This window comes from Salvelinus namaycush, chromosome 19, assembly GCF_016432855.1.
Source record: "Salvelinus namaycush isolate Seneca chromosome 19, SaNama_1.0, whole genome shotgun sequence".
In the NCBI taxonomy this organism is placed as follows: Eukaryota; Metazoa; Chordata; class Actinopteri; order Salmoniformes; family Salmonidae; genus Salvelinus; species Salvelinus namaycush.
The window spans coordinates 38,715,312-38,776,259 of NC_052325.1; the positions used below are offsets into that span (position 1 = coordinate 38,715,312).

Genomic DNA, 60,948 nt, shown 5'->3' on the forward strand with positions numbered 1-60,948 from the left:
AGCGGTCACGTGGATTTTTACTGCGGTCTTGACTCATGACTGCCCGTGTGACTGTAACACGGCCACTGCAACAGCCCTTGTCAGGAACCTTAGCCGAGTAGTTCGCTCAGGAATCCCTCTGTCTCCTACGGAAAGCAACCGGCATGCATATCAGGGGTATCTCTCCTCTCCCAGTAGCACAAGTTTGAGGGCATTGTTGTTGGGTTTACATTAACCTTTGCTAGAAGCGGTCTGTTTGGTGGCTTGTATGGGTTCTTCAGTCTGAAATGCACTAAATGTTCCATCCCTTTAATCTTGCAAGCTATATCAAATTATATTGTTTTATGGACACTTACATTTTGAAAGTTATTTTATACTCAGCGATGAAGAATTGACAATGGAACATAATGTCGTCATAACAAGAACTAACATTGCTTTGTCCTCTCTTTCATGTTATGCTACCTGCATGCTGAGCATGGGCGGCACCTGGCTAACCCTTGTTCAACACCGATGCTGGCAACCAATGACAAGATCCTGGAACTCCTCACTGCTCTGGTTCCTTTGTCAGCGCTATGCGTCAGCTCTGAGCTATGGGCTGCACACTCCTGCATCGGCGCTGCTTCTCATTGGTCACGGCTTGACCCTCAAGATTATGGGCCATAATCTTCTACTGCCTACGATGTTTCACTCTGAGAGCGTGGAGCCTACATGAGTTCCGGCACTAATTACTAATATGATCATGATTGCGTCATCCATATGGTCCAGTAACTAGGTTGCTTTTGTTCTGCATCGCATCTGATACAATATATAACACTGTTAGCTCAGGTGGGTGGCTGGCACCCAGCAGTGCATCTATTTTGCAGGTGGTTGCTTGGGCTCATACGTAGAAAATTCTCATGCACAAATGACAGCTCATATTGCTCAGCAAGACCACCTGGCGGTGGATCTATATTGCAGGTGGTTGGCTGTGTTCATATGTAGAATATCCTCATGATCCAAGATGACAGCTCATCTTGCCTCATCGAGGGTACCCGGTGGTGCGTCATATGTGAAATAGTCATACGGCTGCATTAGCTCATGCTACACATAGTTAGTACGTACACATAGGCCTAGTAGTCAGTCATGTATGGTAGAATGACCTTCGCTGGTCTATTGAGCGCTCTTAAACGGTGCATTCTGTCATACACATAGTTAATCAGCTGGCTGTAGTTATAATATCATCTTCATATGACGCTTCGCTTGGGCTGTGAACTATCCTGAAGGAGCAGAGCCCTAACGCCAAACCATGCATCTTTTCTGATAAATGGTTAAACTTACACGTGATGTTTTCTTTCTGAAATAATATACACTGAGTGTACAAAACATTAGGAACAACTTGGCTGGATGTCCTTTGGGTGGTGGACCATTCTTGATACACACAGGAAACCGTTGAGTGTCAAAAACCCAGCAGTGTTTCAGTTCTTGACACACTCAAACCGGTGCACCTGGCACCTACTACCATACCTTGTTCAAAGGCAGTTCAATCTTTTGTCTTGCCCATTCAGCCTCTGAATTGTGCACATACATAACCCATGTCTCAATTGTCTGAAGGCTTTAAACCTGTCTTCTCCCCTTCATCTACAATGATTTGAAGTGGATTTAACAAGTAACATCATTAAGGGATAATAGCTTTCACCTGGATTCACCTCGTCAGTCTATGTCATGGAAAGAGCAGGTGTTCATAATGTTTTGTACACTCAGTTTCTGTTCGAATTTCATATTTAAATGGCAGAGAAGAATATGGAGTGATTTAAGTGTCGACAGAAATTGTATTTGAATTCATTGTTTTTGAAATTGTAATGCACAAATTGAATAGTTAAATTCATAAATTGAACTTCTATTTAATGATTTGAAACTGAATTGAATGAATATTGCATTCCGTTTTAAAATTCAATTTAAATTCAATATACAGTACCAGTCAAAAGTTTGTACACACCTAATCATTCCAGGGTCTTTCTTTATTTGTAATATTTTCTACATTGTAGAATAATAGTGAAGACATCAAAATGATGAAATAACACATATGGAATCATGTAGTAACCAACATTTTTTTAAACAAATCAAAATATATTTTATATTTGAGATTCTTCCAAGTAGCCACCCTTTGACCTTGATGACAGCTTTGCACACTCTTGACATTCTCTCAACCAGCTCATGAGGTAGTCACCTGGAATGCATTTCAATTAACAGGTCTGCCTTGTTAAAAGTTAATTTGTGGAATTTCTTTCCTTAATGCATTTAAGCCAGTCAGTTGTGTTGTGACAAGGTAGGGGTGGTATACAGAAGATTTCCATATTTGGTAAAAGACCAAGTCCATATTATGGCAAGAACAACTCAAATAAGCAAAGAGAAACGACAGTCTATCATTACTTTAAGACATGAAGGTCAGTCAATCCGGAACATTTCAAGAACTTTGAAAGTTTCTTCAAGTGCATTCAAAAGAAAACATCAAACGGTATGATGAAACTGGCTGTCATGAGGACTGCCACAGGAAAGGAAGACCTAAAGTTACTTCTGCTGATAAGTTCATTAGAGATACCAGCCTAAGAAATTCCACCCCAAATAAATGCTTCACAGAGTTCAAGTAACAGACACATCTCAACATCAACTGTTCAGAGGAGACTGCGTGAATCAGGCCATCATGGTCGAATTGTTGGAAAGAAACCACTACGAAAGGACGCCAATAATAATAAGAGACTTGCTTGGGCCAAGAAATACGAGCAATGGACATTAGACCGGTGGAAATCTGTCCTTTGGTGTGATGAGTCCAAATGTGGCAATTTTTGGTTCCAACCGCCGTGTCTTTGTGAGACACAGAGTAGGTGAACAGATGATCTCCTCACGTGTAGTTCCTACCATGAACCATGGAGGAGGAGGTGTAAGGGTGCTTTGTTGGTGACACTGTCTGTGATTTATTTAGAGTTCAGGCACACTTAACCAGCATGCATACCACAGCATTCTGCAGCGATATGCCATCCCATCTGGTTTGCAATTAGTGGGACTGTCAATTGTTTTTCAACAGGACAATGACCCAACACACCTCCAGGCTGTGTAAGGGCTATTTGACCAAGAAGGAGAGTGATGGAGTGCTGCATCAGATGACCTGGCCTCCACAATCACCCTAGGATTAGTTGGACCACAGAGTGAAGGAAAAGCAGCCAACAAGTGCTCAGAATATGTGGGAACTCCTTCAAGACTGTTGGAAAAGCATTCCAGGTGAAGCTGGTTGAGAGAATCCCAAGAGTGTGCAAAGCTGTCATCAGGGCAAAGGGTGGCTACTTTGAAGAATCTCAAATATAACATAGATTTTGATTTGTTGAACATTTTTTTGGTTGCTACATGATTCCATATGTGTTATTTCATAGTTTTGTTATCTTCACTATTCTTTTACAATGTAGAACATAGTTAAAATGAAGAAAAAACCCTTGCATAAGTAGGTGTGTCCAAACCTTAGACTGGTACTGTATATTCAATTTCAATATTGTAGATATTGCAATCCTTGTCTGTGTATCAAGTTTACAAACCATAATTTCAAGTGCACCAAAGTTTAAAATATTATTCTCAGTTGCATTCAGATTCTGTTTTCAAATTCAGTTCTCAAAATTGATATTTGTGCATCTAACTTTCTCACTCATCTTTATTCATGATTTATTCAGGACCTTCCGTAATCATGTTAGCATGTGTGTTTAGTGTTAAGTAACATATTTTATTCTTAATTACAATAAAAGTGACTCCAAAATGACACAATACATTATTTTCCGTAAATGTATATTTGGCACAAAATTATCTGAGACAACTTAACAAACAGTAAATACATCCAACATGTTTGTAGATTAACAAGCTTGATGTAATCATTGTGTGCTATGAATATGGGACCAAATACTAAACTTTGGAAGACTTTAAGTGAATTTGTCCAAATTATTTTTGTCCCCTATGTACAAAAAGTGCTGTAGTTTCGAAACGGTTCAAAATTAATGGATGAAAATAACCTCAAATTAAACCTGACAGTCTGCACGATAGTCATTAGTCATAGTCATAGTCATTGTCATTGTATAATTTCAAATCCAAAGTGCTGGAGTACAGAGCTTAAACAATACTTTTGGAGCTCACTGTAGTTGAATATCCCTGTGTAGCAGAGCCTGGGGAGAGGCCACTGCCATGGAGGGATTTCAGGGTACAAAGGCTCAGTGAGGCAGAGTAAACAGTTCAAACATAGATTTGTATTACATAACTTAAAAACAGAAATGCTCAAGAAGAAGGAACTTAGACTCTAACCTCAGTAACAAAAAACGTTGTCCCTAATTGAAACAATAACAAAGCAACACCCCACCTCTGATTTGGTAAAAAACTGAGGGATGGGACTGGCGCGGTTGTATAAGTTGGTTAACCCACTTATACAACCCCACGCATGTGTCAACTGCACCGTGATCTTTAAGGCTGTAACATCTGTAATACATTATCATATACAATCTCAAAGTGCAGCAAACTTTGGCCCTGTTTTACGCTTTTAGGGTTATGAAGGCTGTAACATCTGTAACTAATAAACGTATACAATGTCCAGGGTTCAGCAAACTTACTCAGCCTAGTTATTACAAATTAGTACAAATAATAAAAACCTACGTTTGAACTCTGCCTCACTGAGGCTATGTACCCTGAAACCCCTCCTAGCTCTGGTCTGTGGTAGTGGCCTCTCCCCAGGCTCTGCTACACAGGGATATTCAACAATATTCTTATGGGGGCCAAATTGTGTTTGTTTGTCACACTCCCTTGTAATGTGTCCTGTGCGGCTTGTGAATATCGTAAAGGGAAACAGAAGGCATGTAAATGCTCCATAGTCTCAGCTTTCAGGCATGGGGTCATAATAGCTGGCAAAGTACCAGGATGTTGGTTTGAATCAGAAAACCGAACCTGAACGCATTAGAGAAGTTGAATATATAAAACTTTGCTCAACTTGAAATGATGATTAAACTTCATACACAGACCAAGAATGCAATATCTACCATATTGAAACTTAATACAGAAATATTTCATTTGAATATTTAATTAAATAGAAATTGTCACGTTCCTGACCTTATTTCCTTTATTTTGTCTTTGTTTAGTATGGTCAGGACGTGAGCTGGGTGGGCATTCTATGTTATGTGTTTCTATGTTTAGGTTCATTGGTAATTAGCCTTATATGGTTCTCAATCAGGGACAGGTGTTTGACGTTTCCTCTGATTGAGAACCATATAAAGGTAGGCTGTTCACACCGTTTGTTTGTGGGTGATTGTCTTCCGTGTCTGTGTATGTACCACACGGGACTGTTTCGTTTGTTTAGTCTGTTCCTGTTCGTGCGTGCGTTCTTCGTGTTATGTAAGTTCTCATGTCCAGGTCGGTCTACGTCGTTTTTGTTATTTTGTAATTTATCAAGTGTATTTCGTGTTCGTCTTGTTTAAATAAATTCTTCATGTATTCCACACAAGCTGCGTTTTGGTCCGATCCATGCTCCTCCTCAGACGAGGAGGAGAACAATCGCTACAGAAATGACATTTTACAACTGAATTCAATATTCATTTAATTATTTAAACAGAAATTCAATTTCTGAATTCAGTTATTCAATTTGTGCAATACCAATGCAACATCTTAATAACATTTGTTTTATGGAAATAAACATACAATTTATGTTGCCACTAAAATCACTCCATAGAAGTAGAACAAGATGTCATACCCTCCAAGTTTTTGTTTAAGTTGTTGGGAAAGTGGTCAAAGTGGCTGATTTGTGTCAAAAGTTAGAATGTTTACAGTGAGTAGAATGTTGGTAGTCATGGGAGTTTTCAACAATGGAAGCTTTAGAATGTGAAAGAAACCCGATTTCCTTCAGTCGATTGCCCGAAGCATCCTCTAGTGGCCTCCTCTAGTGGCCTCCTCTAGTGGCCTCATGGGTGGAATGTTATTAATATTTTTCATAATTTCATAATTAATAAACATACTTTTTTTCAAACGCAGAAAATCCAGTGTTTTTATGTCAAACTTTTTTGTTATATTTCAGTCTTCTGTGATGTTTATAAAATGTAAATATTTGAATGCAATCTCAAAATTGAATACATTTCAACTCTATATTTAACATGGTACAGATGTCTTATTTTTTAAACTCATAACCATGTGTGAGGTGTATACTTTTGTTTCAAATTTGTTTAAGACTACCAAGAAACACACTGTGTGACCCTGATTTAGCCAACTGCAGTGAAAGGTTAAACGGTTCAAGACTTACTTTTGGTGTGAGGTTTTATGCTAATTTATGCACATGTTTATAGTTGATAAAAAGTTTTAAAGAATTTGAAGTTGGAAAAGTGGTCAAAGTAACTGATTTGTGTAATAAGTTACATTGTTTACAGTGAATAGAATAGAATGTTGGGTGTGATGAATGCTGAAGAAATCCCTTTTTAATCTTGACATTTTTATTTTATTCACCTTCATTTAACCAGGTAGGCCAGTTGAGAACTTGTTCTCATTTACAATTGCGACCTGGCCAAGATAAAGCAAAGCAGTGCGACAAAAACAACAACACAGAATTACACAAAAACAAACGTACTGTCAATGGTGTGCGTACTGGTAGCGGAATCAGGTGCAGGAGAGCAGAGAGTTGTGAACAGGCGCATACTTTATTTAGGCAGGAGAAACCAACAGACGAACGCCACTGCGTCAAAACCTCCAGCCAATTTGCAAAAGTGCAAAACGCGCAAACAGTCACAATAATTATGTTCAAACAAATAAACATACCTCGTGACAAAACACGGAAATATACAAACACCAGTCTGGCGCTCAAAATTGATACATAACACAAACCAATTTCACACAAAGACATGAGGGGGAACAGAGGAATAAATACATGTAGTGTGATTGGGGAATGAAAACCAGGTGTGCAGGGAACAAGACAAAACAAATGGATACATGAAAAATGGAGCGGCGATGGCTAGAAAGCCGGTGACGTCGACCGCCGAACGCCGCCCGAACAAGGAGAGGAGCCGACTTCGGCGGAAGTCGTGACACGTACAGTCAATAACACAAAAGAAAAGAAAAATAGAAAAATCTAGTACAGTGTGTGCAAATGTAGAAGACTAGGGAGGTAGGCAATAAATAGAGCCTAGAGGCGAAAATAATTACAATTTAGCATTAATACTGGAGTGATAGATGTGCAGATGATGATGTTTCAAGTAGAGATACTGGGGTGAAAAAGAGCAAGAGGGTAAGTAATAATATGTGGATGAGGTAGTCGGGTGTGCTATTTACAGATTGGCTGTGTACAGGTACAGTGATCGGTAAGCTGCTAAGACAGCTGATGCTTAAAGTTAGAGAGGGAGATATAAGACTCCAGCTTCAGAGATTTTTGCAATTCGTTCCAGTCATTGGCAGGAAAGGTGGCCAAAGGAAGTGTTGGCTTTGGGGATGACCAGCGCAATATACCTGGAGTCCGTGCTACAGGTGGGTGTTGCTATGGTGACCAGTGAACTGAGATAAGGCGGTGCTTTACCTAGCAAAGACTTATAGATGACCTGGAGCCAGTGGGTTTGGCGACGGATATGTAGTGAGGGCCAGCCAACGAGAGCATACAGGTTGCAGTGGTGGGTAGTATATAGGGCTTTGGTGATAAAATGGATGGCACTGTGATAGACTACATCCAGTTTGCTGAGTAGAGTGTTAGGGGCTATTTTGTAAATGACATCGCCGAAGTCAAGGAACGGTAGAATAGTCAGTTTTACAAGGGTACGTTTGGCGGCATGAGTGAAGGAGACTTTGTTGCGAAATTGGAAGCCGATTCTAGATTTAATTTTGGATTGGAGATGCTTAATGTGAGTCTGGAAGGATAGTTTACAGTCTAGCCAGACACCTAGGTATTTGTAGTTGTCCACATATTCTAGGTCAGAACCGTCCAGAGTAGTGATGCTAGTTGAGCGGGAGGGTGCGGGCAGCAGGCGGTTGAAGAGCATGCACTTAGTTTTACTAGCATTTAAAAGCAGTTGGAGGCCACGGAGGAGTGTTGTATGGCGTTGAAGCTCATTTGGAGGTTTGTTAGCACAGTGTCCAAGAAGGGCCAGTTGTATACAGAATGGTGTCGTCTGCGTAGAGGGGGATCAGAGAATCACCAGCAGCAAGTGCGACATCATTGATATATACCGAGAAAAGAGTCGACCCGAGAATTGAACCCTGTGGCACCCCCATAGAGACCTGACCAGAGGGCCGGACAACAGGCCCTCCAATTTGACACACTGAACTCTATCTGAGAAGTAGTTGGTGACCCAGGCGAGGCAGTCATTTGAGAAGCCAAGGCTATTGAGTCTGCCGATAAGAATGCGGTGATTGACAGTCGAAAGCCTTGGCCAGGTCAATGAAGACAGCTGCACAGTACTGTCTTTTATCGATGGCCGTTTAGGACCTTGAGCGTGGCTGAGGTGCACCCATGACCAGCTCGGAAACCCGATTGCATAGTGGAGAAGGTACGGTGGGATTCGAAATGATCAGAGATCTGATTGTTAACTTGGCTTTCGAAGATTTTAGAAAGGCAGGGCAGGATGGATATAGGTCTGTAACAGTTTGGTCTAGAGTGTCTCCCCCTTTGAAGAGGGGGATGACCGTGGCAGCTTTCCAATCTTTGGGGATCTCAGACGATACGAAAGAGAGGTTGAATAGGCTAGTAATAGGGGTTGCAACAATTTCGGCAGATAATTTTAGAAAGAGAGGGTCCAGATTGTCTAGCCCAGCTGATTTGTAGGGATCCAGATTTTGAAGTTCTTTCAGAACATCAGCTGTCTGGATTTGGGTGAAGGAGAAGCAGGTGGGGGCTTGGGCAAGTTTCTGCAGGGGGTGCTGAGATGTTGGCCAGGGTAGGGGTAGCCAGGTGGAAAGCATGGCCAGCCGTGGAAAAATGCTTATTGAAATGATCGATTATCGTAGATTTATCAGTGGTGACAGTGTTTCCTATCCCCAGTGCAGTGGGCAGCTGGGAGGAGGTGTTCTTATTCTCCATGGACTTTACAGTGTCCCAAAACTTTTTGGAATTAGTGCTACAGGAAGCAAATTTCTGTTTTGAAAAGCTAGTCTTAGCTTTCCTAACTGACTGAGTATATTAGTTCCTGACTTCCCTGAAAAGTTGCATATCGCTGGGGCTATTCGATGCTAATGCAGAACGCCACAGGAAGTTTTTGTGCTGGTCAAGGGCAGTCAAGTCTGGGGTGAACCAAGGGCTATATCTGTTCTTAGTTCAATTTTTTTTTAATTGGGCATACTTATTTAATATGGAGAGGAAAGCACTTTTGAAGAGCAACCAGGCATCCTCTAGGGAAGGGATGAGGTCAATATCCTTCCAGGATACCCGGGCCAGGTCGATTAGAAAGGCCTGCTCGCAGAAGTGTTTTAGGGAGCGTTTGACAGTGATGAGGGGTGATCGTTTGACCGCGGACCCATTACGCACGCAGACAATGAGGCAGTGATCGCTGAGATCCTGCTTGAAGACAGCAGAGGTGTATTTAGAGGGCAGGTTGGTTAGGATGATATCAAAGAGGGTGTCCATGGTTACAGATTTAGGGTTGTACCTGGTAGGTTCCTTGATGATTTGTGTGAGATTGAGGGCATCTAGCTTAGATTGTAGGATGGCCGGGGTGTTAAACATGTCCCAGTTTAGGTCACCTAACAGTACGAACTCTGAAGATAGATGGGGGAAATCAATTCACATATGGTGTCCAGGGCACAGCTGGGGGCCGAGGGGGTCTATAACAAGCGGCAACGGTGAGAGACTTGTTTCTGAAAAGGTGGATTTTTAAAAGTAGAAGCTCAAATTGTTTGGGCACAGACCTGGATAGTATGACAGATCTCTGCAGGCTATCTCTGCAGTAGATTGCAACTCCGCCCCCTTTAGCAGTTCTATCTTGTCGGAAAATGTTATAGTTAGGGATGGAAATTTCAGGATTTTTGGTGGCCTTCCTAAGCCAGGATTCAGACACGGCTAGGACATCCGGGTTGGTGGAGTGTGCTAAAGAAGTGAATAAAACAAACTTAGGGAGGATGCTTCTAATGTTAACATGCATGAAACCAATGCTTTTACGGTTACAGAAGTCAACAAATAAGAGCGCCTGGGGAATGGAAGTGATGCTGGGGGCTGCAGGGCCTGGGTTAACCTCTACATCACCAGACAGAGGAACAGAGGAGTAGGATAAGAGTACGGCTAAAGGCTATAAGAACTGGTCGTCTAGTGCGTTTGGAACAGAGAGTAAAACGAGCAGGGTTCTGGTCGCGGAAGAATAGATTCAAGACATAATGTACAGACAAGGGTATGGTAGGATGTGAGTACAGTGGAGGTAAGCCTAGACATTGAGTGACGATGAGAGGTTTTGTCTCTAGATGCACCATTTAAGCCAGGTGCGGTTACCGCTTGTGTGGGGAGTGGAACATAAGGGCTAGCTAAGGCATATTGAGCAGGGCTGGAGGCTCTACTGTGAAATAAGGCAAAAATTACTAACCAAAGCAGCAATAGACAAGGCATATTGACATTAGGGAGAGGCATGTGTAGCTGAGTGATCATAGGGTCCAGTGAGTAGCTAGACGAGCTGGAGGCACGGCGATTCAGACAGCTAGCAGGCCAGGCCATGAAAGTGGATGGAGGACAAAAAAAAGGACAAAAAGTTAAATAGTTTAAAAAGTATACAAGCACACTCTTCCAGACCAGTCTACACTTTAAAAGTTTGAACGGCATCTCTATCTTAAATGTTGTAAGAGGAGTAGCGTTGTAAAGAATAATAATAACTAGATGGTAATTGTACATGATGTACAATTGGTGGGACTTGCTTTAACTCTTTAAAAGTATTTTTGTGGTAGTGGTAAAAATGTAAATGTTGTAAAATTGGTCCGATTACTTTGATAGACTACTATATCAACCATATTACTTTGGATTGTGAGTCAGTTAGATCACAAAAATGTCTAAACTACAGTTGTTGCGTGTGAAAACGAAAACAAGAAAGACATAAGACAAAGTGATCTTCTGTCATAAAATGGGAATAAAGGCGAGGATCATGTGGACAACACTCTTAGGAAAGCTGGTTTGAACGATTCAGCTTGAACGATTCAAGGGTTACTTTTGGTGAGTTTTATATTATGCAAATGTCTATCGTTTTAGTCTGAAAAAAACATACAAATTTGAAGTTAGGATAGCCTGAACATGTGAATGTTGGTTTGGTGTCTTTAACTTCAATGCTTCAATAATTATTGTTGGTGAGTTATTTTGTGCACATTTACAGTGCCTTCAGAAAGTACCCATACCCCTTGACTTAATCTACATTTTGTTGTGTTACAGCCTGAATTCAACATTACTTTTATTTGAATTCTCACCCATCTACACACAATACCCCGTAATGACATAGTGAAAACATATTGAAAATGAATTACAGAAACATCTAATTTCCATAAGTATTCACACCCCTAAATCAATATTTTGCAGGAGCTCGTTTGACAGAGATTACAGCTGTGAGTCTTTCAGGGTAAGTCTCTAAGAGCTTTTCTCACCTGGATTGTGCAACAGTTGCCCATTATTCTTGTAAAAAATTCTTCAAGCTCTGTCAAATTGGTTGTTGATTATTGCTAGACAACCATTTCCAGGTCTTGCCATATATTTTCAAGTAGATTTAAGTCAAAACTGTAACTCGGCCACTCAGGAACATTCACTATCTTCTTGGTAAGCAACTCCAGTGTAGATTTGGCCTTGTGTTTTAGGTTATTGTCCTGCTGAAAGATGATTTCATCTCCCAGTGTCTGGTGAAAAGCAGACTGATCCAAGTTTTCCTCTAGGATTCTGCCTGTGCTTAGCTCCATTCCGCTTCCTTTTTATCCTGAAAAACTCCCCAGTTGTTTACGATTACAACCATACCCATAACATGATGCAGCCACCACAATGCTAGAAAATATGGAGATTGGTACTCAGTAATATGTTGTATTGGATAACCCCAAACATAACACCTTGTATTCAGGAAAAAAAAGTGAATTGCTTTGCCCCATCTTTTGCAGTAATTTAGTGCCTTGTTGAAAACAGGGTGCATGTTTTGGAAGATTTTTATTCTGTAACATTGTAACGGTCATCGTTGCATGAAGAAGTGGACCAAAGCGCAGTGTGGTAAGTGTTCATGATTTATTAATAAAACTGACCACTAAGTAACAAAAACAACAAAGAGAATGAACGAAACTGAAACAGTTCTGTCTGGTGCAGACACAGAAACAGAAAACAACTACCCACAAACACAGGTGGGAAAAGGCTACCTAAGTATGGTTCTCAATCAGAGACAACGATAGAGAGCTGCCTCTGATTGAGAACCACACCCGGCCAAACACACAGAAATAGAAAACATAGAACACAAAACATAGAATGCCCACCCCAACTCACGCCCTGACCAAACCAAAATAGAGACATAAAAAGGATCCCTAAGGTCAGGGCGTGACAATCATCTTCCTTCTTTTCACTCTGTCAGTTAGGTTAGTATTGTGGAATAACTACAAAGTTGTTGATCCGTCATCAGTTTTCTCCTATCACAGTCATTCAACTCTGTAACTGTTTTACAGTCACCATAGGCCTCATGGTGAAATCCCTGAGCGGTTTCCTTCCTCTCCGGCAACTGAGTTAGGAAGGACACCTGTATCTTTGTAGTGACTGGGTGTATTGATCCACCATCCAAAGTGTAATTAATAACTTCCCCATGCTCAAATGGATATTCAATGTCTGCTTTTTATATCTACCAATAGGTGCCCTTTTTTGAGAGTCTTTAGAATACCTACCTGTTCTTTGTGGTTGAATCCCTATTTGAAAGTCACTGCTCGACTGAGGGACCTTACAGATGATTTGTATGTGTGGGGTACAGAGATGAGGTAGTCATTCAAAAATCATGTTAAAGACTATTATTGCACACAGATTGAGTCCATGCAACTTATTATGTGACTTGTTAAGTACATTTTTACTCCTGAACTTATTTAGGCTTGCCATAACAAAGGGGTTAAATATATGTATTGATTTTTTGACTCAAGTTGACATTTCAGCTTTTCAATTGTTATTAATTTACACAAAAAAACCTGGGGAAAAAAGTCAAGGGGGGTTTGTCAGACCTCTTCACTTTTCCCATATTTTGTTGCGTTACAGCCTTATTCTAAAATTGGGGATTTACATTATGCGCTGTGTATTAGGCCCTCGCACAAAGTGTTACATGTCTTCATCTTGGAATACACATTTTGTGGGCAGAGGAGTAAATATAATATATTTGTGTGTGTATTGAAGTACATTTATTGACATTTGGTGTAACTCTGTCTCTGTATGTTTGCCTTTTGTCTGTAATCAGCCATAGTGCTTGTAGCTCCTAACAGCACTGCTCCAGTGTTGATTTTATTTCCTGTCTGACTATAAAGCAGTAGATTAAGCCAAAGCTGTAGGAGGAAGTGCAGTGCTTCTAATGTTGAATCATTCTCCGATTGCGTGTAAGAATGGTATCATCCCTCTGACTCCACAAGCCACAGCCACACTAAACAGGACTTCCTTGGATAGGAAGTGCTTCTGCTTTAATCACTTCACTGGGGACAACTATTACAAAGGTAGATGGGTTCCTCTCTGGGGGTGATATACTGTAGTATTCACTGTGATGTGAGATCCTTATATTATTACTGTGATGGTTTGGATATTTAGTTGGTTTTGGGGCCAGTAAACTTTTGGCATAATTAGCTTGTATGGGGTAGGCTAATTCCCATTTGTCTGAGGTATACATACAATTTTCAATGATTCGAAGACCTTTAGAATAAGCACAAATAATGCTCTTTTGCTGGATTTGTCACTTTCTGGAGATTTTACTTCCAATCTCAACGTTGTGAGCCATGCAATGGTTCCTCCTGTGGTTTTAAGCATTGTGCCCATTCATCTTACTGGGTTATTGAGCCTGGAATCAACTGTTTTTCTTCCGCTCCCTGCCCCTCTCTCGCTCTACCTCTCTTCCCCTCCCCTTCACCATACCCTCCCCCTCTGCATCCCTCTTACCCCCCCTCCTCTCCCTCTGTCTTTCCCTCCCTCCCAGGCTCATGCTGATTAAAAAAATATATCTGCAGACAGCAGGAGCACAGGCACGCCTGACTCTCTCTCAGACATCCCTCCCATGTGATCTCACAGGCTTCCTCCCTCCACTCCAGTCAGGATCCAGCCTTTCAGCCGGCAGCAGCTAATGAGTCTTTGTGTGGCTAGGGTGAGTAAGACAGAGAGGAGGAGTTAGAGAGGAAGGGATAGGGATAGTTAAAGAGAGAGTGCCTATCTTCATTTAACAATAAACATATGGTACCGGCAGTGGCAGTCAGGGCTGGGAAATGTACAAGTCTCTCTGTGTCTCTCCCTATCTCTCCCTCTCAGCCGGCACTCGTGCCCTCAGAGTAGCAGGGTCGCAGTAAGTCAGTGGACTAAAGCAAAATGGGAGCCCTTCATTTATCATGTTTCACCTCTTTTTGAGTGCTTCATTTAGATTTTGCTCCCAAGTCTCACTGTGAGAAGGGGGTCAAAGGAGTCGGAAAACACGCCAGTGGACACAGGTCAGTCGTTTCTACCAGGGTTGGCACAAAGTGCACCCTTATGTATTCCTTTGCAGGACCTGATGTGTCATGACTTGCTACAGATGCTGTGGGCTTGTTAGTATTACTTGGGACGAGAGCTTTCACGGTGTCTCTCTCCATATAGCAGATCTGCAGTGTGAGTCTTGTGTGTCACCTCTGTGTATGGTGATTTGTCAACCTTATGAATGGGGAAAACGTTGTCCGTTTAATTCAGAATATGAGTGTGCCACTGCGGGCTGTGGATACAGTTCCTAAAGGAATACAGTTGGTTTGTACATGTGTGTGCGCTCAGTGAAGCCAGCACAGGGAGGGGCTTTGCAAGCAGGCTTTTGCTGCATTATTTCTCCCAGCATTTTCTCATGCACCGTGGTGTATTCCCAGCCTTGATTAGTTAGAACACAACATTGGAGGAGACAAAGAAAGAACTGCATGATGTAGAGGAGGAACGAGCGCTGTTCTCTGGCTTGTGCTGTTAGAAGTGGAGTCTGCTTACATTAACCACTGTGTTACAATACAGATGATGTTACCCTGTCTGGATGGATCTATTTTGGGATAGCTACAGTGTGAAATAAGACATCATGATCCTTGTTCATACAGAAAATTCTATTAGTGTGCCTTTGGATTCTGTGTGAAGTTGGTAATAGGATATTTATCTTGTTATATTCTTAATTTGTGTGATTTCCTCAATAATTATTATCCTCAATCTATATTGTATTCATGTGTTTTCAGATGTAGTGCTGCGGTGACATTTATGCTTCACAGACATAGGGCTGGAGGAGTATCACTGTGAAATCACTATTTGTGCTAGTATATTAGCATTTCCATGGAAACCACTTTGTCTATCAAAGAATAGTGCAGCATCCGCTGAGGGCTAAGAATACGAATGGTTTTCAACAATGTGGAACTACTTAAAATAATGACAAAATAGACTTACATTGTATGGGCCATCCCATTTGTAAAATGGAACTCAAATGTCCGTACTATTTTGTATTTTTCCTGAATTACATGGAGCATTGTCCAACTTCTCAGTTGGACACCTGTAGAAAAAGAGGCATTAACCCTCTTATGCCTTTTTACATTTCCTCCATTGGTTATAGTCTACATCAAAAGGCTCAGTAGGTTACAGGAAACTGCTCAATGTCCTTGACATTTACGGTGTTTCATTTTCACACCGAATGACCCAAAAGGTGGATGAAAGTCTTTCAAGTTTTTCAATTATCTTAGCATTCAGGCAGTCTTTGATAGTTGCGTCATCTGTGCACCCTTTGATGCTAAATGATAAGGTCCAGTGACCATTCTAGACTGATTCAATATTTCATGAATGGAAATGCTGATAGGTTTTGGATCAAGGTATGTAGAGTTTGTTGTGATCCATTAAAGTGACAATGGAAAAGAATGATTGGCGTCAACAGCATGAGTTGCCTACTGTACATGCAGCGGGTGCCTCACATTGATGCCTCACATTGGACATTCCACAGTGCAAATTACTGTAGTCGACGTTGAATCTCCTCCAGGGGCAAGCAGACCTATGTCATAGCAACTACCACACATGGTCAAAATAAAATGTCAAAGTTGATTTAACGTACAATTTTAAGGCAGCCATCTGCAATGGGATTGTGAGTTGGCTTAACATTTTGGCATATAGATGAACAAACATACATTCTTAAGTTAAATTGCATGTTCACTCAACTTTGAATTATAGGTTGAGTGAACAATGAACAGACAATTTAACTTGAGAATTTATTCTACCTTTAATTATTACATATATCATAAGGCCTTTCTTTGAGGGCCTAGTTGAAACTCCTGGTTAACAGGCTATATCAAGACTGCAAGTGCCATTATGCTGCCTTGCAAAGTGATGCGTAATTCCTATTGGAATCCAGCCAGAGTGAGGATATCTAACAATTTGAACTTTTAATCACCTGCATTGAGTATGACTGCCAGGGTAGGGAAGATTGATTATTGAGACAACCTAAGTCATATAAACTGGTACAGCCATCTCAGTAACAGGTGCAAAAAGTCCAACTACTAACAGATTGGATTAGTTTAGAAAAATGTATTTCATTTATGTTAGTGTAGCATAAGATATTAATCAACCAAACACAGATATTGAAACAAACAATTCTGAAAATCAACCTGCAATAGAGCATGCTGGGAAATATGATAATGATGGGTATGGCTTTTAGTGGTTTTGAGCAAACATACATTTGTAATTTGACTTGTCAAGCTTGTTCAAATTCAGCTCACTTCGAGCTGAGTTTGTTGATTCAATGTGCAATTGTAAGGCAACCAGCTGCAATATGATTGCGAATTTTGTCAAAATTTGAGCATAAAGCTGAACCAACAGCAGTGTTGCCTTCCAAAGGCAAACATGAATCTGTAATTCGACAACACGTTTTTATACATTCAGCTCAAATTGAGCAAAGTTTTTTGAGGGAACAAACGTTCACACATTACCTCAATGTCTTGTCCTTCTGAAGTCTTGTTTCTTTATTTCCGTGTCGAAAACAAAGAGGAGTCGGAGAGAGGACCTGCCAGTCATGCTTCTCTAGCTCTGCTGTCTATCTGTATGATAATGGTCTTGGATGCGTTTTAGAAGATGACTTCCTAAGTCATGTAGTAAGAGAAACAAAAGCCAGACTCTTGTTGTCACATATAACGTTACGTTGTCAACATGTTGAGGGACATACATTTATTAGACAAAATGCAATTACTATTGTTTGTGTAATAACGCATAGATTTATTGATGTCTAAAATGACATTATTCATATCAAAATAATTGCTACAAATTACTGATGCAGACAATGACTGGCTGAAGACCAAGTGATGTAACATGATTTGTGGAGGGAAGGTATAGCAAGTTCCAGAAAAACAATGTTTGACAGTTACAAATTAAGACTTCTTAAAGTCAGTAGCCTAATTTGGCACTTAGTATCTGTGTAGTTGACTGATGAGCCTGCTCTTGTTTTGATTGGTTTAATTGCACCATCTGTCAGAGTTTAATGGCTGTCATTGGTGGCTGCTCTCCACTGGCCTCTCATGTAGTGGTCTGCTGTGTAGTGGCATTGGGGAGGATGAGGGACTCAGAAAGGGGCTGTATCCCGAATGGCGCCCTATTCCTAATGGCACCATATTCCCTCTCTAGTGCACTACTTTTAACAAGATCCCTACTATATAGGGAATATGGTGCCATTTCGGAAGCATACCAGGGTCTTTCCTCAGTCTCTGTGACACTGACAGCTAGCTAAACACTCAGGTTCCTTTATTCAGCCAATAGCACTTTACAGCCCTCTGGGTGCTCATCCCGGTCCACAGGAAAATGTTCACTTTCTTTTATAGAAGGTATAACCATGTCACTCATAATTTCCCCCTAAATACTACAAGTCATGCCTCAGATTGGAACCCCTCTAAGGAGGAGCACTGAATGTGCAACGTTAACCATTTCACAAATCACTATTTGATTTTACATGCATGCATCTTATGCGCACACACCCACACACATTCACGTGCGCACGCCCACGCACACGCACACACCCACACACATTCAGACAGTTTTTACAGGCATATTTAAATTCACTGCATAACCCAAAATAAGTAAAGCTGTAGTCAGGCTTTTTTAATTTCCCCTAAAATGTAATTAATACATTTTGAAGCCAGTGGATAATTTCAATCAGTAGCCGGCTGGATGCATTCATTGTGTTTCTGAGGTGCAACAACAATTAAGTACAGTCACATAATGTTTTGAATTTGTCATATGGTGTTGTGGCCGGATACTAAAAGCCTGCTTTGGGCATTAACGTCTCATTTCATTTTCACCCCATGTTGTTCTTTTGTGATAACATTTTTATTGAGTTGAACAACAGTCAGGCAGTGTTTTTATGAATACCATCACGAGGACAGGGCAGAAGAAACAGTCTCAGTCCAGTGTCCTTTTTCTGTGGTCACTCAATCAAAGACAGCAGAATGAACTTCCTGAGAGGTAGACGTAGCATGCAATTCACAGCCTTTGCCACGCATCCAAGCTCCTTTGTGGCAAGGTGATCAATTGCCTGGGGACCATCAGGGAGGTGGGGGGGGGGGGGGGGGGGGCAGGGGAAGCTGGGCAACAGCTGGGGGTGTTGTGTTCTGTGACTCACTGCTAATTGACTGTGTTGAGGAGTACTGCCCAGACCGGCGGGGCCTAAGCTGGGCATTAAATCATGTGTTACCTTCCTTACCTGTTGATTGTTGCAGGTGCAGTGGCGGAGACGGAGAGGAGGGCCATGAGCGGAATACTTAAGAGGAGGTTTGAGGAGGTGTCCTCCTCGCCATGCTCCTCGTTGCGAGAGTCTGATTACGAGGTCTCCTGCAGCGAGAGCGGGGACAGCAGCGACAGTGTCAACCCCTCGGCCTCGGGCACGTTCACCCGTGAGTCACCTGGCTCCCACACACACAAGCACACACGCACACATGCACACACACACACACTGCTCTCTCCCCCTACAGTCAACGAAACCCTCAAAACACTACAAAACACTCATTGATATGCTCAACACTGACACAGTGTCGAAAGAACGAACAAATAGCTACATTCATTGTTCATATTGTACATTAGTGAAAGAGACATTTGCTTTTTAATGAAGCATGTGTCATTCTGATGTTACTAATCCATCATAATGTTGCTTTTGTAATGGATGTTGAGTGTGTTAGGAAACATATTGTCAATAATAACTTGTGATGACTGATATTCTGAGTTCTGAAGCCAAAAACAACCCATAGCCAGTAGGAATATAATTACGATAACACAGTTGAAGAGGAAAGAGAAAAAGCTTGATCAATCTGTGTGCTTTAACCCTGAAAGCGGCAACATATTTTTATCGCAAAGGGGGGGTCCATTTTGACCCCAAACTGGTAATGATTGCAAAGAGACACTCTCTGTCAAGCAGTAACACTTTAGATTTTATTAGGTTTTTGTAATACAAGTAAATGGTTTAATTTCTCAAAAATAAGCGTTTATGTAAAAACAATCTCACATGTATAGTCAAATTTGATGTTTGAAAACATACGTTTTTGTATGTTTACCATGCGATTAACAGATTTTGATCCATTTCTTTCATAGCCACTTTTTATGAACATGTGTCATTTATTAATTCAAAGTGTGTGCTTCTGTGATACTCAGAGGCTGAGAAATTGGTGACTGAGCTAATCTGACATAACGGTAGGACCTAAGATGACAATATATGGGCCTATTGATTTTTTTTATAGTGGCTGCCACGCCCCCCAGGGGCCAAATCTGGGGTGTCTCCATATCTATATATTTTCATACTGTACACTATATATACAAAAGTATGTGGACACCCCTTAAAATTTGTGGATTTGGCTATTTCAGCCACACCCGTTGCTGACATGTGTATAAAATCGAGCACATATCCATGCAATCTCCATAGACATAAATTGGCAGTAGAATGGCCTTACTAAAGAGCTCAGTGACTTTCAATGTGGGACCATCATAGGATGCCACCTGACCTCAACTCCATCGAACAGCATTGGGTTGTATTGGAACGCCGACTGCGAGCCAGGCCTAATCGCCCAACATCAGTGCCCAACCTCACTAATGCTCTTATGGCTGAATGGAAGCAAATCCCTGCAGCAATGTTCCAACATCTAGTGGAAAGCCTTCCCAGAAGAGTGGAGGATGTTATAGCATCAAAGTGGGACCAACTCCATATTAATGCCCATGGTTTTGGAATGAGATGTTTGACTAGCATGTGTGCACATACTTTTGGTCATGTAGTGTATATCTACCTCTGTGCCAAATTTGGTGCTTTTATCACAAAGTGTTTTACTGAGTCCACATTTTCAGCTTAGCCTCGCACCACTAGTATAGAAATACAATTATTTTTCATTCCTCCATATTAACACAGAAATCCTGGTAAATTATTTATTTTTTGTCTGAACTAGTGTCTGTGTTCTCAGCTGAGCAGCCATAGAGAGGACTGTCTAGTCTCTAGCCATGTCTGAGCTGAACTAGTGTCTGTGTTCTCAGCTGAGCAGCCATAGGGAGGGCTGTCTAGTCTCTAGCCATGTCTGAGCTGAACTAGTGTCTGTGTTCTCAGCTGAGCAGCCATAGGGAGGGCTGTCTAGTCTCTAGCCATGTCTGAGCTGAACTAGTGTCTGTGTTCTCAGCTGAGCAGCCATAGGGAGGACTGTCTAGTCTCTAGCCATGTCTGAGCTGAACTAGTGTCTGTGTTCTCAGCTCAGCAGCCATAGAGAGGACTGTCTAGTCTCTAGCCATGTCTGAGCTGAACTAGTGTCTGTGTTCTCAGCTGAGCAGCCATAGGGAGGGCTGTCTAGTCTCTAGCCATGTCTGAGCTGAACTAGTGTAGTGTCTGTGTTCTCAGCTGAGTAGCCATAGGGAGGACTGTCTCTAGCCATGTCTGAGCTGAACTAGTGTCTGTGTTCTCAGCTGAGCAGCCATAGAGAGGACTGTCTAGTCTCTAGCCATGTCTGAGCTGAACTAGTGTCTGTGTTCTCAGCTGAGCAGCCATAGGGAGGGCTGTCTAGTCTCTAGCCATGTCTGAGCTGAACTAGTGTCTGTGTTCTCAGCTGAGCAGCCATAGGGAGGGCTGTCTAGTCTCTAGCCATGTCTGAGCTGAACTAGTGTCTGTGTTCTCAGCTGAGCAGCCATAGGGAGGACTGTCTAGTCTCTAGCCATGTCTGAGCTGAACTAGTGTCTGTGTTCTCAGCTCAGCAGCCATAGAGAGGACTGTCTAGTCTCTAGCCATGTCTGAGTTGAACTAGTGTCTGTGTTCTCAGCTGAGCAGCCATAGGGAGGACTGTCTAGTCTCTAGCAATGTCTGAGCTGAACTAGTGTCTGTGTTCTCAGCTCAGCAGCCATAGAGAGGACTGTCTAGTCTCTAGCCATGTCTGAGTTGAACTAGTGTAGTGTCTGTGTTCTCAGCTAAGTAGCCATAGTGCGGGCTGTCTCGTCTCTAGCCACGTGCAAAGCCATTGGTGTGTCTGTCAGGCTCTCTAAGAAGCTCTCAGTGGAGTGAACCTGTTCTCTGCTCCACAGCTACTTATTGGAAAGGCTACAGCCAGTTTGGCAGGCACCACTGATGGCGCCACTGATAAAAAATAACTGTGTATTAGATTACCTGTATCTTTCTATGGCAGATATGATGCTATTCGTAGGCAACCTACGGAAAATTTGGTGGATGGTTCCTCAGGTGACAGATCTATGTTGTGTTTGGTGACAGATGCATACAGTAACCCTGCCCTGGTTTATTATGGGTGTGAGTGACAGGGCTTCTCCCAGGGGTGTGTGTGGACCAGTGACCAGGGTACTGTTTCCCCAGGCTCCTGAGCCTTCTGTGTCAGCTGCTGCAGATAAAGGCAACCAGGCAGATGCTACTCGAAGCTTTAGTCTGCACTATGCAGCACAATACATGGCTCCCCCAGCTTCTCCCCACTAAAGAGGTGCCACAATGTATCAGGCTTGCTCCTGAGATGTACAGTAGCATTGTTTCCTGGTGAATACAGAACAAACCTGTCTCGGGTCACGTTAGTGTTGAAGAAATAATCCAGCTCCTCTCCTGGTGTGATTGCTTTTAGTGAAGAAGCCTTGGAATTGTGAGGTCTTTGAAAAGGGCTACTATGTATTCTCAAAGATACATTTTTAGACATGGTTGTAGCAACCCTAATCGAAAATGGACAAGAAATAGTAAGAAATACAGAGAAAAATCCAACTATGTTAGGTATCGCAAGAACAGAAGAAAAGGCACTCAATGAATGAATGAATGAAACCTGCAGACAAGGGGGGTGCTGTGGTTGTTTTAGACTATGAAAAATATAAAGAAGAAATTCAGAGACAACTCAGCAATGAACGTTTCTATAGAAAACTGAGTGTTGATCCCACACAGGTGTTCCAAAGGGATATATGCTCTAATCTGGAGCAAGCCCTATTAAACAACCTTATCTCAAAACCTGAATATGAATATCTTTGCTGCAAATGTGCCATACGTCCATGCTTGTCACAATGTGTGGATGAAGTTCATAATTTGGCATTGGGAAAAACACGAGATGAACTGCTACAAAAAAGACCCGCTAAAGCTACAGAACACTCCGTAATGTTCACAACCACATATACTTTGAACTCGCGAAAAGTGGGAGGTGTGGTCAAGAAACACTGGCATATTTTTATCATCGGACCCAGTTTTGCCGCCTGAATTTAAAAATCCACCACTTATTGTGTATAGGAGAGGTCGCAATTTACGCGATAAATTGGTTCATGCCAACTGCCAGCCAATAAAGAAAATCAGCCAGGCTCTTTTACGCCCTCTACCAAATGGTAGCTATAAATGCAGAGGATGTGCACAGTGCAACAATATGATGAAGTGTGAATATTTCTGTCACCCTCACACAGGAAAACGGTTCCAAAATAAATGACATTATTACATGTTCCACCACCCATGTTATTTACATTATTAAATGTCCATGTGGGCTCTGCTATGTCGGTAAAACGTCCTACTCTCTCAAACAGAGAATTAGTGAACATATAGGTTCAATCAGGAGAAACGACAGGGATTATCCAGTCGCTGTACATTTCAATGACCTGAAGCATGACATTTCTACCTTTAGATTTTGTGGCATAGAGAAAGTTAAGATATCAGACAGGAGAGGAGATATTAATAATACTCTGAGTAAAAGAGAATGTTTTGGGGTTTTCACCCTCTAGACATTATTTCCTAAAGGACTTAATGATGAAATGACTATGTATGTTATGTTGTGAATTTGAACATGAATTATGTGCCTATTGTAGATTACTCTGACGTTTTTCGTACGATGTACCCAAGGATTAATGAAAACTTGCTATGTCTTCATTGTGGTTTTACAGACGTGTTCAATACGTCTTGTTTATACACTTTTGTAATGTTTATGAAATGCATATTGTTATATTTGGTAGCACTTATTTGTTTTTCCTTTGCCTCCAACCCCCTTCGATGTGTGGAACGGATGTGGGTGGGGCCAGGTCTACATAAGGGTGCACATTTTTTTAAATCACAAAAGCTCTGACGAAGGCCGTGAGGCCGATACGTAAGCTTATTAAATATCAGTGATACTATCAAGAGCAGTGTGCGGTTTCCTTTTTCCTTCATCTTGTTCAATTGTTGCCATGCACCTGCAAATAAGATTGCTCAGATGTGCGAGTGCCTTTTGAATTTAGGTATTGCAAGCTTTAAAAACAAAGAGAGCCACATGTATAACCTCCCAGTAATTTATTGGGTAAGAAAAACACCAACGTTTCTGCATCACTGTGCCTTCTTCAGGGGGCAAGCTTGAAAACCACGTGGATACCCAAAACAACATTTTATAAACCTTTTTTCAAGACAATAAAGAATAATTCCAATCATGAAGCCCAGACTGGCACTCCCATGTTGTTGATGAAGACATTGTCCTTATGGCACAGGGTGGAGAGCTGCACCAACCAGATGGTCCCCATTTGTCCTGTTTGTCTGACCTCAAGTGACCGCTGGGAAAGCGACTCTACATCCAGGCCAGGAAGGGGGATTATTTATGCTCTCAGTCTTTGCTTTCCTTTTTCCCCTCCCTCCCTCTCATAGAACTGCCCTTAAAAAGCCACAAGTAGGATCGACATGCCAAATGGCAGCGTTGGGATGATGAAACACTACTTTACTGAACTGGGTTGAGTTACAGCATGTCCTTGTTGTCTGAGAGCTAGCAAAACGGCTCCTGAGGTTCTAGGGTCATGAAAAGTCAAATAAAAATAGGTATTCAAATCCTGCAAATAGTAAGTAAGCACAGAATATAACGTTTTTTTTTATCTTGTCGTAGTATGGCTACTCATCTACACCATTGAGAGCGCATCACAGACAGCAAAAACATACAACACTTTCCCATGTACATGATGCAGTTTTAAATAGGTGCATTTCCTTGAAACAGTGTTCTTGTTCTTGTGTGCTGTAATGATGGTTAAATCTAGCTTTTTGTCATACTGGCGGTTCCACCACATGGAACTGTTTAATCTTTCATTCATGTATGAACAAATAACCCTGCTTCCCCCTGTTATTCATGTATGAGTAGGCCAGCTATCACTGCTTTTTAATGCTCCTTTTACCGTCCACTTCTTCTTCATTTGGTCCTCTAGCTGATTCCATAATGAAGCGAGAGAAGCGTGTGAGGACGAGGAGGGTGCACTTTGAGAACGTGACGGTGTACTACTTCAGCCGGCGCCAGGGTTTCACCAGTGTGCCCAGTCAGGGAGGCAGTACGCTGGGCATGTCCAACAGACACAGCTGTGTCAGGCAGTTCTCCCTGGGAGAGTTTGCCCTGGAGCAGGAGAGGATCCACAGAGACATGCTCCGAGATCATCTGAAGGAGGAGAAAATCAACTCCATTAAACTCAAGGTATTAAAAGAAACGGAAGCTACTGAGCTAATGAAAAGTACTGTACACAGGGAGATGATATAGTGCATCATGATATACAGACGGTACTAGATGCACAGTTGTGACATAGCATATCCTCGTAGAAATCCCGAACGTGTTTTCAACGGCTAACTCTGTATCCTCTTTTGAGATGCAGTATGTCATTTGTTTCGGCTGGTTGCTTACTCTTCAAACCAGACTGAATTTGATCCCCTCTCGTTCGTTTTCAGCTGACTAAGAACGGTACAGTGGAGTCGGAGGAGGCCAACACGCTCACGGCTGAGGACATCTCTGACGATGACATTGATCTGGAAAACACGGAGGTGGATGAGTACTTCTTCCTCCAGCCCCTCACCACGAAGAAGCGCCGGGCTCTGCTGCGGACCTCGGGGGTGAAGAAAATTGACGTGGAGGAGAAGCACGAGCTGCGGGCCATCCGGTTGTCCAGGGAGGACTGTGGCTGCGACTGCAGAGTGTTCTGTGACCCAGAGACATGTGCGTGCAGCGTAGCAGGAATCAAATGCCAGGTAAATCTCTGGGTAGTCTGACCCAGACATACTGACGCTGATGTATCGTTAAGTGATCAAATATTTTAGACGCTGTAGATGAAAGCACTGCATTATTGAAAAAGCATTATATAATTACAGTTGCTTATCTGATATTGCCAAAAGGATTACACTAATTAATCTATTACATGCAAACTGCAGAATATATGGTCATATAACCCAATGTGGTCCAATCTACAGGTGGACCGCATGTCTTTTCCCTGTGGCTGTACCAAGGAGGGCTGTAGCAACGCGGCCGGCCGGGTGGAATTTAACCCCATCCGTGTACGGACCCACTTCCTGCACACCATCATGAAGCTAGAGCTGGAGAAGAGCCGCGAGCAGCAGCAGGCCTCCCCTGCCAATGGTTACCATGGCGAAAGCAACGGCCACAGCCACGGCAACCCGCTGGTCCAGACCCAACATAGTCTGGAGTACTCTCTGACAGACCCAACACTCCAACAGTCTGCCATCATGCACCTCCAGACAGCTGACAACATGGAAGAGCCTCTAGATGATGAGGATGAGGACGATGAGGAGAATGAGGAGGATGAGGAGGACGAAGAGGACAACAGCAGTTTATGCAGCGGACTGTCTGACTCCAGCACTCGGAGCTTGGCTAACAGTGACTCTGAGGAAGAGGAGGATGAGGAGGAGGAGAAGTCGGAGGACTTTGAGGATGGTGTGAGCACGCCGCCTGTGTCCCACACAGAGGTTGTCCCCCTGTCCTCTGTGTTGTGTTACTCTGATGGCACCGTGCCACAGGACAACCACATTGAAAAGCACATGAATGGAAACTCTTATTTACTCAGCTCCCAAGCCGAGTATTATCAGCAGGAGAACCCCAGTGCTGTTGCCTCTGCCAACGGGACGGCCAGCCAACCCAGTGAAACTTACGGAGAGGCCTTATCATTCCCACACCCAGTTAGCACTAGCAGCGGGGCCATGCCACAAGGACCATTCAACATGGCCGCCGACAAGGCAGAGCAGTACACAGACTACCCCCACCAGGCTGAGGAACAGTACACCAATCAACACTTTACCCTGACCAACGGCAGAGCAGCAACCACTGCCATGGGCTGCTGCACACCTGACCTGGAAAACAACATGGTCCAATCTAAAGGAACATTCCCTGAGCAGCCTGGGGGCATTAGCCAGATGGAGTTCCACAACAACTACCTGAACAATAAGAGCTCCCAGAAAGGCTACGGTAGTAATGGGAAGTGTTTTGTAACAGAGCAGCCAAAGGAAGTGTCTAGTGCTAATGATTTGTCTGAAGGGCCTTCTCTAGCAGACAGTACAAAGACCTCTGCATTAGCAGAAAATCTCCCCCAGGTCGCACCAGTTTAGTGGGCCTAGCTCACCTGTCTGTGGACTTCATGTTGTCTTTTCTTAATGAACGACCCACTGGGCACAGTTCAATGTCAACTAACGTGAATTCAATGTGAAATCAACAACAAATGTTACCATGTCATTGGATTTAGGTTAAAAGCTGGGTGAAAGAAAAGACTAAATGCCCTTACATTGATTCTTTTTTGCAAATCCAATCAGTTTTCGACATTGATTCAATGTCATCGCATAGATTTTGGGGTTGAAATGACGTGGAAACAACGTTGATTCAACCAGTGTTTGGCCCGTGGGAAGGCTGACCAAGTGTTGAAGATCTTTATGGCCTTTAATGGGAACTAAACTTTCCAAGTAATTCGCAAGACCATACATTACATTGACATTATTTAGCTAAAGGTTCCATGATGAGAAACATTTCTAATGAACCCCCTGATTTCTAATATTCTAAAGTGCTAGATGGAATCAGTCAACAAAAACTGAAAGCTATAAGCCTGTGCAATGTATCTCGTAATTTTAAAGGTAAAGATTTAAGCATATATTGTGAGTGGGACTTTTCTATGTTTGTGTCAAATGTGTAAAAAAAATATTGTCCCAGTTTATTTATTGGTTCTGAAGTATGTGTATACTTCTGTTTTGATAACTATAAATGCATGTTCTTTTGGGTCTTTCAATGGCATTTATGAGAATTTGACCATGGTCAATTTGGGTTGATAAAATCTGTATAAATGTACTGTACAAACCTTATTATTGTGTTGTCACATCCATGCTTTTATATGGTCTGGAAAAGCTTGAAACAGACTACCACTTGTATTTATTTATTTTGAATTATAATGCCAAGAGCATCATTTCATTGGAAACATTCAAGTTAAAATGATTCACACAGTAGATGTTTAGACTACTAATGTAGTACTTTGACAGCTCTCAAAGACCATATACAACTATCAAATATATGGGAACAGGACAATAATATGATCAGTAAATCATATTTCATGGGGCTTAATTTCCAATAAATATGTCATAATAAACAATACGTAACTCTTCGAAACTGGGGACAACATTTGTATTGCTGAGTTGGACAGGGAAATTATTTCAAGTACATATTTGCACAGACATTCCATTCTCTTATGACAACGGACAGTAAATACCTGAAGAGATTGTTTGTACAGATAAGAACGTTATTGTGTGACACAGAAGTGTGAAGCGCAATAATAACAGGAAATGCAAAACAACCCTTCGAAGGTCTTAATGAAAGCCATGTCATACTCTCGAGAGCCACATCAGGCATTTAAGGTCGGACAATCAAGCAAGGCTATGAGTCATATCAGCGCCAAGTTAGAGAATGACTGATCAGCCTGAGACATTGGGAGAAAAGTAGGATTTGCAGAAAATCTGTAAATAACATTGAACCCCTCATATGAAATAACTTACAAGGCCATTGAACAGAATGCTCCAGATTTGTATTGCTACAACTGTATTAAAACATTAGGGACAGCCTTTACAATGAAATACCAACATTCCCTCCCCATTAAAGGAGTGGGCAGCCCTGCATGTATCCCTGTCCTCTAAGTCTGCACCGTGTCTCTATTCAACCAACACTACTTGATTTGTGATTCTGCACCTGACTGAAACATAAAGTAATAATGTTACCTCACCTCATTGGCAAACAAAGTGCATCCAGCTGTCAGCCAATCAGTGCTACTGTATGGACTATACAGTAGCACTGCCAAAGTATTTAAGGGAAGGCAAGATACAGTAACATTGCATCCAATTGCGTAATTCTGCTGTGTTTATGATTTTCAGTATTTATTATGAATGATATATTGAAATGTGTATTTATTGTGCTTTACTGAACAGTCTGTATTGGATTAAAACATGTTTCTGTCTAAAATGTTGCTTGTTTCATGATGGTTGTGAGTTGTACAGCTCCATGTGCCTGATTTCATTATATCGCTTACTATAATGTGAAACAGATTACTTTTTGTACGGAATGGTATAAATGCTTCAATGTGTTTTGGTTTCTTAACGTTAGATAAAGCCAAAATGTTATGCCATTTTTTGTTGCGTTTTTGCTTTAACAATACATGACCTTTAAATAAAATGAAACCGTGTGTTGTTTTTCTTTATCCGTTTAGCTTGAACAACTTTTATTTAGAAAAAGGGTACACTAACAGCCCAGTAAGGATGGGTCAAGGATGAATTCCTTTGTGCACAGCGCCCTCTCCCGTTGAACATAAGAAATGGTGAAGAATGGTACTCATGCCATACAGCATAGGTGTGAAACTCATTCCACGGAGGGCCTGGTGTCTACGGGTTTCACGCCCTTGTGCTTGATTGATGAAGGTCACTAATTACTAATGATCTCACCTCACCTGGTTATCTAGGGCTTAATTGAAGAGAAAAAAAGACACTAGGCTCTCCATGGAACAAGTTCAACACCCCTGACATATTCAGTCATTGTACTCATTACACAGAGTTCCTTTTACTAAAATAGAAAACCTCAAGGATCCAAACATAAAAGGCACACGGTTCTAATTTGTTAAACAGATGGGTCTACGGCAGTCTGTTAAGTCCCAGACATATTCAATATTCAACAAAATTCTAACATTCCATTGTCAGTCAGCATTCTCCCATAGATTCGTATAAACTAGCCCACACCCTTGCATCGAAACACTGGCGTTTGTGTGATACTGGGAGCTCTGAGACTTGAATTAAAAAAATAATAATAATACAATCATGTTGTAAACCAAGTTAACATTTTCCCCCTTTCTACAGATCCCATTTAAGCCCACATATACATTTTCCAATCCCCATGAACATGATAGAAAAACATGTACATTCATTTAAGAGAGATTTCAAAGAAAAAAAGACAATATTTCATTGCAATCAAACTTGAAATCAACCAGAGTGTACACAACAGGTAATTTCAAATACCACAGCAGTGACTGGAATTGTGTTTAAAAATGCTATGTTGATAAAGTCTCAGAAAAAGGTCAACTGTATACATGATTAAAACACCTTTGAACGCCCCAGCCAAGCAATATGGAAAAGCAAAAGAAAATGATTTATCTTGCAAATACCGGATGATTATGAATTAGAGGTGCCCAATTAAACAGTACCACACGACTCAAGCCCTTGGTTAAAATACCACTTTGGAGACTTCATATTTTATCCTCCTGCTTGTGAGGAAAACCAGCTGGATGAGAGGGGAAATCAGACCCTCTAGCAGTGGTAATGGAGGATGCATGTCTAGTGCTTTCCTGTCACATCTGACAGACTAGTTCACATAATAAAAATAAGCAGTAGTGGTAGATATTGAATAACCTATAATAAACATTTTAAAATAGATTTTCCCGTATACTTCTTAGCCAGTAGTTCTGAAAGTAGAGCTTACGAGCCAAAAATGATCCCCGAAAATTGCATACATCACATATGTGCACCACATAATTTCTCTCTCCGAGGGGCTGAACCTCATTGGCTGGAACTCGAATTGTAAGGAAAATGACACTGCACCGCTTCCAGTAAATGGATTTTCGTGTCTAATTGAGGTAAGACAGTAATTCTCCTCATAGTATTTTTTTAACCTTCCGCTATGGGCTGGATGCATAATCTAACTAGTTGCCAATGTTCTGGAGCATGTCTTTAATAGAAAAATAACAAAACTTGATTAGTCTTTGGTGTATAACATCGAAGTTATTCAGTTTGTGCAAGAGGCAAGTGCACTATTGCATTATTTGACAGTCCATTTTGTTGTTGGTTTTCACATTTATATTAATAAATTATTCAGTGTGGGCAATAAAGAACAAACCTTGGTAATTAAATAAAATGTCATGTTGATTTGCCTTCGAAGTACACACTATAAGAAAAAAAGACAAGTTGTATTCTTCAAAGAAATCTCTCTTCATTCAGTATCCATCCAAAGTCTTTCCACAGTCCCAGCTACCTCCGTCAATCTACAGAGAGCGGTTGGCGTGAATGACAAGAAAAACAATTCCTTTACCCAAATCATGATTTTTAAAAAAGGAAGGAGTAAAATAAAACAGTCTTCAGTATCAGTTTTAACGCTTCCTTCCCGAGGTCACGTTCTCAAAAATCGCAAACTTTCCAGCAGCAGTTCTTCTACATATAAAAATAAATTAAAATTCAACTTCGATAATAAAACGTAAAAAAATGTACGCCAATTGCTACTTGTTCTAATGGTTCTAGGATACCAAGGCACACATCGTCCACTAGTGCCGAGGACCATGTGTGTCCTGCAGTCAGACGTAGAGCCACAGCTGGTATCTGTCTGAGGGATTACAGGCCACCAAGGAGGGGTGCTCATGACGAGCACTCAGACACAGGTTCCATCCTGGGATGTAGAATAGCTGGTTCTACAGAGAGGAGACACAGATTAGTCACCAACAACCACTTCTATGGTGAAGATGATGCAAGAGAACAAGGCAAACGTCACAATTTGCTCATAATTGACAGTGAAAAAATAAATAAAAACAGGCTTTCAGGTAGAAATGTTGACTGAGCCCATTAGGATAGAAATGTGGGTATTTGGTCTCACCTCCCTTAACTCCCACTTCTGTTCTGCTCCTACAAACGTGTTGCGGCCTTTATACTGGCAGTCTTCCAGCTTCACGGCTCCATCCGTCCCATGCAAACACAGCTCCTTCTGAATATTGTGCCGGATCTCATGATGGGTCGAGTACTCAAAATACTGAGGGATCACAAAGAACACCAGAAGTAATCCTTTTGATTTTGAAAGTGACCGAGAAAGTACTTTAGCATTTCCTTCATGACTGAACCCAGTCCCTTCATTCCCTTCCCTCTGACCTGGTTTCCTCCGAGGCCGTGGCATGGATACAAGATCAGCGGTTTCCCTCCCTCGTTGTTCTCCCCTGCATCCAGACACGAGTCTTTACCTACATTTTTCACCTGGAGGCACAAGGAAAGGGATTTCAGTCAGACACACAAGCTGTTCAAACAAGCCCAGCCACCTCCCAACCTTAGGTAGTGTGGAGCTGCTCTCTCCCCTGGCCTACCCTGAAGCTCTCCTCAGAGCCCTCTGGAGATGCTAAGTGGAAACCCACTATTGCCAGAAAGCTCTCTGTGGTCTGGAAAGAGTCTTGGAGAGGGGGGACTTACCGAGCCAAAGTGGAGCGGGTTGAGATCGGGCATGAAGACCTCTGGATACACATTTTTCAAATACCAGGAGAAGCTCTTGCACTGCAGCCGCTCCCGGAGGTCCACGCGACGCCCGACATCTCCGAAGGCCCTCTGTGGAAACAATTCCAGGCAGCAGCCATTAAAGGGGGGGGGGGGGGGGGGGGGGCTTTCCTCATTACTCACACTGCCCAGGCTTTGGACTGGGAGGAAAAACTCCATTACCACTTCCCCACAGTCGGTCTAGTGCTGGAGCTCCGTGGTTGATGGGTGACTGCTTGAAGACAGCACCATGTATGGCAGCGTTTCACTCTGCCCGATCTTGTTTCAAGTAATTGGCACGTGCAAAAATTATCCGGTACACATACAGAAGACAACAGAGCTGAAATACCATAGCAAATGATGAACCCTCTAGTCCAGAAATGACTGAATTTTTCCTCTCTTTGCTTCATTTAAATTCATTCATGCCATCAACGTTTCAAAAGAATGCATGCAGACATTGCTCAGTCATTGATTCACCTATTGCCAGTATAAACACAGAGTATTTCAAGGAACAGAGAGCTTCTCCAGGCAGGTCTTCAGTAACGAGAGCATTCGAGAGAGATAATGACGCGGATGCTGTAAACAGCCGTGTGTGATGATAACTACTGTAGCTGTGCTCCTTGAAGCGGTTAGAGACACAGGGGGTGTTTGAAGGCAGCAGGAGAGGCCTCTTGGTCTGCTTCACTCTGAGGTACGTAACTACACATGGCCTGAGGGGGGACTGTTTATGGCGTGGAGATGAGAAAACCTGTTACGTGTTGAGATGCAGCAGCACTACAAATCCCCGTCATTTAACAGACTCTGCTGCCTCCAAAGGGCTCCCCTTCCTGCCTGTTAACAACTCTAAACACCTAATAGCCTGGATTTTTAGAGGGATACTATTCATTTCACGTCACATAGTTCTACAGTACATACTAGGGACCTCAAAATGTATGTTCCCCTCAGGGGAATGGGTTTGTACATTCAACTGTGTTCAGACGATACCTAACCAAAAGATGATCTTTGTTTAGGGGTCAGTGCTCTAAAATGAGTCTCTCTGGGGAGAGAGAGGGGGGGGTCCTGCCTCTAAAATGAGTCTCTGGGGAACATGACACCAAAGGTACAAGGTGAGATTAACATTTTCTTTAAGAATTTATGAAGACTTTATTTCCAAAACGATATATCACATAAAAAATTATTTTTTAAAAATCGCATCAGCCTGTGGCTGCACAAACTTGTCCTACAAGGGGGATAACAAGTGGTCTGCAGTCAGAATGAGAACATTCATATGTCCATGTGGGATATAGTGGAGGGCAAACATTCCAGAGCAAACTGCTAAAACATTACTTTAGGGAATAGATGAACTGTTTTAGAATTCCTGTCCCATTTCTTGGGATATCAACCTGCCTCGCTGGTTTTAAAACGTACAACAATATGACAATGTCACTCAGAAATACCACATACGTCTTTGGCCAGCTGGGCGGCTTGCTGGTTGCGTCGGTAGAAGATTTCCTTGTAGTCGTCCATCCAGACCTCGGCCAGCCGCACCTGGTTGCGTGCGATCACCTGGGTGCCCTTGGGGAAGGTGTGGGGGCTCTTGGTGCGGAACACGTGACCCACAATGGAGCAAGGGATGATTTCTAGCTGACCCCCACACTGCCACACCTACAGACAGACAGAGGCAACACACCCAACACTGTTAGTCATACTTGGTAACCGGTTGGTTGGGTTCTACTGCACAATACAAAGATACAGAGAATGAATCACAAAAAAAAATAGCAGTGATGACACTAACACAAGGTGTTTTCTAACTAGAAAGCCAAGTGAATCAGCTCATACTCTGAAAGACATTTCAATATTCTCTCCGCCCCAGATTTCCATTTGTTCATCATAGCTTCCGATGAGATAGAAGTAGTCCTTGGAGATAGAGAAGAGTCCCCCAGCAAAAGTTGGTGTCCTGTGAGGTAAAATATATCCACTGAATAGAGGGTGCAGATAAGTATGTTTACACACAGTTGAAAAATAGACAATTCACAACCACATATCAAGGTATATAGACAAAGGTGTTCGTCATGTCAGTATTTCCTCCTGAAAATAGGCATTCAATCATTCACATAGTTCTTCTCACTTGATAGGATAGGTCTCATCCTTCCTCCGTTGTTTCTCGTGGTCCGGTAGACTCTCCCAGCCGAAGGACAGGCCCCAGTCGAAGTTACCACGGTTGTGATTCTGCCCGTACGGCGAGGGCTTCATAAACTCAAAAGTGTTGAGGTCAATGGTAGTGATGTCAGGACTCACTACTGCAGTGTAGTTCTCTGCTATCCTGGCCAGCAGAGGCTCCAGCCAGCCACTGAAGCATTCACCTGTTGGATACGCATTCACCACCAGCCTTAAAATAGCACCACTAAATAACATAGCATTTAAAATGTGAAACACTACATCGGCACGGAACATAGAAGGCTGTTGTATAAACAACTCAATTTAACACTGATTTGATCTTTTCCCTGGCCAACCCAAAGCAGGCTACCCGAAAATGTTACATTCGAATACTCATAATGTTTTGTGGTTTTCCTGCCACGCCCGAAACAGCATCTGCATAGTGCTAGTATTCTGGGGTGTAGGTGGATAAATAAACAGGTGTGTCTAAAAAGGCAGAGCTGTTCTGGTTGTTCCAGCCTGATGACTCAGTTGTTTGATGTCTGTGCTGGGGTGTGGGTGTGTGGGTGTGCATGTACTAACAGTGAGCGTCGAGGAAGGTGAGGATGTCTCCGGTGGCCACCGAGGCTCCCAGTAGCCGAGCGGTGATCAGGCCCTTCCTCTCCCGCTGCCGCACCACATGCACAATGTGCAGCCGCTTCAAATATTCATCCAACTCCTCTTTCAAGGCGTCTGTGAAAGGAAATGAGCCCACAGCATTGGACCATGCACATCTAGAACAGACAGTCAAGATACAGTAATAGACCTTGTAACACTTTCTGGGAGAGTTGGCCTCTACCTCAACTTGCCCCCCCCCCAGTATGGAAGCTTGCACTTCTACATAGAGACACACCATGGCTAGCTGCCAAGTATGCCTGATCAGTTCCTAGCCTTATCCTATTGGGCCAGGGAAATAGCTTTAGTACAGATGTCTAATAGTAGGCTATTCCCAACAAACGACAGAGGGCTTTGAGCGTCACTCAGTTGGGCTGCATTCCCTGCTCCCTCGTCTTTTTACCCACAGCCTCGTTTCCCCCTCAGCCTAAGGCCTGTTTACAAGAGAAAACAGACATATTTCTCTACACCGCCACGGACTAGCTAGCCCCTCTTAAGGACAGTATTCACTAGCAGTGCTGCTTCCTGCTATAACCCCCTTCACAAGAAGCCGGGGCTCCAGCCTGCACATTTCATGGCACACCAGCGGGCCGCCCAGCAGGCCGACTGAAATCAATTCCAAGTGAAAACAAGGTGGTCCTGCCGTCTGCCTGTCTGGCCAGTTAGTTCCTTACCGTCCACACTGGCATCGTCCACCAGGATGATCTCCTTGAGGAAGATGGCAGGGGAGGTGTGGAGGACGCTGTACACCGTCCTCAGCAGAGTAGTCCAGCCTTCATTGTGAAACACAATGATCACGCTGGTGGTCAGCAAAGGGGGACAGCGCTTGAACGTTTGCTCGATACATCTGCAAAAGAGCATTTTTTTTTTTTTAAAGGTGTATTTTTGGGTCCCTGAGAGGCCTTTCAGTGTAGGACTGTGGTTGAAACATCTGAAGTCTTCCCATAAAGGGGTGTCTGTTTCAGTTGTTTCACTGGGATGTGAGACTCCCTTTGAAATGCCAACCGCATCAGACAGTCTGAATCTGTGTAAATTACCCCATTAAAAATAATAGGAACATGGACAGACTTGTTTAATTAGCCAAACAAAACTAAGCTTTTTCTTGACCCAGACACATTTACTGGGCACACATGCTGAAACAATGTTTCAGACAGAGAAACTCAGCCTGTGGTTGGAGTGAAATTTTCCTCAATAACTCAAAGAAAATATCAAAGACTTGGAGTTAAAACTGTCATTTCTGTTGGAGACACATTATGGTTATCTCCTTCTGTGGTCATTCAGTATGTGACTTTGGTTTCATATTGAGCCACTGAGACAAGACATAAAAGTATATGCAAACTGAATTCCTCTACAGAGAAACTGTTCTATTGAACACCACTAGATGGTGCTGCTACGTGATGAGGAGAAACCTCACTTTAGATGTTTGCTTCATATTAGGATGTTTTACAAGATATACCCTACAATGATAGAATTATCATAATAAACAGGGCCACCAACCCCAAGATTGACTCGACATTTTTACATGGCTACGTAGCCGAAGCATATGGCACTGAGACAATACGTTTTAGACAGTGGTGTAAAGTACTTAAGTAAAAATACTTTGAAGTACTACGGAAGTCGTTTTTTGGGGTATCTGTACTTCACCATTTATAATTATTTATATTTTTGACAGCATTCCTGACAAAACTATGTACTTTTTTACTCCCATACGTTTTTCCCTGACACCAAAAAGTACTTGTTACATTTCTAATGCTCAGGCAGGACAGAATTATGGTCCAATTCACCCACCTATAAATATAACGCTTTGTCCGCCCTACTGCCTCTGATGGACTCACTAAGCATAAATGCTGTGTTCGTAAATTGCCAGTGTGCACATCTGTCCATAATTATTATTATTATAAAAATAAAAAAATGTGTGTTGTCTGGTTTGCTTAATATAAGGAATTTGATGGATTCTCTCACATACATACAGTTGAGGTCGGAAGTTTACATACACTTAGGTTGGAGTCATTAAAACTTGTTTTTCAACCACTCCACAAATTTCTTGTTAAAAACTATAGTTTTGCCAAGTCGGTTAGGACATCTACTTTGTGCATGACACAAGTAATTTTTCCAATAATTGTAATATTTATAATTTATATACAACTTATAATTCACTGTATCACAATTCCAGTGGGTCAGAAGTTCACATACACTAAGTTGACTGTGCCTTTAAACAGCTTGGAAAATTCCAGAAAATGATGTCATGGCTTTAGAAGCTTCGGATAGGCTAATTGACATCATTTGAGTCAATTGGAGGTGTACCTGTGGATGTATTAAGGCCGACCTTCAAACTCAGTGCTTCTTTGCTTGACATCATGGGAAAATCAAAAGAAATCAGCCAAGACCTCAGAAAAAAAATTGTAGACCTCCACAAGTCTGGTTCAAACGCCTGAAGGTACCACGTTCACCTGTACAAACAATAATACCCCAGTATAAGCACCATGGGACCACGCAGCCGTCATACCGCTCAGGAAGGAGACGCGTTCTGTCTCCTAGAGATGAACGTACTTTGGTGCAAAAAGTGCAAATCAATCCCAGAACAGCAGCAAAGGACCTTGTGAAGATGCTGGAGGAAACAAGTACAAAAGTATCTATATCCACAGTAAAAATGAGTCCTATATCGACATAACCTGAAAGGCCGCTCAGCAAGGAATAAGCCACTGCTCCAAAAAAGCCAGACTATGGTTTGCAACTGCACATGGGGACAAAGATCACACTTTTTGGAGAAATGTACTCTGGTCTGATGAAACAGAAATAGAACTGTTTGGCCATAATGACCATCGTTATGTTTGGAGGAAAAAGGGGGAGGCTTGCAAGCCGAAGAACACCATTCCAACCGTGAAGCACGGGGGAGGCAGCATCATGTTTTGGAGTGACTGTCCCTGCTGCAGGAGGGACTGGTGCGCTTCACAAAATAGATGGCATCATGAGGAAGGAAAATTATGTGGATATATTGAAGCAACATCTCAAGACATCAGTCAGGAAGTTAAAGCTTGGTGGCAAATGGGTCTTCCAAATGGACAATGACCCCAAGCATACTTCCAAAGTTGTGGCAAAATGGCTTAAGGACAACAAAGTCAAGGTATTGGAGTGGCCATCACAAAGCCCTGACCTCAATCCTATAGAACATTTGTGGGCACTACTGAAAAAGCATGTACGAGCAAGGAGGCCTACAAACCTGACTCAGTTACACCAGCTCTGCCAGGAGGAATGTGCCAAAATTCACCCAACTTATTGTGGTAAGCTTGTGGAAGGCTATCCGAAACAGTTGACCCAAGTTAAACAATTTCAAGGCAATGCTACCAAATACTAATTGAGTGCATGTAAACTTCTGACCGACTGGGAATGTGATGAAAGAAATAAGTCATTCTCTACCATTATTCTGACATTTCACATTCTTAAAATAAAGTGGTGATCCTAACTGACCTAAGACAGGGAATTTTTACTCAAATTAAAATGTCAGGAATTGTGAAAAACTGAGTTTAAATGTATTTGGCTAAGGTGTATGTAAACTTCCGACTTCAACTGTACATGCATACATACATATATCCAGATACTTTTAGTCAAGTAGTATTTTACTTGGTGACTTGAGTTATTTTCTATTAAGATATCTTTAATTTAACTCAAGTATGACAATTGGGTACTTTTTCCACCACAGAATTTAAAGCATGGATATGGAAACTGTGATGGCTACCATAAGAGCACAAAAATGGCCAGTCAATTATGGAGAGATAACATACTCCGGTGGTCTGGTGTCAGGACCCAGGTCACGGCTGAGAGAAATGCGGTCGCTGGCGTAGAGGTTAAAGCAGTGTTTCTCCTCTCCCCGGTCCTTCTCCTTCTGTTCAGCAGGGCTCAGTTTATCTGTGTGAAAGGGCTTCCCAGAGGCCCCGGGGCTGTTGGGGTCCTGAGGTGGACGCTCCAGGGCTGGCCTCAGCTCAGCAGCCGTGTAGGTCCCTGGCAAACAGGAGAAGTCCCCTGCATTGTCCTGCTGACGCACTGGGGCTTTGATCTGCATCTTTGGCATAGCATCCCTAAAGTTATTGACGGCCCCCATCACCATGCCCAGCACGGCATCCCGCTTGACAGCTATCTCCTTCAGCCAGGGCTCTTCTAGGGAGGGACTTTGGCTTACTACCTCACGTTGTATTAGAAAGAGAAATGTGACAAAGATAAGGGCCACTATCACCAGTTTTAAGGGGTGTAATCGCCTTCTGAGAACTCTGCGGAGACCACTCATTCTTCTGGAGATGTGTGGGGTAGATAGCTTTGAGACAGTACTTCACCTACCAGTCAGTTGCACCACCAGAGGAGGTAACCTTAAAAAGAAAGAAAGGTGACAAATATGTCAAATTAACAGAGGTAAAAAGCAGGATCACAAAACTCAGTCTCACATGAATGGAAGACAAGTATGTCTTGTGTTACATGCTATGCCACTTTGAATTATGACCATACACAAGCAGGAATGTACAAGCAGGATTGTTTTTCTCCACAACCTACTGTCCAACAAAGTTGGAAAACGTTCTACTGTACAGCAGTCTACTAAATGACAGGATAGACCAGGCTACTATAAAAAGTATCTTGTCATAGTCCCGCATGTTCACATTCTTTTCGGGAAAATGATATGACTTACCGGGACGTTACATAAAAAGGATGGGAAATGGACTCCAAATTATTGATTTAAAAGTCCATCAAGTTATGTCGAGCATATCGCTAAATGAAAATCATCTTCGAAATAACGTGAAATTCCAGAGTAATTGTTGCCCAAAAAGAATACAGTTGTGCAGCGTTTCTCAATCTTTGCAAACTACTTCCGTCTCGTTGGATCCAGGTGCGCTCCTTTCAGGTAGAGGGTGGGACCCTTATATTTGGCACGCGTGCGTAGAGCGGATCTCCCTTTGTCAAAGCCCTAAAGTCATGCCATTTGTTACATTAGTGAAACATTGCAAAACAGTGGCTTAAAAATTAAGAATTTGTCATTTGGCGCATGAAGTATGAGTCTATTTGTGTCAGTTGCAAAAGTCACTTTGATTTACTTCAGCTACAAAGCTATAACTCGCTGTGCCCAGTTTGGTTAAATAAATGTAAAAAGTGTCATCTTGCAGAGTAATTTTGTCTCATGCAATTTTGGAAATAGTCTACACCGCGGGACATGTCTGATCTAATAATGGTATCAATTCTTACAATCATGGATTTGTTCAGCAAGTCATTCATTGAGACTGTTGCTGGGTTACAAATATCGGAGGAGCGTATCTTATACCTCCCTGCATCCAATCAGGCTAGAAGAATAATGGGTCACTTACAGAATACGGGTTAGCCTATAGCCTACACTGCAAAAATAAGTTAGGACAATTTTTTGGTTTGTTTAACAGATCAACATCGGGCATGAGCTATGTTAGATTATGTACAAGTGTTTAATTATAGTAGGCATAATACAATTAGAACTCAAACTGTTTATCAGAATTGCCAAATATTCAAGCAAAGGCGCTCAAGCGCATCTGTTACAAAGTATCATACAGTAGGATAGCGTAAGAAAGCTATAGAACTCCTCAGATGGTAAAGAGCATTACACGACAGGCAAATACGTCTAATGTTACGGTTTACACTAGAATCAAAGTCCAACCTTGCATTTTTTATCTCAAGGCTTAAGAAAAGGAATGACTAAACATCTGCCACTCACCAAACATGTTGGACCCTCTGAGACATATTCCAACATATTCCTGTTTGCCAAGTCACCCCTGGCAGATGGTATTCGTAAAGTGTTCGATGCTTGAGGTGGTAAAGATAAGACGTGGACACGGTAGACATTCGGAGGAGGAATACTCCGGTGCGCAGTAGGAGTCTTGTCAAGTAGGTTCAACGAGGGACACAATTTACCGTGACCGTTCTCCTGTCCTTCTTGGTACTTAGCCTACAGGTCACAATCTCACCGAGTTGTGGAAGTGACTTTTTCATATGCAGGAGTAGTCCGTCTCTATTATATATTATGTTTGAAATAGGCGAATAGCTTATGCGAATAATAGGCGAGTCTCAGTGCATTCGTTAAGTATTCAGACCCTTTGACTTTTTCCACATTTTGTTACGTTACAGCCATATTCTAAAATTGATAAAATATGTTTCCCCCCTCATCAATCTACACACAGTACCCGATGTCAAAGCAAAAACAGGTTTAGAATTTTTTGCAAATGTATTAAAAATAAAAAACGGAAATATCAAATTTCAATATGTATTCAGACCCTTTACTCAGTACTTTGTTGGAAGCACCTTTGGCAGCGATTACAGTCTCGAGTCGTCTTGGCTATGACACTTCTCCCATTCTTCTCTACAAATCCTCTCAAACTCTGTCAGGTTGGATGGGGAGCGTTGCTGCACAGCTATTTTCAGGTCTCTCCAGAGATATTCAATCCAGTTCAAGTCCGGGCTCTGGCTGGGCCACTCAAGGACATTCAGAGACTTGTCCCGAAGCCACTCCTGCATTGTCTTGGCTGTGTGCTTAGGGTCGTTGTCCTGTTGGAAGGTGAACCGTTGTCCCAGTCTGAGATCCTGAGCAGGTTTTCATCAAGGATCTTTCTGTACTTTGCTCCGTTCATCTTTCCCTTGATCCTGACTAGTCTCCCAGTCCCTGCTGCTGAAATACATCCACACAGCATGATACTGCCACCACCATGCTTCACCGTAGGGATTGTGCCAGGTTTCCTCCAGATGGGACACATGGCATTCAGGCCAAAGAGTTCAATCTTGGTTTCATCAGACCAGAGAATCTTGTTTCTCATGGTCTGAGAGTGCTTTAGGTGCCTTTTGGCAAACTCCAAGCGGGCTGTCATGTGCCTTTTACTGAGGAGTGGCTTCCGTCTGGCCACTCTACCATAAAGGCCTGATTGTTGGAGTGCTGCAGAGATGGTTGTCCTTCTGGAAGGTTCTCCCATCTCCACAGAGGAACTCTGGAGCTCTGTCAGAGTGACCATCAGGTTCTTGGTCAATTCCCGACGAAGGTCCTTCTCCCCCGATTGCTCAGTTTGGCCAGCTCTAGGAAGAGTCTTGGTGGTTCCAAACTTCTTCCATTTAAAAATGAGAGGCCACTGTGTCCTTGGGGACCTTCAATGCTGCAGAAATGTTTTTGTACCCTTCCCCAGATCAGTGCCTCGACACAATCCTGTCTCTGATCTCTATAGACAATTCCTTTGACCTCATGGCTTGGTTTTTGCTCTGACATGCACTGTCAACTGTGGGACCTTATATAGAAAGGTGTGACTTTCCAAATCATGTCCCATCAATTGCATTTACCACAGGTGGACTCCAATCAAGTTGTAGAAACATCTCAAGGATGATCAATGGAAACAGGATGCACCCAAGCTCAATTTCAAGTCTCATAGCAAAGGGGCTGAATATATATATGTAAATAAGATATTTGTTTTTATTTTCAATACATTTTCAAATATTTCTAAAAACCTGTTTTTGCTTTTTCATTATGGGATGTGTAGATTGATGAGGGATTTAAAAAATATATATTCATTCTAGATTCTTAATATCAATGCTTTACTAAACATAGTCAATGCATACAATTTCAATTAGTGTGTGAACGTTTCAATATTATGTCCATACACTGGTAATTGGCATAATGTAGGCTACTTGCTGTTTTTATAACCTAAACTAAATAGATAACAGTGCAAATACTTTTGGAAAGAAATACATTTGAATGTCAAATTATGGACTGCTACAAGACAATCGGGTGTGTGACTTGATGTCAACATTTAATAGTAGCCACAACCTCCTTATGGGAGGGTGCTGTCAAGTTGGCAACTCCCAGAGTGGCATTTCCCTTCATTAAAAAGTAACAACCATGTATGTATATTTATAAATAAAAACGGTGTGGAGGATACCATATCTAGATCGAGTCTATGTGGCACTGAGTTGGATGTTCATATTCATTCTTAACCTGGAAATCAGTGTCCCAAATGGCACCTATTCCCTATGTAGTGAACTACTTTAGACCAGGAACATTTGGGACATCACCATGTCTGCTCTCGTATATAATGACATGTTAATAAGGTGTACAATTAAGATTTATTTAAGATTAAGATTGAACTCTGTGACATTTATTGCAAAGCAATACGTCTTTCTTTAGAGTGTTGAAACAGAGTCACTGTTTTCATTGCATTGTAAGAAAAACACAATAACTCTACAACAATGTGTTTTGTATTGTAATCACGTTTATAAAAAGCACTGTCTCTCATCCCTCCAAAATTCCATTTATAATTACATCCAAATACTTACCTAAGTAATAATGCTTGATAACAAAACACATCAAAAAAGATTTATCAATAATACACCCACACACTGCACTCTCTCTCGCTAAAACATTTATGTTAAGACCGCAAAGCTGCCCGAGCTTTGTCCAAGATGTCCTTCCTCATCTTTGGATAATTGGGGTGAGCATCCAAAACCTAAACAAAACATGAATATTTAGTTTATGCATATGATATTATTCAATGACAACACGTAAACAAAAATCACAATTCAACAAAAATAACATGTGAAGCTACGATTTCAACTTACCTTATGACAGACATCTATGGCATCAACATGCCTCTTTGCTTTCAGGTAGTTGAATGCAAGCTTGTATCCTGGGACAAACACATACTACTATTCATGGACTGTTGTATATTTACATAATTTTTTAAAAATCTAATGGCAGCATGTACAAGATGTCCTTAAACATACCTATCGTGGGGTTCGTTTGGTTTCCATATTTCCAAGCCATTTCATAGTTCAGCGCTGCATCCCGGAATGCCTGCTCCTTCTCCATAATGTAGCCCATGTATTCATAAGCTTTACAGCAGGACTGTGAAAATTAACAATGACTGTTACCGTGAGTGACTCAAACTCATTCGGATACATTTTTGATCAAGGGTATGCATTGACCTTATTATGGCGAAGGCATCTCTTCAAGAGTTCCCCGGCCATGTCATATTTCCCTGACTGGATGTAGATGTCGGCCAGAAGCAGCCAGCTCTTCTCAAACTCGTCAGCGTCAACAATGCTCCAGTTCATCTTAGCTACGCGTTTGAGCTGGTTCCTGGCTCGAGGGGTTTGTTTGAGAATCATGTAGGCTGTCGCCATGGCTAGCAGTGCAGGCACATGGTCCTTCTAAGTTAAAACAGAGAGCTCTGGTTAGTTCGGTGTCATTTTACAGCGAATCAGGTCTAACATTTCCCTCTATTTCTATGAAGTAGACAAGAGTATCCAAAAATGCAAACAAAGGCTTCCTTGTCAGCAAGGAGGATTCAATTTGCGCAACAGGATATTATCTTACACAAGTTATCTTACTATGTTAAAGACATAGTAAGTTACTCAAATAAGCTGTTAAGGAAACCTCAAGTCAGCATCAAGAAAGTGTAAAGCAAAGAGAAAGCCTAAGAAAATTCACCCGCGTAGTGATGTTAGATTTGCTAAGGGTGTGTGTGTGAACACTTATGTACACCATCTGGAGTTGACTTACCTCATTGTTTGCAATCTCTGTGAAAACATTCAGGGCTTTCTCGACGTTGGCTTTCTGCTTGGTGGCCAGAAAGCAGTAGTTCTCTAGGATCCGTAGTTGGACGTGTCCACCGGCTGTCTGGGGCTTTAACTCATTCAGGAGCTTCTCTGCTGTCCTCACGGCGAGCTGCTCTGACTCCTGCTTCTCAGTAGAGTTCCTGAGCATAGATGAAAATGGAAAAGGAAGTGCATTTACATCAATGACAGCCAGATAAATGAGCAAGTATAACATGGACATAAGGATTTGTGTTTTAGCTAAAATATACACTGAGTGTACAACACATTAAGAACACCTTCCTAATATTGAGTTGCACCCTTCCCCCCCTCTTTGCCCTCAGAACAGCCTCAATTCGTCGGGGCATGGACTCTACAAGGTGTCGAAACCGTTCCACAGGGATGCTGGCCCATATTGACTCCAATGCTTCCCACAGTTGGCTGGATGTCCTTTGGGTGGTGGACCATTCTTGATACATGCAGGAAACTGTTCATCTACACTGATTGAAGTGGATTTAACAAGAGACATCAATAAGGGATCACAGCATTCACCTGGTCAGTCTATGTCATGGAAATAGCAGGTGTTCCTAATGTTTTGTACACTCAGTGTATAGTCACTGTAAGCATTAAAAAACATGTCCACAGCTAATATTCAGCTGTTCATTGAAATACATAGCTGAATGGAACTCCATGTTCCTCACGCAAAAAGTAAATCCACCTCCAAGAAAGGTGAAATGCGATAGACCATGACTGGACAGGAAATAGAAAGCATCAACTGAATGTTAAATGTGTTTCCTGTCAGATATTTTGTCTGTATTGTCTACTTGTTTAATGTTGTGAAGTCTTGATTTGTGGTTATTTGTAATGTCTTGTTAATTGGTGTTGGAGCCCAGTAAGATTAGCTAGCGTTACGGCGTTAGCTAATGGGGATCCTAATAAAAATGACAAAAATAACAAATTACTGCACATGTAACACACCCCATGTCACCATCTAGGTTCTCAAAGACTTCTCCTCCCATGGTGTCATTGTCTGGGTTAAGACAGATCTCAATCATGTTGTACACAGCATTCTGACCCCAGTCGTTGTCTTTCCGTGCCTTGTTGAAGTGTCGCAACCCATCATTGGGTTCACCTGTGTACCTGGGCAACAAATACAACTTAATTATTTAAAAAAGACACCATAATCAATCTAGCTAAAGATACTTTTGACTAATGCACTTACCACAGATAAAGTCCTTTGCAGTAGTTAAACCCAGGGTCAAACTTTGCCCTGGAGGAATGTTTTTCAGCCATCTCCAGAAACCTGGGAACTTCCTCTAACTTCCCAGCTCTCCTCAGCAGGTCGATTAGACGTGATAGTGTTGGGTAGTTGTCTGGCAGGAACATATGGGAAAGACATTACTTCCCTTCCAGGGGAGGTCAAATCAGCAGTGCATATTTACATTGAGGTTCTTACGCTTCCTTTTCAAGCTTTACAAATCTCAATTTAAATTCTATTTTAGGGGGGAAGTTGTGTATTCAGACCTAAGAGAAACAGAGACCTGTCACACCTGGTTTGCGCTCCAGTAGCTGCTGAAAGTGGAAAACGGCTTGCTCATAGTCCTGCTTCCTGAACATCAGGTCAGCCATCATCTACGAGGAAACAGAGAAGTTCGGAAAACAATCAAGTTTTACAATAGGATTTTCCTTTGGGACTTGACAGAAATGGCATATAAATAGAACTAACCAGTGTTGCATCTTCATTGACCTGGTCACTCTTCAGAAGGACACTGCATTGCTGTTGGCAGCCATCCACATCATCTAGAGTGAGGTACAACCGCGCCAGCTCCATAATCACCTGGTAACAATGAAAGCATTCAATTGAATTCAACTTTGTTAACCAATTACCTTCTAGCATCATAACTATAATACCATTTCCTATGAGCAAATGTTGCAGTATGCCCTGCTGGCATTAAACATACATTTACACATTCATAATAATTTATTTGAATGTAATTATAAACATTTATTGATTATTAACATGATAAACTACTGTAATATGCAAATTAGCAAATACAAAAACTGCATAGAAAGAAAGGGATGCTGGGGATTCACAAATACAGCTGCAGGGAGCACACACTGAAGGCTTGATTCAGCTGCACCGACCTTGCCATCACTCTCACAATAGACAAGAGCTTCTTTGTAGAATTTCACTGCTCTCTCATAGCCTCTAAGACTCGTGTAGTGTTTAGCGATCTCGCCACAGATCTCTGCAGCGAGCTGCTTCTGCATGGAGACAGCGTCTGGCTGCTCCAACTGCACCCGCTTCAACACCTTGGCCTGCACATCCCGGGCCTAAAAGAAAACACAAGTCTGGGTTCAGAGCATAGCTAAGAAATAGCAATGTTGTGAATTATGCATGTATTTTAGAGGAGACAGATTTTCAATCTTAGAAATGATCATAATAATATATTTCAGTTTCTCTCATTGCTTAGCATAATGGCTTTTACAATATCAGAATACTTACTCGTTGCAAGGAAAGTAAAGCATCCTCGTTTTTGTCAACCTTGCCTTGGATCTTGGCCAACAGGACCAGATAGCGACAATCATCGGTTAGCAACGGCAGCTCATTTACTAGACAAAACAGCACAAGGTGACGAGTGAGAAGTCGGAAAAGCGCTATATAAGTAACTATGTATTATCATTGTAATTTATGAACAGCAACAAAACATAGAATTTAACATACAAAATGTTCAAAACTGTAGCAATGATGTCCAGCTTACCTGGTTCATGGGCGAGAGCCTCTTGCAAAACTTTCTCACACCTCTCGTACTGTCTCATCTTCATAAGCAGTTCAGCCAGGTCATATCGCAGGAAGTTCTGCTGCTCAGTCTTCAGAGCAGCTTCATAGTAATTGATTGCCTGTGAATAACAGCGGTGAATCATACAGCTATTGACTACTATAGATTGATCTTTGAATGTTTTTTTTTTCTTACAGGCCTGCTACACTGGATACGTAACTTTTGCAGTGCGTGCGCCATCGCGCTCATGTAGATTTTTTTCCACCCACACTAGACGTTATCAGGACACGTAGGTTGAAATATCAAAACGAACTCGGAACCAAGTATATTAATTTGGGGACAGGTCGAAAAGCATTAAACATTTATGGAAATGTAGCTAGCTAGCTTGCTGTTGCTAGCTAATTTGTCCTGGGATATAAACATTGCGTTGTTATTTTACCTGAAATGCACAAGGTCCTCTACTCTGACAATTAATCCACTGAAGAAATGGTAAACTGAGTTTGTTTCTAGTAATCTCTCCTCCTTCAGGCTTCTTCTTCTTCTTTGGACTTTATATGGCGGTTGGCAACCAACTTTAAGATGCATTACCACCACCAACTGGACTGGAGTGTGGATCTCAGTTCATCTTTCAATCACCAACGTGGGTATATGGTCCTAAGAACAAATGAGGAGATGGGAGAGGCGGGACTTGCAGCGCATCAAGCATCACAAATAGAACCAAGTTCTATTTTAGCACCTAGCTACGCAGACGCGTGCGAGCAGTGTGGGTCCAATGATTGAAGTGTGGGTCCAATGATTGCTATAGCAAATAAACTTGATTTGATTGAAGAACATGTATGTGTACATTTATTTTGCAACGCACGCGATGTGGGCGGTGTGGTCAGCATGTAAGACACTCCAATTTATTTAAAAGAAACCTGGGCATAAGTAGCACAGCTGTGAGAGGATTGCATTACTTAGCGTAAAATTACGCTCTGGTTTTATTTGTAATAATTTGACGTGCTTGCGCGGCAAAAATGTACACATCCAGTGTAGCAGCTACTGTTTTCCCGATGCCTCAGTGTAGCTCCCCAGTTAGTATACAGACCTTGACGTAATTGTGAGTCTTGACGAGAGCTTTCCCAATCTTGCTGGCCAGAGCTCCATCTTTGGGGTTTTTCTTCAGAGCCTGTTCGTAGATCTCAATGGCCTTCTCTGGCTGCGGATAAACGGACTTGACTTAGTGACATTTAGCTGTACCGAACATTAACTGTGATGATTCAACATTCCACAGTGAGGGAGTCATGAAGGAAGATAAGCACAATGCACAGATGTTGACTCTTTATAAATATATGCATGAATTAATAAAACACTGCATAATACTACTTCCTATGAACACACTACTGTAAAATACCCCAAAACCCTGCAAGCCTTGCATTGCCTCGTTTTGGGCAACAACGAGATTAATCGATATTCAATTTCATACCTACCTCTTGGATATTCACATAAGCATCCCCAAGTAAAAGATATGTATGAGGACTGGGCAGCTTCTCTACTAATTCTCTGAGGAAAGACAGGAAAAATATCACATAGAATATCTAGAATGTCTAGAATAAGATTCAATCACATTATACAGACATGGGTCTGCTCTGCTCTGAGGTTCACTCATCCTTAATGGCTTCCCAGCGGTGTCTCTGTGTGGAAAATTCTGTCAACACAAGTATAGTATCAGAGATGAGGTGATGGGCCTTCGGCTCACTTTTAAACACTGCAGGCAGCTTTGCACATTACAGCCTTGCTGCATGAGTGGATAAAGTTGAACATTTACACTTGATTTGCTGTGAACTTGTGGCCTGCATACTGTTATGGACTGACTGCTGCTATGGCATGGGTGGGTGGGCTGACACAGCAATGGGGGATGTGGTTAGTACACTGAATAAGAGACGTGGTTTCAAGAAATAATAAACTATTTGTTACCCTAAGCTACATGTCAAACACCATTAGTGAACAGTTTGTGTGCCTAACGGTCAGACTATAGCCTTTTTTATAATGCCGTGTTGTTCCTCACCTGTAACAACTGGCATAAAGGCGCTTCTCTTTCCTGTGATTCAGATATATGTTGGCCATCTTCTCCTTGGCCTGTATATAGTAGGGCTGCTCAGGGGTGATGTTTCTGAGCATGCTCAGCGCAAGCTCGGTGTCGCCACGCAGCAGAGCCAGGTCAGCATTGGCGATGGTGACACGCAGCTCCTCAGGAGTGCCCGAGAACTCGTTGATGGCGTCTTGCATCACTTTGGCGGCTTCGTGCTGAAACGTCAAACCCACATTCATGAATCAGACTTCACTGTTCAACACTGGGCAACGACATGACTGAGACAGAAGAGAATGGACAAACACTACCGGGAATGTAAGTACAATAAAATATGGAGGATCTGCATTTCATGAGTTCCTGGAAAGTACACGGTTCCTAGAAAGATGGGCATAACTCAAGATATATTGAATAATACTCTCTGTTGCTGAGCTTGTTCTCTCCATGTTCCCTTACCTGTTCTCCGTTGAGCCAGAGGGCCTCGGCGAGTTCCAGGAACACGGACACACAGTCAGCAGAGCTCAGCTCCACCTTCTTGTTCTTGGATTTGGCTGAGGCACCGGCCCTGCGGACCCCCGGCAGGATCATGGCCATCTGCAGAGTCTGGATGGCCTCTTGGAGCTCTCCCATCTTCTTCTGGGCCTGGGCCTTTATAAGGTGATACACAGGGTGCTCTCGGACCTGGCAGGGAGCAGCACAGTTATTAGAGGATGGATGCTCCCATAACAGTTCTGTTTGATCTAATATCACGTTCATCTGGAATGCTGTTCTTACCGCAAAGTTGTGACTGAGGCAAAGCTCCAGAGACTGGGAGGAGAGCTTGTAGTTGCCTTGTAAGAGGTGGATCTGTGCCATGAGCAGGTGGGCCTCAGCATGGGAGGGACACTGGTCCAGGCAGTGTTGGAGGCTGCTCTGAGCAGAGTCAATGTCACCTAAAGGACATCAGCATTGCCATCAAACCCATTAATTGTTATCAGCCATGTTGAGAACAACTTGGCATGAAAACAGAGCAGAATTGTGTCACATGCAATTCAGTTGAAACTCACCAGACTGAAACCTAACTTTGGCCAATAGGAAGACACCTTGTAGGAGTCCAGGTACTATCTTGACCACAGTGTCCAACACAGAGGCACAGTGTTGGAGCTGAGGGGCAGGAGGCTGGCCCTGGGCTGGAGGCTAACACACACATCTCTACAATCAAGACCACAATGAATGACACGACGGGGGCTAAAAATCTATTTACGACCTGTGACAACATCTTTGTATTGTTTGTTAATCCCAGTAAATGTGGTGTCAGAAATGACTGACAGTAATCTCTATAAATGCATCTGTAGATATGCAAAGCCCCCCCCCCCCCCCCACCTGGAGACAGGGGTTCAATCCCCAAGTCGATCTTTCCACCTTTCTCTCCTCTCCTTATCTATAGTCCCCTATAATAAAACCTTAAAATATGTATATATCTCTCCAGACTGACCTTAGCAGGACAGAGTGCTATGTACTCCTTGACGATCTCCAGCAGGAAGTCAGGGTTGAGCTTCTCAAAGTAGTCCACCCCCAGTGGCAGGCCCTGCAGTGTGGAGAAGTGGGTGTCCACGGCATCATTCAGCAGGTTGGTGACCTCATCCTGTGACATGCGTTTCTTCACAGCCAGCATGGCGCGCAGGTACAGCAGCTCCTGACAGAGAGGAAAGAGCATGCCAAGGGTGTCAACAGGTTCACACAACAGTATTCAGCTCAGTAAGGCAGCTCTAACACAACATGGTTTGTAGGACCAAGGTACAGCAGAGCGTGCCAAATGGCACCCTATTACCTATATAGTGCACTACTTTTGACCAGAGCCCTATGGGCCTTTATAGTGCACTATAAAGGGAATAAGGTGCCATTTGGAATGTACCCAGAGTCTCCCCTATAATACTTAAGATCCACAGGACCAGCTGTTACTCACCGGTTACATATCCAAGCTGATGTCACTGTTAAGGGCTTAGCAAACACAGGAAAGCCCACACATTTCTAAAGAACTTCCATTACCTAAACAAAAAGCTGCCAAAAAGCTACTAAGCTTCACTAGATGACCAAACACTAGATATTAATGTCAAAAGTAGAATTAGAAATATAATTACTTCGGCGAGGACTTTGAACTGGATTGAACAGAGCAATATCTCTCTATCAGCCTTACCCCTGATTTCCCGATAGACTGCTGGATCTCTGTGAGAAACTCCAGCTGTTGCTCTGCATCCTCCAAGTTTCCCTCGATCAGCTGGCACCTGATAATACCTGGCAATACAGATCAGATGTTTTTACAATCTATATCTAAAGGATTTACAACTTCATTATTTGTTTATAGCTGGTTTATAATATTATAATGAAGAATAAACGTTACCAAAATCTATATAGCTGATGTCGGAAGTTTACATACACCTTAGCCAAATACATTTAATAAACTCAGTTTTTCAGAATTCTTGACATTTAATCCAAGTAAAAATTCCCTGTCTTAGGTCAGTTAGGATCACCACTTTATTTTAAGAATGTGAAATGTCAGAATAATAGGAGAGAATTATGTATTTCAGCTTTTATTTCTTTCATCACAGTTTACATACACTCAATTAGTATTTGGTAGCATTGCCTTGAAATTGTTAAACTTGGGTCAAACGTTTTGGGTAGCCTTCCACAAGCTTCCCACAATAGGTTTGGTGAATTTTGGCCCATTCCTCCTGACAGAGCTGGTGTAACTGAGTCAGGTTTATAGGCCTCCTTGCTCGCACATGCCTTTTCAGTTCTGTCCACAAATGTTCTATAGGATTGAGGTCAGGGCTTTGTGATGGCCACTCCAATACCTTGATTTTGTTGTCCTTAAGCCATTTTGCCACAACTTTGGAAGTATGCTTGGGGTCATTGTCCATTTGGAAGTCCCATTTGCGACCAAGCTTTAACTTCCTGACTGATGTCTTGAGATGTTGCTTCAAAATATCCACAGAATTTTCCTACCTCATGACACCATCTATTTTGTGAAGTGCACCAGTCCCTCCTGCAGCAAAGCACCCCCACAACATGATGCTGCCACCCCCGTGCTTCACGGTTGGGATGGTGTTCTTCGGCTTGCAAGCCTCCCCCTTTTTCCTCCAAACAAAACGATGGTCATTAAGGCCAAACAGTTCTATTTATGTTTCATCAGATCAGAGGACATTTCTCCAAAAAGTACAATCTTTGTCCCCATGTGCAGTTGCAAACCGTAGTCTGGCATTTTATGGTGGTTTTGGAGCAGTGGCTTCTTCCTTGCTGAGCGGCCTTTCAGGTTATGTCGATATAGGACTCGTTTTACTGTGGATATAGATACTTTTGTACCCGTTTCCTCCAGCATCTTCACAAGGTCCTTTGTGTCACGCCCTGACCTTAGAGAGCCTTTTTTATGTCTCTTTTTGGTTTGGTCAGGGTGTGATTTGGGTGGGCATTCTATGTCCTTTACTTCTATGATTTTGTGTTTCTATGTTTTGGCCGGGTATGGTTCTCAATCAGGGACAGCTGTCTATCATTGTCTCTGATTGGGAATCATACTTAGGCAGCCCTTTTTCCCACCTGTGATTGTGGGTAGTTAACTTTGTTTGTGGCACTATAGCCCTGTAAGCTTCACGGTTGTTTCGTTCGTTTGTTGTTTTGTTGGCGACATTTTCAATAAAAAGGAAAATGTTCGCTTACCACGCTGCACTTTGGTCCACTTCTTTTGACGGCTGTGACACTTTGCTGTTGTTCTAGTAACCGAAGATCGAATCCCCGAGCTGACAAATCTGTCGTTCTGTGAAAATCTGTCGTTCTGCCCCTGAACAAGGCAGTTAACCCACTGTTCCTAGGCTGTCATTGAAAATAAGATTTGTCTTAACTGACTTGCCTAGTTAAATAAAGATAAATAGATACCCGTATTATTAGGAACCTGGTTGCAGTTCCTATGGCTTCCACTAGATGTCAACAGTCTTTAGAAATTGGTCGATGTTTTTCTTTTGAGAAATGAAGAAGTAGTGCTATTCATTCCATGTGTCACTCTGAAGGTCCCTACTATTTTAGTGTGCGTGAACAGGAGTGCGCTCCGTGTTATTTTTCATCGGTATTGGAAACAGATTATCCCGTCTTAAATTTTATCGATTATTTACATTTTAGGATACATGAGGTTGGATTAGGAACGTTGTTTGAAATGTTTGGACCAAGTTTACAGGTAACTTATTAGATACTTTGTAGTCATGTTGGGCTAGTTGGAACCGGTGTATTTCTGAATCAAATAAATGGACATTTTGGGGATATAAAGAAGGAATTTATCGAACAAAACGACCATTCATTGTGTCACAGACATTTGGGATTGTAAAAAGAAGATCTTCAAAAGGTAAGGAATTTATTATATCGTTATTTCTGACTTTTGTGTCGCACCTGCCTGGTTGAAAAATTATTTTCATGTGTTTGTATACGGGGCGCTGTCCTCAGATAATTGCATGGTCTGCTTTCGCCGTAAAGCCTTTTTGAAATCTGACATAGCGGCTGGATTAACAAGAATTTAAGCTTTATTTTGATGTATTACACTTATATTTTTGTGAATGTTGAATATTGATATTTCTGTAGTTTGAATTTGGCGCTCTGCAATTTCACTGGATGTTGTCAAATCGAACCCGCTAAAGGGATTGGCGCGTGAAGGGATCGGCGCGTGAAGGGATCACTAAGAGGTTAAATAAAGGTAAAATAAAATACATTTGCACTTTTCACACCAAAGTAAGTTCATCTCTAGTAGACAGACCGCGTCTCCTTCCTGAGCGGTATGACGGCTGTGTGGTCCCATGCTGTTTATACTTGCATACTATTGTTTGTACAGATGAACGTGGTACCTTCAGGCGTTTGGAAATTGCTCCCAAGGATGAACCAGACTTGTGGAGGTCTCCAATTTTTTTCTGGGGTCTTGGCTGATTTCTTTTGATTTTCCCATGATGTCAAGCAAAGAGGCACTGAGTTTGAAGTTTGAAGGTAGACCTTGAAATACATCCACAGGTACGCCTTCAATTGACTCAAATGATGTCAATTAGCCTATCAGAAGCTTCTAAAGCCATGACATCATTTTCTGGAATTTTCCATGCTGTTTAAAGGCACAGTCAACTTAGTGTACGTAAACTTCTGACCAACTGGAATTGTGAAATAGTCTGTCTGTAAACAATTGTTGGAAAAAATTACTTGTGTCATGCACAAAGTAGATGTCCTAACCGACTTGCCAAAACTATAGTTTGTTAACAAGAAATTTGTGGAGTGGTTGAAAAACGAGTTGTAATGACTCCAACATAAGTGTATGCAGACTTCAACTGTAGGTATAGAATTACATGCATAGCTACATTACAGCTAAAAAGTTTGAGATCTATGGCATATGTCTAAACAATCAGGGAAGCCTGTCTCACCTGTCAAAGCCGAGACACTTGTTTCGTCCAGAGTCATGGCAGTCTTGTACCACTTCATAGCCTCTTTGATTCTTCCCTGCAGAACAAACTGGTAGCCCAGCTCTGTGGCCAGATCAGAATCCCCTTGGGCTTGGGAGAAGGCTCTGTCCACCATGATGTGGGTCTGCTGAATCACTTTCTCATTTCTTCCACACTAGCAAATGACAACAGAGTTAAGTCTTTGTATATACCTCATGTCAGACATGCAATTGTCCTGGTTCAGGGACTGTAATGTTACAAGGTGAAGTGAAAGGGTTCTCGATCTATTCAGGTGACACCTAGTCACAGTAGTTTCCATGTAAAAACATTGTTTTATCGAAAAGCATTAAAACACTGAATACAGTGTCTTGTAAGCCCATGTGGGCTGGGCATCCGGGCATCCTGAAGATGCAATACGCTCGAATAATAAATCAAATTAGTCTTACCACCCGTGTGAAAGCCAAGGACATCCTGTAGAAAAGCTCTGGGCTGTGAGGCTCTTGGGCGTCCAAGTTGCTGACGAGACTTGAGAGCAGGTTTAGTGACTGCCAAAAGTAAAAAGGGTATCCCACTTGACCACGTACACATCATGGGAATCATTATGTACCATTCACACGTAGTTGTGTGGTGACAGGTTGAAGTGCATGCTAGCTGATCCCTAAGACTTCCAGTCTTTGCGGCAACGCTAGTTAGCAGTGGCTCGCGAAACTACCTCTAACTTTCTTCATACTGGAAGCAGATATAAAAAATGGTATCCACGAGTTCATCTGACTCTGGGGAAATATATAAAGGGCTTCATTGCCAAAATCCCGAACCATCCCTTTAACTCTTAATGTTTGGAAATTACCTCTGTGATGTCCCCCTCTCTGCATAAGGAGTGAAGAGCGAGCATTCTCAGGGCTTCTAGGTTGTTTTTATCCCTCTGCAAGAGCCTAGAATGGGACAGGAAACATCTCTTTAATGATCAGCACTGTTTGTTTGATGCTAATGAAAATGTGGTGTTGTCAGAGTACTGTATTCGTTTCTTCCCATGATGGCTTATATGCCCGTGCCCGACAAGGCTGGAGGAAAGGGAGAGAGAATACAATCTAAGGAAGAACACCCACTTAGACAATGAGAAAAGAGAGAACCGGACTGTGCACTGCATGTGTCCATTCCTGTTCAAAGAGCTATGGCTCAGCAGGGCTAAACCAGTGGCTCTGGCCTTGGGCTTAGTCCCCTTAGAAATGGGCTCCACCTGAGTGATCCTCCTTCCTGCAGTTCATAGAACCTGGAGAAGTGCATCCTGGGAAACGTGTGGCTCTAGCGCTTCAGCTCAAAAGCCTTTTCATATTCCCTGGCTCTGGCCAGGGTCCAGCGGGCGAGCAGTCAGGAACAATGGCTCAGTCATTATGCCACTGGTTCCAGGCATCACGCTCCATTTTAATTTGCACTTCAATACGGGCCACTTGCAAAGGCTGACTGGCTCGTTCTTTATATGGCTGCTATTGATTGACCAAATCCATCAATGAACGTATTTATTTGATCCAAACAAATCTTTACAAACTAAGATTAAAGCCAGCTATTATTTCCAGTGTCATTAGCTTAAGTAACAAGAAAACAGAAATTCTAGAGCAAAATCACCTCTAATATGAGATACTATACCTCTGTGCTGCATCTACAGTTTGCTCCCAGTCCTGCAGCGTCAATAGAAGCTTCATCTTCTTGATAAAGGCAGGAAGGAACCCAGGGAAACTAACAATCACTTGGTTGACTGTCTCCAAAGCTCCAGAATAATTATGCCGATACTCATAGTAATGTGCCTGAAACAGATAAAATATCACACAATTTATGGACATGTTGAGGGAAAGTAAAATGCACTGTCGTACATCTGTTTCAAAAGCAAATTACTCTCCACAAAGAGCAAAAGATAGCAAGCTAACAATTGGTCTCACTGTATTACCACAGATAAGGCAACATAGAGCATTGGCATTTCAAAACGGTCCATTCAATATTCAAGATATGGTACAAATTGAGAAACAGATTGTGTTAGTGAATAATAGCCTCGGTCATCCTAGTGAGGTTGTGGGATACAGAGAATACAGCACAATGGGGGATTATCATGCAGGCACAATAACTAGGTGCCACATGAAATATGAGACGTGACAAAGACCTCAACAATGTCTCCAATATCTTAACATCTTTTCTCATTGCAAGTGAAGTAATCTATTCATGGCAACACAAGGGTTGTGTGCCTTCTTACCTTTCCCATCAGAGCGAAAACATCTGCTTTCTCTTTCAGGCCTTCGTCAAAGTATTTCCCAGCCTTCTTGGCATATGCATCCTTACCAGAGGTCAGATCTATCCAGCCTTTAAGGATAATCCCCTGAACAACAGACATTAATCCAAATGTTAGAAGGGTAGACAAATATAAATCAGAGTAGACCTCTACCTGGTTTTCAAGTAATTCCACTAAAAATGCTCCTAAAACAAATTCTCAAATATCCTAGTGCTGACAAAGGCCGTCCCTAGGCAACCCTATAGTGGGCAGAATTTCATCCATTTAACTGTTTGAGGTATGTATACAGTGACACTTGCAGACTTCGTAAGTTTTTGCAAATGCATCTTCAAAATAAGAAAAATATTTGATACAAGTTGAGAGAAACACATAACCAAACTCACTTCTCGGGAACCATTAGAGACTTTGATCATCCTCTCTATGTATTCCCTTGCTTTGTCATTTCGTCCCAGAAGCCAGAGGAACATCCCAGCGTAGTAGAGACCCTTAGGTGTTGCACTTTTACGGTCCTCTTTCACCTTGGCATCCAGTTCCTGAATGACATCTCGATCTGAAGTCAACATAAAAAGTTAAGTGTATAGATTCAGCTACAAAAAAATACACAGAGACGTAAACATGGATCAAGACAAATATGGGTTTACCTGGGTTTGGCCTTTTCTTTTCAGCAAAAACAAGAGCCATGAATGTACAGAGGGACATATCTCTTCTATCTTTTATTGTCTCAAACTCATGGATGGCTTCCTGAATTTGATCTAAAACGAAACATATAAATGATTTGTATTTATTATGGATCCACATTAGCTGCTGCCAAAATTAAGGCAGTTATACATTTTTTAAAAACATTACAATACAGGTTTCACAACACACTGTGATTGATATTACATGAAACAGATATACAGGTCCAAAAGTATTTGGACAGTGACAGATTTTTTGTTGATTTGGCTCTGTACTCCAGCACTTCGGATTTTAAATGATACAATGACTATGAGGTTAAAGGGATACTTCGGTATTTTGGCAATGATGTCAGATGAATTTATGGATACTATTTTTATGTCTCTGTGTCCAGTATGAAGAAAGTTAGTGGTAGTTTTGTGAGACAATGCTAACTAGCGTTAGCACAATGACTGGAAGTCTATATTCTTATTTACAATAAAAGTGACTCCAAAATGAAGTGGGGGGGCTGCTATGTACAAAAAATTCTGCAATTTCTAAACGGTTAACCAGATATGGATGAAATTACCCTATAACTAAAGCTGACAGCTTGCAATTTAACCTCATAGTTGTATCATTTCAAATCCAGAGTGCTGGAGTATAGAGCCAAAACAACAAATAATTGTGGACCTCCCTGTTGCTGCTTTATTTAATTGTTTTAAACTAAGCAATGGAGTACTCATTTACCTTGCATCAGGGTGCTGTAGGCATGGAAAAAGCTGAAGATTGGATCATTGCTGAATTTCCTCTGTGCCACAGCTGCAGCATTTAATACATGATTGAAATACTTCTCGTGGCAATAGTAGTTGATCAAGGCCTGGGAACAAAAACATGAAATGTAGAGCTGTGATAGAAAATAGCTTAATTTATGACAGAGATCAAAACCACTAAAACATTTCAGAAAATACCTGAGTATATCAAAGTAGGCTGTAAACCAACATTGTGCTGATAAAAATAAAAACTTATGGAATGCAAACGGTCAGCATGACAATACTTGTCCGTAATATCCTCCATGTCCAAGTTGGCCTGTGTTACTGATGGGAAGTCGTGTGTTTATTCAACAATGTAACCAATATGCTGATGAAGACCATTCATAACCTGAATAACGTAGGAGCTTTATCCTGAATGTTTTGCCCCTTATTCTGTGAGAATAAATAAATACCTTACACGTTTTTATGATAAATGTCACTTGCATGTAATCATAACCTTATCTGCCAGGCAGGATGTTTAACTGTGCGTTTTTATTTTCAGAACTTTGAAAGAACCAAGTAGGCTACACTGCAGCTTGACATTCTAAACAAGCTAAACAGGCTACACGGTGTGTTGCTTTATTGTATACGTTGAGGTGAACATGTCTCAGTACAAATAGAAATTGGCTACAGCGCAACACTACAACACTTACCAGCATTGACTCTTCGTCCTCCATTTCTGCCATGACAACGTTTCACCTCAAACTGCAGCAATGAAATAGATCTTAAATGTTTAACTGAATACTGCGGCCACATGTACTCTTAAAAGGCAAGATAGAAACCGATTATAGGTACATTTTTTGCCATCTTACAAGCACCAGTAAGCGTCTTTCGTTTACTTGACAACCACCAACGCCATTTTTAAATTGTAGAGGAAGTTGAAAATCATTGGTTTAACAATAATGTTTCACAAGGTGGCGCACCAAACACGCTGAATGTAAAATACTGACCCCACCCGCATGCTGCGCTTGTGGTTCTTTGGCACAAAGGCTGTGAGAAGAGGACGCTTGTGGCTACTTTTTCGGGTTTTCTCGTTTGGACAAAAGTAACCTAGGTTCCCATCTTTAGGCTGTGACCCTTAAACCGCTTCTAAGTGGTTGAGGTTTACACTAGTTACCACAAAGTAAAAATGTCTATATAAATTCATGGAAACAACAATTTGAAGAAGATAAATTGTAGAAATAGGCGGGGTCTATGACTTTGTGGCTGTGGTAACTAATGACGACCAGTGGTCGAGGAGTGTCATTTCGTTCGTAGGCAAACGGAAGACGGTCCTCCCACAGAGTTTCATTAAAGACAGTACAGTATGAAGATAGACTAAAGCTGCTTGTCCAAAATAAATCCCCGATCACACTCGTAGGTGATGTCATGGCGACGTTGATTAGCTAAACTGATACGTAGAAAACACGTCATCGGGTATAACGGTCTCTCGAACCGAACTGCGCATGTGCAGGCCGTCAACTCAAAGGCACTCCTTCGATATAAAGTTGTTTTTGACGAAAATCAAAACGTGTCACTTTCATGAGGTTGGGGTAATAACATGTTCTACTACCAAAGACATTGCCTCAAATCTAGGTTGTGCCTATAGATTTCGAGAAAATGAACAACTAAGGAAGAATTGTTCCTTTCTCTCATTGACTTCTCAAACCCCAGACCCCGGTCTGGTCTTGAAAGCGTTTTGAAAACCATGCACACGCTTAAAAACAACATGCTACTGATATGTTTTATTTATAAAATGTCTTGCACAACTAACTTCACTTGTTTATAGCCCTTTAAACATGTATTTGGTGATCCCCTGTCTGTAAATGTAATTTACCTGATGACACGTGAGTGGCGAATGAGTTTCCTCGATTACCTTTGACCTTTTTCAAAAGTAGGCAAGAGAAAATATAAACGCAACATGCAACAATTTCAAATATTTGACTGAGTTACAGTTCATATAGGGAAATCGGTCAATTAAATAAATTAATAAGGCCCTAATTTATGGATTTCACTGGACTGGGCAGGGGTGCATAGGCCCACCCACTGGGGAGCCAGGCCCAGCCAATCAGAATGAGTTTCACCCACACAAAAGGGTTTTATTACAGACAGAAATCTTGGTCCACCGATCTTATCAAGCTAGCTAAAATCTAATTGGTTGAAGAATTGGTCAAAACACACACAAAAAAACACTAACACAATCATGTAAGACTTTTGACAACCCACTTCTCAGTTTCCCACTTTCCACGAGCACGTGAATGCCCCAACAGCCTTTGAGAGTACAGATTCTCCTTCTTCTTCAATGATATAACGGCGGTCCGCAAACCAATGTTAAAGGTGCTGGAGTGTGTGGTCAATCACGGTTTACAACATTACTAAATCCTCCTACCTAACTCAGTACTTCTGAGAAAATAAAAAAGAGACCTACGAACTTCTAAAAGACCCTCCCTCATCCCCCAAAT

At 42.0% G+C, this 60,948-nt stretch overlaps 3 protein-coding genes across 3 annotated transcripts; 1 reads left to right on the forward strand and 2 right to left on the reverse strand.

The window, feature by feature from the left end:
- The first annotated feature begins 18,872 nt into the window (after window positions 1–18,872).
- On the forward strand, window positions 18,873–26,930 carry csrnp3 (cysteine-serine-rich nuclear protein 3). Its single transcript, XM_039014323.1, has 4 exons — window positions 18,873–19,017; window positions 24,758–25,017; window positions 25,266–25,562; window positions 25,782–26,930. The coding sequence occupies exons 1-4, from the start codon at window positions 18,873–18,875 to the stop codon at window positions 26,928–26,930; spliced, it is 1,851 nt and encodes a 616-aa protein (XP_038870251.1).
- A 4,253-nt stretch (window positions 26,931–31,183) lies between these two features.
- Window positions 31,184–39,192, reverse strand: galnt3 (UDP-N-acetyl-alpha-D-galactosamine:polypeptide N-acetylgalactosaminyltransferase 3 (GalNAc-T3)). The gene is made up of 10 exons (XM_039014325.1): window positions 38,693–39,192; window positions 35,585–35,757; window positions 34,839–34,988; window positions 34,228–34,462; window positions 33,939–34,056; window positions 33,564–33,764; window positions 32,061–32,192; window positions 31,749–31,850; window positions 31,480–31,632; window positions 31,184–31,297 (listed from the first exon to the last, which is right to left on the reverse strand). The coding sequence occupies exons 1-10, from the start codon at window positions 39,190–39,192 to the stop codon at window positions 31,184–31,186; spliced, it is 1,878 nt and encodes a 625-aa protein (XP_038870253.1).
- A 3,835-nt stretch (window positions 39,193–43,027) lies between these two features.
- ttc21b (tetratricopeptide repeat domain 21B) lies at window positions 43,028–59,352 on the reverse strand. Its single transcript, XM_039014964.1, has 29 exons — window positions 59,161–59,352; window positions 58,446–58,575; window positions 57,689–57,799; window positions 57,431–57,597; window positions 57,012–57,134; window positions 56,414–56,571; window positions 55,617–55,701; window positions 55,216–55,314; window positions 54,752–54,944; window positions 51,508–51,605; window positions 50,806–51,006; window positions 50,378–50,507; window positions 50,106–50,263; window positions 49,788–50,012; window positions 49,311–49,549; window positions 48,733–48,805; window positions 48,351–48,461; window positions 47,246–47,384; window positions 46,990–47,096; window positions 46,629–46,817; window positions 46,210–46,320; window positions 46,034–46,115; window positions 45,706–45,856; window positions 45,462–45,623; window positions 44,452–44,647; window positions 43,875–44,099; window positions 43,674–43,794; window positions 43,509–43,576; window positions 43,028–43,396 (listed from the first exon to the last, which is right to left on the reverse strand). Exons 1-29 carry the CDS (start codon window positions 59,191–59,193, stop codon window positions 43,319–43,321), a joined length of 3,963 nt encoding a protein of 1,320 aa, XP_038870892.1. The 5' UTR covers window positions 59,194–59,352; the 3' UTR covers window positions 43,028–43,318.
- Window positions 59,353–60,948: the final 1,596 nt, after the last annotated feature.

Excerpts from the sequence above, each read along its gene's own strand:
- csrnp3 (XM_039014323.1), top strand. The coding sequence starts at position 18,873 with ATGAGCGGAATACTTAAGAGGAGGTTTGAGGAGGTGTCCTCCTCGCCA. Across the intron at positions 19,018-24,757 it reads GGCCTCGGGCACGTTCACCC|CTGATTCCATAATGAAGCGA; the intron begins GTGAGTCACCTG and ends TTGGTCCTCTAG. Across the intron at positions 25,563-25,781 it reads TAGCAGGAATCAAATGCCAG|GTGGACCGCATGTCTTTTCC; the intron begins GTAAATCTCTGG and ends TCCAATCTACAG.
- galnt3 (XM_039014325.1), bottom strand. The coding sequence starts at position 39,192 with ATGAGTGGTCTCCGCAGAGTTCTCAGAAGGCGATTACACCCCTTAAAA. Across the intron at positions 31,851-32,060 it reads ACCCGCTCCACTTTGGCTCG|GTGAAAAATGTAGGTAAAGA; the intron begins GTAAGTCCCCCC and ends TTGTGCCTCCAG. Across the intron at positions 31,633-31,748 it reads ACGGCCTCGGAGGAAACCAG|TATTTTGAGTACTCGACCCA; the intron begins GTCAGAGGGAAG and ends GTGATCCCTCAG.
- ttc21b (XM_039014964.1), bottom strand. The coding sequence starts at position 59,193 with ATGGCAGAAATGGAGGACGAAGAGTCAATGCTG. Across the intron at positions 50,508-50,805 it reads TAGCACTCTGTCCTGCTAAG|CCTCCAGCCCAGGGCCAGCC; the intron begins GTCAGTCTGGAG and ends TGTGTGTGTTAG. Across the intron at positions 45,857-46,033 it reads GCTACTGGAGCGCAAACCAG|ACAACTACCCAACACTATCA; the intron begins GTGTGACAGGTC and ends TGTTCCTGCCAG.